At 38.3% G+C, this 72,089-nt stretch overlaps 1 long non-coding RNA gene across 1 annotated transcript; it reads right to left on the minus strand.

Annotated features, from left to right (window-relative positions):
• Positions 1–20,679: 20,679 nt before the first annotated feature.
• On the minus strand, positions 20,680–53,861 carry LOC120102288 (uncharacterized). Its single transcript, XR_005503615.2, has 4 exons — positions 53,592–53,861; positions 52,511–52,628; positions 28,781–28,889; positions 20,680–20,905 (listed from the first exon to the last, which is right to left on the minus strand). It is a non-coding gene; the product is annotated as an uncharacterized LOC120102288 (long non-coding RNA).
• Positions 53,862–72,089: the final 18,228 nt, after the last annotated feature.

The raw sequence follows: 72,089 nt of genomic DNA on the forward strand, positions 1-72,089 counted from the left end.
TCTGAGATCTACCTAGAATATTCTGTTGGCATCCCCGCCTTGGGCTATTGCTTCTATGTTCAAACTGTATGTCATCTCTGTGACAACATGAGAAGTTTGGTATATTCAGTAAGACGGCATATTATTTCCCTGTCTCTCTTCTCTTCAGGCCATCATTTCTATATTCATTATATTAATTCATTACATTAATTCAGTATGGAATTATACTTTTTATGCCCTTGTAAGATAAAGGTTTCTCATATTGGTGGAATGTAATTGTAAATTTAAAAACATAAAATAAAAAGAAGTCAGCTTAACTATCATGCCTGAGAAAGATGTCATGCATATTTTCCTTTGTACAGTAGATGTCGCCCTAAAATTGTAGATGCTGGATACAAATCGCTCTTAGCCTCAAAAAATGTATATTCTGCATATCATTTCAACCTAAGTGAGAAAATAGTTCTAACTGGAAAGTGGTCTTTTCATTTGGTTTGTGTCTCATGGGTTCATTTACCTTTTAATGTCAAATATTGAAGTACCTGAAAAAGACAATTGATTTCTATTCATTTTAGGTATCCTACTATTTCCTTTCACACCTTAACAATTCCATTTTGTAAAACAAGAAAAAACAAAAACAAAATACAAAACTAAGAAAAAAGCAATAACAATATTAGCGCCATAAACAAACAAAATATGGTAGGCAAGAGCTGAAAAACCCTACATGATTCTTTATCGGTTAATGGGCTAATTTTTGTAAACAAGATTCTTTTATTAAAAGATACCAAGTTGCCCTTGGTTCCAAATAATCATGCTTTTCTGTTTAACAGGGGAAAAGGACTCTTCATACACTATCAATAATTTCAACATCACTGTGCTCGAACATTACTGTTTAACTGTTAAGTAAGGGCTTCTGGGAGCTGCCTCCCAGCAGGAGACAGGGAAACAGAATTGGAGGGTTCACAGCCTGTTCCAGATTATGAAGGCTGATTTATTCCACTCACCTACGTTGTCAATACATGCTCTAAAGAAGTCAAACTGGCTCACCACAACCCAAATGCCTTACAGGGAAAATTCATCTGTGTTCAAATTAGAAAGCCCACATAAACTTACATGGTGGAACTATTCACAGTTCTTACTGGAGCACAGTAAATGTACTGCTGAAAAGCCTGTGGGATCCATGTAAATATGACAAATTCATGATATGGTCCTGATTGGGTATCTTACATGTAGGCATTTATTAACGTTATGTGCATCCAGGCATAAATTATCAGAAATATTTAGTCGCCAGGTCTTCAGGTTTGGACACAGGTCTAATGGACTCAGAATTTTATCAAAGCCACAAAAACATCTGCAGATGACTCACTTTGCAACCAGTGCCACTTATGTAGTTCTCTTCACACATAGCCATAGAGGTTGAACACAGTGGGAGAGAAGTATTGTTTGAGTTTCTCCCTTCTAAGAATTTGCAGATATTTTCAAGTAAGAAATTCAGCACTGTGTAAACTACCTAGAGCTCTGCAACTCTTCTTTCTCTTCCTCCCTCCCTCCTTCCCTTCTTCCCTCCTTCTATCTTTCTTACTTCCCTTACTTTATTCCTTCCTTGCTTCCTTCCTTCATTCCTGAATATAAAACACTGTTACTTGGGTAAAACCTCCTGTCAGATTTCAGTTGTCTGAATTGACTGTTGATCAAATATCTTTAATAATTAAAATGTGTTGTTTTAACCATAAATTACAATGCAAATTTGGCTCAAAGAATACATCCTATGTTAAAATTTCTACATTTCATTAGAAATCTAAACAATTAATAATTAGACAGCATTATAAAAATTTAATTTTTAATCCTCCTTTCTATAGCCTTTGGAGGGGGCTAAAAGCTGTAGAGAAGGAAATAAAGAAGAAATTGATCAGATTTCATCAAGAATTAGAAAAATTAAACATGTGAAAAGTGTTTCTATCCGAGGGTTTTTTCTTTTTTCATATTCTCTTCAGAGCTATAGTTTTCAGAAAGTTGTTTTCATTTAATATTTCCTACATGATGTTCTAGAATCCTTATAAATAATTTTAATTAATTTCTGCTGATACAGTATCTATTTATATATTATATTTAATCATTTCTCTTTGCTAAGTAGTTATGGTATTGTGCTATGATAAATAAATCCACAATGACTATAAGCACTCATTTCTTTTAATAATCCTTAGTAAAACGTACTTAAGTGTCATTACTGTATTAGATGTAAGAATAATTACTTGTTGGGATACATGGCAAAATTTTTTTTCAAAAATTATCAATTTTCACATTAGTGGCATAGTTTTTCTTGTTTTGTATACTATAAACATTCTTTTAATATTTGATTAATAAAGAAATTACCAATTAATTACCAGGTCTTTAATTTTATTTTTCTACTGATTTTAATTATGAATTCTTACATCTTATTTTGAATATTATTTGTTTTCATGAATACATTTTATTATCTTGCTTTCTCTGAAAAGGTATACATATTATTTTTTCTCAGATATTTAAATTTTTTAATTTATTTTTATTGGGTATTTTATCAACATTTCACATATTATCCCCTTTCGCAGTTTCCCCTCCAGAAACACTCTTTCCCATCGTCTCTCTCTCCCTGCTTCTATGAAGGTGTTTCCCCAACCCACTCAACTCCCCACCCTGGCATTCTCCTACAGTGGAGTATCAAACCTTCACAGAGACAAGGGCTTTTCCTCTCAAGATAACCAACAGGGCCATCCTCTGCTACATAGGTAGTTAAGGCCATGGGTCTTTCCATGTGGTTTATAGTTTTTGGTTGATAGTTTATTCCCTGGGAGTTCTGGGGAGGTCTGGTTGATGGTATTGTTGTTCTTCCGATGGGGGTGCAAAGCCCTTCAATTCCTTCAGTTGTTTCTCTAACTCCTCCATAGGAACTATGTTCTTAATACAATAATCAGCTGCTAGCAACTTCCTCTGTATTTGTCAGGAGATAACTATATCAGGCAATATTCAGCAAGCACTTCTTTGCACCAGCAATAATGTCTGTGTTCGGTGTCTGCATATGGGATGAATCCCCAGGTAGGGCAATCCCTGGCTGGCCTTTCATTAAGTATATGCTCCACAATTTGTCTCTATATTTCCTCGCGTGAGTATTTTGTTACCTCTTCTAAGAAGGACTGAAACATCCACACTTTGGTCTTCCTTCTTCTTGAGTTTTAAGTGGTCTGTGAATTGAATCTTTGGTATTAGAAGCTTTTGAGGGTAATATCCACTTATCAATGAATGCATTCCATGTGTGTTTTTGGTGACTGATTGGGTTACCTCACTCAGGATGATACTTTCTATGTCCATCTATGTGCCTAAGAATTTCTTGAAGTCATTATTTTAATAGCTGAGTAATACAGTATAGTGTAAATGTACCCCATTTTTCTGTATCCATTCCTCTGCTGAAGGACATCTGGATTCTTTACAGCTTCTGATTCTATAAATAAGAATGCTATAAACATAGTGAAGCATGTGTCCTTGTTATATGTTGGAGCATCTTTTGGGTATAAGGCCAGTAGTGTTAAAGCTGGGTCCTCAGGAAATACTATGTCTAAGTTGGGAATACTGTGTCTAAGTTTCTGAGGAAACAGCAAACAGATTTCCAGAGTGGGTATACCAGATTGTAATCCCACTAGCAATGGAGTAGTGTTCCTTTTTCTCCACATCCTTGCCAGCATTGGCTATCACCTGAGTTTTTATATTAGACATTCTGACTAGTGTGAGGTGGATTCTCAGGGTTGTTTTGATTTGCATTTACCTGATGACTAAGGATGTTGAACATTTCTTTAGGCACTTGTCAGTCCTTTGATATTCCTCATTGAGAATGCTTTGTTTAGCTCTGTACTCCACTTTTAAATAAGATTACTTGGTTCTCTAGAGTCTAACATCTTGAGTTCTTTGTTTATAATGGATATTCGCCATTTATCAGATGTAGGATTGGTAGCAATCTTTTCCCACTATCTCCTCTATAGTTTCAATTTATCTGCATTTCTGTGGAGGCCTAAATCCACTTGGACTTGAGCTTGGTACAAGGAAATAAGAATTGATCTATTTGCATTCTTCTACATGGTGACTACCAGCTGAAAATGTTATCTTTTTTCCACTGAATGGTCTTACCTCCTTTGTCAAAGATCAAGTGTTCATAAGTGGGACTTCAATTCTACTCCATTGATCTACCTGCCTGTCTCTTTACCAATACCATACCGTTTTCATCACTATTGCTCTGTAATATAGTTTGAGGTCAGGAATGGTGATTCCCCCAGAAGTTCTTTTATTGTTGAGAACAGTTTTAACTATCCTGGGTTTTGTTGTTATTTCAAATGGATTTGCAAATTGCTCTTTCTAACTCTATGAAGAATTTGTATACCTTTGACCTATTGTTGTGTGATTGCTCTAGCTAGGACTTCAAGTACTATATTGAATAAGTAGGGAGAGAGTGGGCAGCCTTGTCTAGTCTCTGATTTTAGTGGGATTGCTTCAAGTTTCTCTCCATTTACTTTGATGTTGACTACTGGTTTGCAGTATATTGTTTTTACTATGTTTAGGTATGAGCCTCGAATTCCTGTTCTTTCCAAGACTTTTACTAGGAAGGGGTGTTGAATTTTGTAAAATGTTTCTCAGAACCTACAGACACAAATTGTGAAGCAGGGACTGCAGGAGAAGTGGTGCAGAGACTGCCACAAAGAGAACCATCACTACTGGGGAGTGAGAACAGGTTCCTCCGTAGTGGAAGTTAGAGAAAGGACTGAGGTAGCTGAGGGGGGGTTTGCAACCCCATAGGAAGAATAACAATATCAACCAACCAGATACCCCAGAGCTCCCACGGACTAAACTACCAACCAAAGAGTACACATGGAACAAATTATGACTCCAGCTTTGTGTATGTAGCAGAGAATGTGCCTTGTATGAATGGAAAGAAAAGGCATTGATCCTGTGAAAGCTCAATGCTCCAGTGTAGGGGAATGCCAGAGCATGGAGGCAGGAGAAAGTACATGGGTAGAGGAGCACCCTCATGGAGGCAGGGGTGTGGAGATGAGATGGAGGATTTTTGGAGGGGAAGCCAGGAAAGGGTACAACATTTGAAATGTAAATAAAGAAAACATACAATAAACAAAGAAACAGAAAAAAAATTGAGAGAGCAAAAAAAAACATATAAGAATTATAGGAAAATACAAATACACAGTTGAAGGAATTGAACAAAGCCATCCAAGATTTAAAAATGGAAATAGAAACAATAAAGAAAACACAAATGGAGACAACCCTGGAGATTAAAAACCTAGGAAAGAGATCAGGAGTCATAGATGTAAATATAACCAACAGAATATAAGAGATAGAAAAGAGAATCTCAGTGGCAGTAGATACCATAGAAAACATTGACAGAGCAATCAAGGAAAATGCAAGATGCAAAAATTCCTAATCCCAAACATACAGGAAATCCAGGACACAATGAGAAGAATAAACCTAAGGATCATAGGTATAGAAGAGAATAAAGATTCCCAACTTAATGGGACAGTAAATATCTTCAACAAAATTATAGACGAAAATTCCCTAACCTAAATAAAGAGATGCCCATGAACATACAAAAAGCTTACAAAACTTCAAATAGACTGTACCAGAAAAGAAACTCCTTCATCGTATAATAATCAAAATAACAAGAGAGTGAGAGAAAGAGAGAGAGAGAGAGAGAGAGAGAGAGAGAGAGAGAGAGAGAGAACATTACTTAATGGCTTCTGTTTTAGCTCCTGTCTTTGCTTCCCTCAAGGATGGGCTGTAAGCTATAAGCATAAAACCAACCAAACAACAAAACAAAACAATCTATTTCCTCCCTAAAGCTTTTATTTTTTAATCTTTGTGGTTATTACAGAAATAAAAAGCAAATTACACACCTAATTAATACCAGTGTTTTGGTTCACAAAATAAACTCTTTTTCTTTCCATTTTTTCTTCTCATTGAAACAACTTTTGCTTATCTGTTCTTTTCATGCGGCTTTATTTTTTTAACTTTAGTTCTATTGGATATTTTATTTATTTACACTTCAAATGTTATCCCCCTTGCCCTCTACCTCCCCCTGGTTCTAAGAAGATGCTCCCCCTCCCACCCACCCACTCCCACCTCAATACTCTGCCATTCCCTTACACTGGGGAAATGACCCTTCATAGGATCAAGAGATTCTCCACCTATTGATGCCAAACAATGGCATCCTCTGCTACATATGGAACTGGAGCCATGAACACCTCCTTGTGTACTCTTTGGTTGGTGGTTTAGCACTCAGAAGCTCTGGGGGCCTCTTGTTGGTTGATATTGTTATTTTTCCTATGTGGTTGCAATCACTTTCAGCTCCATCAGTCCTTTCTCTAACTCCTTCTTCGGGGTTCCCATGCTCAGTCCGATAGTTAGCTGTAAGCATCATCACCTGTATCAGTATATATGGCATATTAGCCCTCTATCAGATATAGGATTAGTAAAGACCTTTTCAAAGTCTTTGGTTGCCATTTTGTTCTATTGAGAGTGTTCTTTGTTGTACAGAAGCTTTTCAATTTTATGAGGTTTCATTTGTTGATTTTTGATCTTAGAGCATAAGCCATTGGTGTTCTGTTCAGGACATTTTGTCCTGTGCCTATGTGTTCCAGGTTCTTCCCCACTTTCTCCACTATTAATATGAGTGTATCTGGTTTTATAATGAGGTCTTTGATCCACTTGGACTTAAGCTTTGTACAGGGCAATAAGGATGGGCTGATTTACATTCCTCTACATACTGACCTCCAGTAGGACCAGTACCATTTGTTGAATATGCTATCTTTTTCTATTGAATAGTTTTAGCTCCTTTGGCAAAGATCAAGTGACCACAGATGTGTAAGTCCTTTTCTGGGTCTTCTGTTCTATTCCACTGATTTACCTGCCTGACTCTGTACCAATGCAAAGCAGTTTTTAATCATGATTGTTCTGTAATACAGACTGAGGTCAGGAATTGTAATTCCCCCTGAAGTTCTTTTATTGTAGAGAATAGTTTTTGCTATCCTGGTTCTTTGGTATTCCAAATGAATTTGCCAATTATTCTTTCTAACTCTATGAAGAATTGAGTTGAAATTTTGTTGGGGATTGCATTGATTTTGTTGATGTCTTTCAGCAAGATGTCCATTTTCACCCTATTAATCCTGCCTATCCATGAGCATGGAAGCTATTTCCATCTTCTGAGATCTTCTTCGATTTCTTTCCTCAGAAATTTAAAGTTCTTGTCATCCAGATCTTTCACTTATTTGTTAGTGTCACACCAAGACACTTTATATTCTTTGTGACTATTGTGAAGCATGTAGATTCCCTAATTTCTTTCTTAGCCTGTTTATTCTTTGAGTAGAGGGAGGGTGGATACTGATTTGTTTGAGTTAATTTTATTTTACTTGTATTTTTTTACTGAATATTTTTATTTACATTTCAAATGTTATTCCCTTTCCAGTTTTCCTGGTCATTAGCACCCCTATCCCATCCATCCCCTTCCCCTTCTTCTATAAGTGTGTTCCCTTTCCCAAACCACCCCTATTCTGTCTTTCCCACCCTCACATTTCCCTACACTGAGTGGGGGTGGCGGTGGTTCCAACTTTGTCAGGACCAAGGCCTTCTCCTCCCATTGATGCCAAACAAGGTCATCCTCTGCTACATATGTAGCTGGAGCCATGGGTCTGTCCATGTGTAGTCTTTCTGTAGTGGTTTAATCTCTGGGAAGTCTCGTTGGTTGTTATTGTTCTTATGGGGTACAAGCCCCCTCAGCTCCTTTGTGCCTCTCTCTAATTCCCCCAGTAAGCCATTTTATATCCAGCCACTTTGCTGAAGTTGTTTATCAGCTGTAGGAATTCTCTGGTGGAATTTTGGGGGTCACTTAAGTATACTATCATATAGCTAGGACCTTTAGTAGTATATTGAATATGTATGGAGAAAGTGGGTAGGCTTGTCTAGTCCCCGATTTTAGTGGGATTGCTTCAAGTTTCTCTCCATTTAGTTTGATGTTAGCTACTGGTTTGATGTTAGCTACCTAAACATAGTGTTACTATGTTTAGGTATGGGCCTTGGATTTCTTGTCTTTCAAAGACTTTTATCATTAAGGGGTGTTGAATTCTTTCAAATGTTTTCTTAGCATCTAATTAGATGATCATGTGGTGTTTTTCCTTTCTGATTATTTATATAGTGGATTAGGATGATGGATGTCTGTATACTGAACAATCCTTGCACCCCTGGGATGAAGCCTATTTCATCATGGTGAATGATCATTTTGATGTATTCTTGGATTTGGTTTGGAAGAATTTGATTAAGTATTTTTTGCATCGATATTCATAAGAGGAATTAGTCTGAAGTTCTATTTCTTTGTAGTGTGCAGCTTTCATACAATTTCTACTAACACCATTAATGGTCTGATGTATATTACAAGCAAACAGACACCAACATATTTTATGGGGATGATCTCATAAACTGAAGTCTCCAGAAAAACTCTCTGTAAGAGCAATTTATGTTTCCACATAGGGCATTTTTCTTGATGACTTTATGGTGTTTTGATACATAACAAAGTGAGGAAGATTAAAGTCAATATCAGCTTTTCTTCCCAAAGACAATTGAGAAAAACTTTGTCGACTGACTTTATAGGTATGTTTCTGGTCATCTCCAAGAGATTCCCAGATAAGTAAGGACATGTCTATTGTTGCTTCCGTCTCCATCCCACAAAAAGAAGTGATACCACAGCATTCTTCTCAAAGCAGTTTATTCAGGAACCTTTCTTTCTGCATGCAAGCAGCAATCTCCTTTTTCTTTTCTTCTCTCCTTCTCTCCCTCAGCCCCTGAGCACACTCCCTTATATCCTCCCTCAACCCTGTCTCCTCAATCCAGACTGCATAATCTCAGTCATAGGTCCACGTCATATGGCCTGATCCTGCTCATGGTGCAACTGCGCAGCTCTCACAATGGACATGGCTAGTTTCAGGTGTGTGAGGAAGTCAGGTGCTAGTCATGCGACTTAGCTGCAGTCCCGGGCACCATCTTGGGACTGTCACCTACCTGCTCCCCACATTCTTTATGTTTTTGGCAGAGAGAATGCCTGTCTTAGGTTGTCCCCTGCAGCAATGTCCCTTACCCGTCATTGGGAGACAAACAGCTTAGGTTTGATCCCTGTCTTAGGTTGGTGACATGCCTAGGGAGTCTTACCTGTCATTGACTGCTTCTCTAGCATGCCAAGCCACACTTGAAGAGACTGTCCCGTCTCCACCACTGCAGAAGCCTGTATCATTAAGGCTTGAGTTCTGCGCTGACGAATCTGTATACAGCACATGCACCAAAAGGCCAGGATGCTAATAAGAATCAGGCATAGGGCAAGTCCAGCAAGTCCAGCCCATTCTTTCAGCTGTGAGGCAACAGCGGCAATCTAATCAGCCAGTCCTCCAGCTAAGGACATGCCCTGTGTCGGCTTGAATCATCTTTTGTGGTGTGCTGCTATGGTTCTGGTCCACTGCCTTGCCACCTGTGAGTCTGGAAGCTTCAGCTGTTAGGAGCCAGAGGCTGGTTAGCTTTGAGGCTGTAGAGGGCTCTTTGTGCTGCAGCAGACTTTGTGATCCAGTAGCTCTGGTCGATACCTTTAAACTTCCCCTTTTCCACCATCCACTCGAGTGGAGTTGATATGCACGATGGATTGTCTCAATTCCTGAACTAGTCCATCAAAGTGTTGAGACAAATTCCTATAAGATACTGAGATATATTATGGGATATCTGACTGACATTCACAAATGGTATGGAAGTGACACACTGTCCTGAATATTTCCACTCACAACCCAATTGCATTAACTCCATCATAATATCTGCTTGTTCCTGGAGCAAATCAAACCTTTGATATAGCAGCAAAAGTCCTGCTTTCAACTGACTATTAATATTACCCTGAACATCTAAAGTTTCTGCAACATCTGTGGATAGATTACTTACAGCTGTCGCAGTCTGTACTATGAGTAAGGGATATGGCCACAGCAATGGCTGTGGCGGCAGAAACTGCTATAACAGTAACAATGGCTGCAGTAATGCCAAAAACTCTCCAGATTTCCGGGTATAAGCTATGTCCTTCTGCCCCGCCCAGAGCATACTGAGGCGGATAAGGCAGCCCCAGAGCCGATGGTTCTACCTTTAGTTTCACTTTCTCTAAGCTGTCAGCGATGCTTTCCAGATCATCTTCTGACATTTCCCCCTCGCTAGAATTTCCTTCGGTCTCTGATTTTTGAGAATGTTCCTCCCTAACCTGATTTTGTGTCTCATTTCCCTTTTGGAGCTCCATGCCATACCTTTCCTCATCCCCTATGCAAGTTTTCACTAATTTCCACACTGGCAGCACTCCTTTTGGTAAAACCCCCTGCTCCTTGGCAAACCTCAAATCGTTCCCTAATTTCTTCCAACTGGGCATTGTAAGATGTCCTGTCACCGGAAACCATGGAGCAACTTGGTCCACTGCTTTTAAAAAATTCTCTACTATTTCTTTTTTAGCCCGATTCCTTTCCCTTTTAACAAATCCTTGAGGGCTTGGTGAACTGTCTGAACTGATGTTGAGTCCCCCATTGTACTTGGTGCGACTTGTCCCAAAACTGGGAACCTTATAGTCTCAATCTGAGAGCTTTTCTCGTCCCACTTACCTGGGAACTTACCAGCTAGCTGCCCTAACCGCTATGAGTTCTGAACCAAGGAGGAGGTTCCTTGTACAGGCCATCACTTGTGGCTTCTGTCTCCATCCCGCAGAAAGGAGCGACACCACAGCATTCTTCTCAAAGCACTTTATTCAGGAACCTTTCTTTCTGCATGCAAGCAGCAATCTCCCTTGTCTTTTCTTCTCTCCTCTCTCCCTCAGCCCCCAAACACACTCCCTTATATCCTCCCTCAACCCCGCCTCCTCAGTCCAGGCTTCGTAATCTCAGTTCATAGGTCCACATCACATGGCCTGATCTTGCGTCATGGTGTGACTGCGCAGCTCTCACAATGGATGTGGCTAGTTTCAGGTGTGTGAGGAAGTCAGGTGCTAGTCATGAGATTTTGCTGCAGTCCCATGCACCATCTTGGGACTGCCACCACACCTGCTCCCCACATTCTATGGCAAGTTATAATGACAACATAAAAGCCTCCATTATCCATACTACTTCATTAAAATACAGTTAATTGCCTGGACTATATTGAAAATTTTTAGTCAACTGTCTTATTATTTTTATTTAACTACATTTGAAATCTAATCTTGTGATTTTATAGAGAAGAGACCATAAAAGGTGCTTTTGTTTTATTAAGTCCATTCTTCCTATTTCTGGGTCACCATAAGTCTGTGCATAATTCAGTATTAATGTTTATGTTAATTCATTTATGCTTTATGCACAAATAGAGACTCACTCAGAAATCATAATCTCTCTGGGTCTCTGTCACGGTCTTTGAATGGCTGTTATCGGGGCCACAATCATTCTGTGTGGTCTGCTGGTATTAGAGATCTTTCAAAACTTTTCTTTCAGTTGCAAAAATATTTCATCTTATTAGTATTAAATTTTTAGGATACAAAGTTATTTTGAAAGCAACTCACTAAAAAACTAAAATTATGTCCAACACCTTTAAATTGGCACTCTCTTGATACATGTGACACTTCCTGAATTTAATTTAAAAGTGGGTATTTTCACATTGTGGTTATAGTTGCCTATATATTTCTATTGTAATATTCTTCCAGAAGATTCAATAGTGTCACATTACTGTGCAATTTTATCTGACTGTTTCTATCTCATTAGTGAAAAGTTGTCTTTTTTATAATGAGATGCCATCTGTCTCACTGATTTTATTCCTGGCTCTGATGGTTAGATAACAAGGAGGTGTGTGTTTGGGGTGGTTGAGTAATGGCGACAAAGGGTAATAATCAGTTATCTGGGCCCCTTGTGACACTAGGGATAAATGATGTCCTCTGGAACATTTGGAGCAGAAATCAAGGTTTGCCAATTGCTTAAGTAGCACTCTATTTGCCTTGCCAAATCACAGGTGTGCGTAAGCAGCACTGCATTCTCTGCCCTAAGACACAGGTATGCATAAGCAGCATGGTTTTGCCTCCACCCTTGAGTTTTGGGTCCTGGCACCTTGACTAGGGTCAGCAACCAAGGAAGGACAAACATATGTAAAAAAAGCTAGGATCAGATGGGAGTTTTCTACTACTCACCAGAAGCCTCAGCCTGTTTATTAGGTAGAGTACCCTGAGGTCTTTTTGGTACAGTTTAATCTCAGTAGGAGGCCATCCCCAGACTTCAACCATCTGGGAGAAAGAATGATTGTTTTACATTGTACATATTGGTCGTTTGTTCAAAAACACTCTTGTTGAGTCCCTAGAGAAAAAAAAAAGCTTTAATAATCCTCCTAATCATGAAGGCCTTGGAGAGATGGTTTTGTTGATGTTCCAGTAAGTCTTAATGTCTACATGACTGTGTGTCCATGTCAGTAAGACACATTTATTTACTCTGGGACTTTATCACTCAACATTTTCTTCACTCTGCATTGATTTCACTGTCCCAAGTCAAAAGTGTGTTTTTATAACATTGAATTTGCTCTTCAATTTGCTCTTTATGGCTATATTTGAAATATATATATATATATATATATATTAACATATGTTAAGAGGCACAAAGAGCAGCTCAGAAGAGAATAGTCAGAGCATTTAAATTGATCTGAGTTATAAACAGAAGAGAAGCAAATATCAGGATTTTTGCTGCACTTCGCCAGTCTTATCTTTATAAACAATGCTCTTTATTCTGAATCAGCCTGCTTTGACCTTTGACATTTGCTGTACTAATGGAATATTTGTCACAGCAGTGGGACAACGTGTTGGTTGTTTTCCTTGGTTACAAAGAAGTTTGTGAAGTTATTCTGTTTTAGATGAAGCTTATGGGATGATGGACATTTCCTTCTCCAAATATTAACATGGATATTTAATAATAGTTTGATTTTAGAATGTATGTTGAATTCTACTAAATTGTTTTAATATCTTTTCCTATCTATATCAACAAAGGTAAGTTTTACATTAAATATAATAAACTTATTGTAGCAAATATTTGTGTGTGTTCCACGTGGGCAGGTGAATCATTTTTCCATATTTCTCTACTGTAGTAAAGAAATAGGTGTCCTATATCATGCCTCATGTGAATTACATCTTTAATTTTGCAGAGGTTCTAGCTCAACAAAGGGTCACTATATAGTTTACACACATACCGCTAAGAGATGAGGTCTAGTTTCTTCCATAAATTATTTCAGTGTCCCTATATTTAATGAGACTAACTTTGAAAGTAGATCTCCATTTGTAGAAAAGATTGAAACTGTTCCATTCATTCCAGAGATTATAGTGGTCTTCAGATAAGTGAGTGCAAAACTAACTTATAAATGGTGAAACACTGAAAATTTTATAATTATAGCTCTTATATGTTATGTTTCTTTCAATGTAGGCACTTAACTAAGTTCTCAAGGAAACAGACATCAAATTGTCATTTGGAAGAGTCATTCATATTCTAAAGAAAGCTCATATATCATAATCATTTCATCTCACTGTCAGATGAGTTTTAAGGAAGCTAAATAAATATTAAAATTTTTCCTGTTAAACCTTTAAACTTTTATCAGTTTGTTAACTGATGTTAAAATTCCAAGACTTTTTAGCTTACAACTTTATCCATGTAAAAATTCCCAGAAAAACCAACTTTGCAACTCTGAATTTGCCTATTTATTAGTAGAAGCAAATACTCAAGACTTACATGTACTTTACATTTACTGCAGTCAAAAACTACTGCTGAGGTTTTGTTTTTTAACATTGAGCATTCCTAAATACTGGTTTGTATGATAAAGGTAAAGCAATACTGGCAGAATTGCAGGCTTCTGATTCCAATTTTTAAATTACACCTGAAACTTCAAAAGACATTTGCAATGAATGTGCATTATTACATTCAGTTTTAATTTCTTTTTTCATCCTATTGCTTATTGAGACTCCTTCGGATTCTTGACTGTGATTTTCCCTATATAATAAGCACTGTCCACATTTGAAGAAGCATTTGCAAGGGGGATTTGAAAACCATTTTTCCCAATGGTATGATGAATAAACATTTTCATCCTCTAGTAGATTTATCTCTTGTTTACATATTTATAGGGAAAGAGATTATCATGCATTTCAGTCCTCTTCATATTATGGTTTCTTATACAACCAGCAGAAATTCTTTCCTGACTTAGTAATGGTAAATTGTAAGATTATGTAGAAGTGGGGTTTAGGAGGAACCAGTTTCTAGGTTCTTGAATTTAATAATTAGGTGCCCAAATGGCTAAACTTTATATTTTAATATGCATGCAAATATTAATCTAAGATTAATTCAGAATTGCTTTCTGAAATCTTACTGAATTATTGAAAATGAATCTGCACAATATAATTTTTTAAGGAAGACAACCTAAAGAGGTTAAGGACTTCATGATTTCAGAGGAGTGAGTTCATCTTACATCTTTATTTCTAACAGAAAGACAAGTTTTCAAATCTGGGTTCAGAATTTGCTTGTTCTGATAATCTTCCAAAAGATAAATTTCATCACTTTATGGGAAGTCTGAATCATTTCATAAGACATAATTTGATTTGCTGCTTCCAGTGTTTCATTCTGTTGTTTGATGAATCCTAGAAAATACATATTGCCTTTAATATGATTTATTTCATTATTAATACATACTTGAAGGTTCTATATTGAGATTTTCTATTTAGTATTGTGTTAATAAAACACATTAATGGTGACTACATGATGAGTCTACCTTTCAGGAAGGCAACAGAATTGATTTTGCTTTCAGGAATGCTGATCCTTTTAGTGGGGTTTACCTTTCCTTTTTGTACTATTATGATCTTGAAAGATGTTGGTTAAGGGAGGTCTGTTTTATCACATGTCATACTCAAGATCCATTGAAATTGTTCTTTATTCAACAACATTAATTTCCAACTGAACATTCTGTCCCTAACTTGAAACAGCTATGAACTTCAAGAGACAAAGAACAGTGTACTGCTTTTGTCTTATTGTTTGCTTTGATCTTAAGTTGCTTATTAACCTTTAACAAACATTACGGTACTTCTATTATTTTAGATAACAAATCTATTCACTTGTCTTCTTAAACTCATGTTTTTGACAAGCTTCATTCTAGGTATTATTGGTTTTACCTAAGCACAAAGATATTCTTTGTATATTCTGGTAGGCCCACAGATACTTTGTATATTCTTGTAGGATCAGAAATTAAATAACTGGCTAGGTATCATGATATGAGAATAATATTTGCATATATACTAAAATATGAAGTTTAGCCTTTCAAATTACTGGACATTATCCTACTGAATAGTGACTATACATACAGGACTAAGCACAGTGGTCAATTTAAAGGAAGCCAGCAGAATTTTTATAAAGATAAACAAACACATGAACAAATGATGTAAGATCTTTTAAGTGTCTCTAAAAATGATCTTTCAACAAACTTATGATCATGAAAGAGGTAACAAACATTGAAATTTTTATACTGGGTAATTGATATATTCACGTGTGTAGAAAGACATGTTGCTTTCAAATTATATCCATGAAACAAAGAGCTTTTTGAATACTTATTCACAAGACTACCAAATACCTTCCCATTGAAGATTTGTGTCAATAATATTCTAATAATTTCCTAGTTTACTTTCCTAGATTACACTGCTGTTCATACTAGCCTCTAAATTCATTTCAGATTGTTAACAAGTACAAATACTGATTCAGATTATTAGTAAATCTATAAAAAACAGATTTTTAGTATTTAAAGAAATGAATTACACTTAACTCTAAAATCTCAGTGATGACATTAAGTAAAAATAAAGAATAAAAACAGAAAAACAAAACAAAATCCAAAAATGGTGTTCTGGCTACTGTCTCTGCAAGTTGTTTCCAAACCAACTGCACTCAATAATACCTGAGAATAAGAAAAAAAATCCCTGGTTGAGTTTCAACTTCTATGGCAGGTCCAAAAATTTAAACTTTTATCTTCCACAGAGTATTATGGATTCTGCATCACAAAACAGTTTCAAATTTTAGCTTATTTTTTAAAATATGCAAATAATTTTGTAAACAATTTGTTCCTAGTGTCAAATCCAATGTTTATTGATCAGCTGTGGTACCCACATATTTACATTTTAAAAAAGAAGCTCTGAGAACCTCATTTTACTGATTGACATTTTATTCAAAGCTGTTGTAACCTCTTCTGATGCAGAAGAATGTATAGCAGCAGACACACCAAGACCTATTCTCTAAGAGGCCACTTCCCTATGGAACAAACCAGAGTTACCTCTTTTCTGTCACAGGGTCACCCTGAGCTTCCTCATCACCTGAGCTCAGGTCACCTTCAGCTGCCCAGACACTTTATTCTTTAACATTCAGATCTTGGAATACATTGGTTATTTGAAATTCTTGCTCTCTAGGCTTTTGTATTGTCATAGTAATTATGTGAGTGTCACAAAACTCTTAATATATTCATATCTTTGTCTTCAGTTATACTCAAACTTTATTGAAATACCCAATTCTCACTAGATAAATTCTTTATTTCAGTATTCACCTCAATTTCTTATCACTGTGTATTTTTAAATCTTCAAGACTAATAGATAAAGCATAGAATTATACAGCATGGAAATAATGATAATGTACTGTGAAACATTTTAATTCAAAGAGAAATACAATGTGTCATGGACTCACAGATGATTTTGTTCATCCATAAAATTAATTTATTCATAGCATATCTTCCTGGTAATTAGCATGGATAATTCAAGGAGACTGTGTTCCATCTCACTGCAACAGAGATGCTCACATAGAGCTGTTCTACGCTATTATTAGAGAGGAATAGAAACAGATCATCTAAAATCATTTATATTTGTGCTTAGAATATAGTTGCTTTTTTGGGAATTATTGTAGCCAATGTTCTAGGATTTCCAAACACTTCATATAAAAGATTGAAGCTACATCTTCAACCCTGCCTCTCCTGAAGACATTCTTCTGTTTAGGTTTTTTCCCCATATGACTTGCATTCCCAAGGGTGAAAAATGGGAAAGGGAAGAAGAAAGATAGAAAGGAAAAATCTTCGATAACTGTAGAATAATAGGTGTTTTAATCTACAACTGCCTCCCTTATGAAGTAAAATATGTTGTTGTCTTATGTCCATCTATACAAAATAGTATATTCTGCATATGTTAATCCAGCAACTAGGCTGTGGTATACAGAGGGTCTCCACTCATCCAAAGCATCAGAGGAACATTCTAAGGGACATGGAACAGGTTTCTATTTCCCCATCACACATGGTTATCAATTTATAGTGAGAGTATTTTCAGAAAAATTTCTCAGGACTACCTATGAACTAGGCCTGCCTAAGAAATGTGTGTCCTGAACATAAGTGCTCATACTTGAAAAACAAACTGGAAGATTTACACCCCAGATTAGAAATTGGTGTCATGTTTTCTACCATAAGCACACAAATATTGTCAAGGGTATCATGTATACATAAATACACATATATTCATAGGAGAACATATGAATTATGAACATATAAGAATATATGCAAATGTATACACATATATACATAAACATATATGTATATACACACATACAAACACACAGAGAGACAAATATATTACATTGTTATCTTCTTTGCATCCTCTTGACAGTCACTCCTTAACACTGATATCGTTTCAGTAAAGCCAAAACTCACATTTTATATCTCACTCTCATTGTAGACTTGGTTATTCCTCTGGTGCTGACTTCTCTCACCCACATTAAACAGGGGTATGGGAATGTGTGGGCCAAAACAAATTAGCCAGTTCATATTCTTTTTCTGACAATGATTGTTTCAGACATAAGATTTCAACACAATTTTTTTCAGCCAGAACTTAAGGCTGACTTTTGGGATGACATGCAAAAGTATGAATTATGTTAGCTGCTGCTGTCAGTCTACTTGTGTCAAAGAAATGTTCCTGAGATGAAGCTGGTAGGATTCTGGTGATATGATTAGTCAGCACATCAGACCATACTTGAAGTCTGCTCTCATCTAAGCTCTATCTATTTTAATGAATCATCTTCATTTCACAAAGAAGTTCATGCTTGAATTTCTCTGTGTGTCTGTGTGCCTATGTGTGTGGTGAGGTGTATGTGTGTGCCTATGTCTGTGTGAGTGGGCTGTTTGTGTGTATCCTTGTGTGTTTGTGTGGTTTTCTGTGGTATGGTCTGTGTATCTGTGTGTGTGTGTGTGTGTGTGTGTGTGTGTGTGTGTGATGTGATGCCTACAAAGTCATCATTACCTGTGTCTGACATGTTTGTCAATTGAACAAGAAATATATTGATTTTTCCCATATGTGACAGAAAAAGAAAAGCAAGAACTACAACTCTAAAATGAAACCTGAAGGATTTCCATGAATAGCGGAATGCATCTGAACCACCCCTTCCTTACGTGTAAAATGAGAAATGAGGAAGAGTTACACAGATTGGAACTTCCTGGGAAGAGGTAAGGCTTCCAGAAATATGGAAGCATTACAGAAACATGGCTGCTACTTTGGACGGTATTTTTCAGATAATCTTCTAGTCTTTACTTATGTAGTCGGTGAATTTTAGTGAGATAGGCATGGACTGGACATTCATACCCCCTCACTTCACTCTTCACTGTTCTATTCTGTCTACAGACAAAAATTACACAAACAGATGACTTGACTGGGCAAGGAGTGAAGTAATGTTCCCTCTCTTGTCCTTACCCTCACTGTCTAGTGTCAACTGGAACTTTTCTAGTGTTCTCATTGTAGACAGCCTTGACTTTGTGACTTGCTGAGGTAAATGTGAAGAGGTGTGAAGAAACAGTGAGACATAGCTGTCACAACTATGTATTAGCTATGATTCTTTTACTGTGATAAAATGCCATGAGCCAGGAAACCTAGAAAGGAAGCATTTACTTTGGGCTTCGAGTGTCAGAGGGTCAAGAATGCACCACCATTGGAGCTGTACCACCAGACAGGCATGGTGGCAGGAGCAGCTTTTAGATCATATCTCCAACCACAAAGAGCAAACTAAGAGGGCTCACTGGAAAAGGTACTTGGTTTTTGAAATCTCAAAGTGTGTCTCCAATGATAAACTTCCTCCAGCAAGACCAGACCTCCTAAACCTAACCAAACTGGTTACCAAATCTTCTAACACCCGAGACAACAGGAGGCACCTCATCAAACCCACACAGACAGTTCTCAGGAGGGAATCTCAAGTAGAAGATGCTGACTGTTATTGGCTTCTTGGTCCTCTGATGAGAAATTCATTAATCTGCTCTCTGCCTGAAGCAGAGCTACAGTTACATTTAAAGTGGATGGTAAAATATATTTGTTGAAGGAAGCCACTGAGCCTTGAGCTCTTTGTTGCTTCAGCAAAGCTAATCCACATTCAGAAAATCAGGAATGAGTATTTCCCATTGTATAGCATAAGAGACAGGGCAAATATATGGCCTTAAGCACAGTCCTTGCTTATTTTGGTTATGTGCCCATGGGTTTGTTTGCTAAGGTATAAAACTCTTTCCTTTCCAAGAACAACTAAAGGGTTTCTTCTTTTGATTACTAAAACGGGGAATCTGGTTTAACCTATATCTGTCATATATTAATTGTGAGGAAGGGAAATAATGGAAGCACAATATGAATGATTAGGGCTTCTCTTAGGGTTCTTTGGAGGCACAGAAAAGAGAATAAATGTATGCTAAAAGAAAATGTATTAACTAGCTTATGTGTAATAGTCTGGGTAGGCCTCAAATAGTTGTTTTTACACTGGAGAGGCTAAGGATCTGGTAGCTACTCTATCTGCAAGACTACACAATTCAGTGGTCCCAATCTGACACTAAATGCTTGAACAATTCCTTGGGTAAATATATTGTTTTTAATGTGAATGGAAGCCTCATTTGGGTTCTGATATCAATGAAGTGATCAGTTACAGTGCCACTTTTCAGTTAAGACACAAAAGCAAGAATCCAAAAATCATAGTTTTTCTCTCAGACTTCTTTCATTGTGGCTGCAATACCCATAATCAGGGCGAGTATTTTCACTTTAAAAAGGCTGATCAAGGAAATCCCTCACAGTTGTGCCTAACAATTTATCTCGGAATTACAGATAAGTTAAATTGACAACTGTGGTTCACCATCACTATCACTGTCACCATTACCATCACCAGCAACCTTCCTTTTCACGAACGTTTCCTAAGCATTTACACATTTTTAAAGGAATCTCATTTTGATTATGAATGTTAAGTAGAGATAAGTAGAGTAGTGTCCAGGAGAGGCCAGTGTGTCATTCCAGCATTAAGGAATAAAGTGAAATTATCAGAATAGTCAGGGGTGAGCTTTCCAAGGAACCAACACCTCAAGCACAGTGACTTATCAGTGAATTCTGACGACTAACATAGGCTGAGTGTGAATGAGAAGCAGACAAGGCTGGTTTAGCTGTGCTTAACCTTTCCTGCCTTATATTGTCTGTAATTAAAACTCACTGAAGGGGTGTAACCAAGGTAATGAACTGGTCAGAATATACTTTTAATTATAGTATAACACTGAAACAGAGACTCTGAAAGGTGCTTGTTTTAGTGTGGTATGCATACACTGCACATAAAATAACCACACACATAAAATAAATTATATCTTAAAAAACAGTTTGTTAAAAAATATTTCCAAATATTCCTGCTACTAGATGGCTAATGAAACATAGTGACAAGTGATGGACTGACTCTCCATGGAAAGTTCTTTAAAGTAGTGATTCAGGTGGAAAGCCTTCTCTTCCATTACTCTTACCTCCCTACTTTCCTGTGATGGAAGGGAAAGGATGAACTCCCATGAAGAAGGTCTGTGAAAAAGAAAAAGAGCTCTCAGACACTCCAATTTAAATGTTTCTGACTGCTTCAGTCAAAGTTTCACCTGTTCAATTTGGTTGTGAGGAAAGAAGCCATTGAAAGCCATATTGTCAGAACTTAGTTTTTAAGAATTGAATGTGATTATAACCTGACAAATTATTATACTGAGTGACTGAGGGTAATAGAATATTTGTATATTTCTACTTAAAGCCATCATCCCCCACCACTATGCACAAAGCTATTTTCTTTCTTTTTTTCTAAGAAGGAACACACTGCCTGGCACTCAAAATAAATCTAACACATCTATACTTCCTCTCTACTCTTCGATCCTGTTCTCTTAGTCCCCATTTATTGTATCTTTCTTCTCCTCTGTTTTCACCTATTCTCATCTTTCATTATTTTTTGAAATATGAGGTTAACACGTTTGAAAATATTGGATGGAAACCTCTTACAACTAAAGTATTTACAAACTGGGAATTAGTCTAAGCCATGGAATAACCCTAATTCCACTCTTCTGGGACCAGACTCAAATGAAATCATATCTATAGGTTCTCCTGCCATATCTGATCCAGGACATACATTCTGAGATGCCCATTCATGTAGCCTATTTAGGCCTAAGGAAGAAACAACATGTGGAAGCTCTCTTAACCTATGACCCTCCACAAACATTCTTCCAAGAATCTTCCCCATATGCTATCCCACAGACTCAGGACCACCTGAAAGCTACATTCCTATGCTGTTTTAGAAAGTCTTCCTGTTTCATTGGGCAGTGCTACCTTTCCAGACTCAAACGCAGCTGGGACTTCACTCATGCAATCTCACTTGACTCTTAAAATCACATCATACCAGTTACAAGTGAATTGGAGTCACTTCAATCTCCCTAATTAATAATCAACAGTAAGTTTCTGAAGGTCTTATCTGCTCATCTGCTTGGTTCTCCTACCTGACCTGAAATCAATTAATCAGGCAACAGGGAAAGCAGAACAAAACACCCCACTCAAAATAGACATGATGGACTCATAGCTGACACACAACCAACAAAATAAATATTACACATATGTGATAGTTTGAATATGCTTGGTCGGGGGTGGGGATGTCAGTCTTAGCATGTATGACCTTGTTGAAGGACATATCATCCTTTTGAAGGAAGTGTGTCACTGTGGAAGACCCTTTTCCAAGTTACCTGAGGATAGTCCATTCCTGGCTTCCTTTGGATGAAGATGTAGAACTCTCAGTTTCTCTGGCACCATGCCTGCCTGGAAACTGATATGCTTCCTGTCATGAAACTTTCAACCTGTAAGCCAGCCCCAATCAAATGTTGTCCTTTAATAGAGTTGCCTTGGTCATGGAGTCTTCGTAGCAGTGAAGCCCAAAACTAAGACATCATATATCCCACCACAAAATAATACAGACATTAAAAACGACTAAGACAAAATAACCCTCCTAATATATCTGCCAGTCCCACCGACATTTCCTCCTATGGGAATTATTTAAATGGAACCCACGACACATAATTTAATATAACAATTAAAATATGATTATAAAATTCAAGGAAATCAAAGAGGACACAGGCAAACAAATGAATGGACATAACAGTGAAAAATAAACTTTTATTTGAAGTTCAAGAAAACATATAAAACAGCTGAATTAGATTATGAACTAAAAGCAGGATTTGAAAAATGGGTTCAAGAAAGGAGAGCTACTGAAGCGAATTCAAGCTGAAATGAAGATACAACTGAGAAATTCTAATGAGATAGCCTGACAAGTAGAATGGAAGAGATGGATGAAATAATATCAGGACTTGAAGATAAAATAGAGGATTTAGACAAATTAGTGAAAGAAAATGATGTGATAATGACCTTTAAACACATGAAAGGAATATGCAGGAACTTTGGGATACCCTGAAAAGAATAACAATAAAAACAAAACATCAATCTCCTTTATGAACATCAATATAAAATTATTTTTAAATATTTGAAAGCTGAATAGACATATATCAAAAAGATCATCCATCCATTGTGATCAAGTTGGCTTTAATCCACAGATTCAGGGACGTTTCAAAATAAGTAATTTTATAAATGCAATAAACCTTACCAACAGACTTAAAGACTTTTCTGGAAACTGAAAATTGAAATAAAGAAGAAAATTAGTTTCATGGCTCCATAATCCTCTTCCAAAGCAGTGACAGGGTTCCCCACTGACTGTGTTCACTCTACTATGCAGTACCTCCAGTTCATCAACTTACAAAGCATTGCAGACTGACATTTGAGTTTCAAATACCTGAGATTCTATAGGAAGCTTCCTACCCTAGCAAATGAAAAGGCATGTCACACAGTATCAAAATCCTGTTAAAGCATTTCTGATAAAGCAAGAGACCACTGTCCCAGAGTATAGACTATGCATTAGACCCAGGAACTTCCATTCTACCTTGCCCTGATTTTAGTAATTTCAGGACAATGTTATAGAAGACTAAGGATCTTAGAGGTCACAATATGAGCTGAATAACAAGCATGTAAATTGATGCCTCTCTTCACTAGTCATAGGAAAAGACAACCAAAAGCAACAGTGGCAAACTATTACAAACTGTCTAGAAATACTTAAACCAGAAGGACTGATGACACAGTACATTGGAGAGGATACAGGCAAGAGGGCATCTAGAGACATAAAAGGACTCAGATGGAAGAGAACAAAACATTCTGATTCTCTCAAACTGCTTGCCATATGCGTCATCAATCCTTTGGTTTGTTGCTGTTGTTGACATCTGAGAAAGGAAAAGAGAGCTGTAGCTAAATATTCAGGATGACTTTATTTATATACTTACACTTTACATCTCTTCATCACATCCCAACTAAAACCAATGTTAATAGTGACACCAAGTGAGTGGGTAGCTTGTGGTGGTCCTACAGGAATCTCAACATTCAAAAGTGAGTGAACAGAGAGAAGGTCCTGCTCAGATCCATTCCAAAGACTCCAGGGAACTGCAATACTAAACTGCCAGAGGACAGCTTGGCATGACCCAGCCTTTCCCAAAGTGTCACTGTGTTCACTCTCAGCTTACTTAGCTACTCTTTCCTCCACTCTTATGTTTTAGAGTATGAGAACCAGGATTATGTGTAGCTCTTGGGATGTTTAGATTATTTCTCTTTGTCTTTCACAATAATAAAATATACTAATATAAAAAGAAATAAACTTAACTTTATAACCATGTTTGATTAATATTGCCAAGACAACCAAGGTTTAAGCTTATTTATTTCTGCTACTTTTCATATCCATAGTTTATGGTACTATACAAGATAAGTAAAATTTCATGCACTTACATAATGTATTTTGAACAAACTCCGTCAGAGGTTCCTATCCTGCCCCTGTCACATCCCTCTGCCCTTTTGCCAGAGTCCTTTGCTTCCATAGCCTAAACAAGTTTCTTTTTGCTTTAACAAAGTTGTTTTGATAATTTCATAGGGATGTGTGTGTGTGTGTGTCTGTGTGTCTGTGTGTGTGACACACTGTGATTACTGTTTAGCCTTTAGTATGTTCTGCCCTCCCCTTCTTCTCCGTCCAACACCCTTCTTTCCAACAAGTGTCCTTCCTTCCTTATGCCCCTCTATCACTTTGCCTGTCTCTTACCCTGCAGAACTTCAAGAGGTGTTCATGCCTTCTGTGCCATAATGGTATTAGCCATGGCATATCTAGAAGCAGAACATCCCTTCACTTCTCCTCTCCCCCTAGCTTTCATGGTCATTCTATGTTCTCTTCTGGGAATCAGTGCAATTGAGATATGCCACTTCATATTCAAAGATGATATGTTCTCAGCACTTAGACCAGTTATAAGTTTGTCTTGACGGTTTGACAATTACCCACTGCCAAAAGAAGTTTCTCTGAAGGACATGGAAATCTAAACTAGTCTATATGCATAAACATAAGTATTTTAAAAACAATTTGCTGCTTACATATCCAGTAAAACATGAGTACAGGTCCTCACATAGAATCTGCAATCTCTCCAGGTACAGAATTCGACTAGGTTTATAATACCTTCCTATAAAGTGGACATCAAGTTAAACCAGCAAGTCATTACATACCCCCAGAAAATCTATGCCTCAATTGTGTCATTGGCTTTTCTTGCCAATGAAGTCACTATTACAGTAGTTAGGGTCCATATGTCTGTGAGATAATTGATATTTTTCCTCTTTTAATAGGCTGCCTAGCACTTCTGGCAAAATGAGTACTCAGTTCTAGCTTGATTTGTCTGTGTGATGTATCTATGGCACATTGTATCTTCAGCAATAGGTGTTTATTATCTACATTAAGTGGTAATCCATAAACAGTGACAATAGCCTATACATGTTTTGGGAGTTTCCTGAGAATCTATATCAACACCACCAAAAGAATTTTCTCAAATCTGGCACTGAAATTTTGGGTGAAACTATTCCACAAAATAGAAACAGAAGGAACACTCCACAATTTATTCTTTGAAGCCACAATTATACTTATACCTAAACCACACAAAAATCCTATAAAGAAAGAAAACTTCAAACCAAAGTTCCTCATGCATATCACTGCAAAAATACTCAATAAAATTCTCGCAAACCGAATCCAAGAACACATGAAAACAATCATCCATCATGATCAAGTAAGCTTCATCCCAGGGATGCAGGATGGTACAATATATACAATATATAGAAATCTATCAACATAATCCACTATATAAATAAACTCAAACAACCACATGATCATTTCATTAGATGGTGAGAAACCATTTGTAAAAATTCAACAACCCTTCATGATAAAAGCCTTGAAAAGATCCGGAATTCAAGGCCCATCTCTGAATATAGTAAAAGCAATATACAACAAACAACTAACCAACATCAAACTAAATGGAGAGAAACTTAAACCAATCCCATTAAAATCAAAGACCAGACTAGCCTGCCCACTCTCTCCCTATCTATTCAATATAGTATGTAAAGTCCTAGCCAGAGCAATTAGACAACAAAAAAGTCAAAGGGATACAAATTGAAAAGGAAGAACTCAAAATATCATTATTTGAAGATTATATAAGAGTACACATAAGTGGCCCCAAAAATTCCACAAGAAGTCTCCTACAGCTGATAAATAACTTCAGCAAATTGCTTGATATAAAATTAACTCAAACAAATCAGTAGACTTCCTCTACTCAAAGGAAAAACAACCTGAGAAAGATATTAGGGAAATGACACCCTTCACAATTTCCACAAATAATATAAATACCTCATTGTGACTCTAAACAAGCATGTCAACGATCTCTATGACAAGAACTTCAAGTCTCTGAAGAAAAAAAAATCGAAGAAGGTCTCAGAAGATGGAAATATCTCCCATGCTCATGGATTAGCAGAATGAATATAGTAAAAATGGCCATCTTGCTGAAAGCAATCTACATATTCAATTCAATCCCCATGAAAACTCCAAATCATTTCTTCCTAGAATTAGAAAAAGAAATTTGCAATTTCATTTGGAATACCAAAAAAAAATAGAGGATCAGAAAAAATATTCTCAACAATAAAAGAACTTCTGGGAGAATCACTATCCCTGACCTCAAGCAGTATTACAAAGCAAACATGATTAAAATGTGAATGGTTTTGGTACAGAGACAAGCAGTTAGATGAAGGGAATAGAATTGAAGACCCAGAAATGAACCCACACACCATATTTACTTGATATTTGACAAAGAAACTATAACTATTCAATGAAAAAAGGACAGCATTTTCAAAAATGGTGCTGGTTCAACTGGAGGTCAACATGTAGAAGAATATACATTGACTGATTCTTAAATCTTTGTACAAAATGCATGTTCAGTTGTATCAAAGACCTCCACATAAAACCAGATACACTCAAACTAATAGTAGAGAAAGTGGGGATGAGCCTCAAACATATAGGCACAGGACAAAATGTCCTGAAGAGAACACCAATGGCTTATGCTTTAAGATCAAGAATTGACAAATGGAATAAAACTGCAAAGATTCTGTAAGGTAAAGGACCTTGTCATTAGGACAAAACAGCAACCAACTGATTGGGCAAAGATCTACATCAGACATAGGGTTAATAACCAATATATACAAAGAACTTAAGAAATTAAACTCTAGAAAATCAATTAACTCTTTTAAAAATGTGGTTCAGAGCTAAATAAAGGATTCTCAACTTAGGAATATAGAATTGCTGAGAAGCAACTAAAAATATTCAACATCCTTCATCATCAGGGAAATACAAAGTATAAAAATCCTGAGATACTACCACACATCAGTCAGAATAGCTAAGATCAAAATCTCAGATGACAGAAGATTCTAGCAATGGAGTGCAAAAATAGGAACACTCCTCCACTGTTGGTGGGATTTCAAGGTAGTATAAATAATCTGGAAATCAGTCTGGAGGTTTCTCAGAAAATTGGACATTGTACTACCTGAGGACCCAGCTATACTACTCCTGGACATGCACTGAAAAGATGCTCCAACGTATAACAAAGACCCATACTCCACTAGCTTCATAGCAGTCTTATTTATAATAGCCAGAAGCTGGAAAGAACCCAGATGTCCTCCAACAGAGGAATGGATATAGAAAGTTACACAATGGAGTACTACTCAGCTATTAAAAACAATGACTACATGAAATGCATAGGCAAATAGATGGAACTAGAAAAATCATCCTGAATGAGGTAACCCAATCACAAAAGAACATACATGGTATCCACTTGTTGATAAATGGATATTAGACCAAAAATTTGGAATACCTAAGAAAAAATTCACAGATCATCTGAAGTCCATGCAGAATTAAGACCAAAATGTGCATGCTTCATTCCTTCTTATAAGGGGGAAATACTCACAGGAGGAAATATAGGGAGAACGAGTGGAGCAGGGACTAAAGAAAATGACATCCAGAGCTTGTCCCACCGGGGATCTATCCCATATGCAGCAAACAAAACCAGTCACTATTGTTGATGCCAAGAAGTGCTTGCTGATAGGAATCAAATATAGGTATCTTCTGAGAGGCTCTGCCAGAGCCCTACTGATACATATGAGGATGGTTTCAGATGATTGGACTGAACAAGGGGACACCAGCAGAGGAGTTAGAGAAAAGACAGAAGTAGCTGAAAAGTCTTGCAACCCCATAAAAAGAACAACAATATCAACCAACCAGACCCCACCACAGCTCCCAGATTCTAAACCACCAACCAATGAATTTGCATGGGAAAAGCGCATGACTCCTGCCACATAGGTAGCAGAAGAAGGCATTGTCCAGCATCATTAGAAGGAAAAGATCTTGGCCCTGTGAAGGCTCATTTCCTCAATGCAGGTTAATGCCAGAGCCAGGACATTGAGGTTGAAGTGGGTGGGTTGGAGTGGGAGCATTCTCATAGGATCAGGGGGGTGGAGTGGGGTTATGGGAGAAGGTTGAAAGGGAATAATATCTAAAATGTAAATACATAAAATATCCAAGAAAAATAAAAATTAAAAAAATTGACTTCTTAGAGCAGTATAATTTATTCTTTTACTCTATAAACATTTCCTCCAACTTAAATACAAAATTTCAAATCTTCAACTCTCAGATCCATCCATGGGAGAAAACACATGGCATTTGTCTTTCTGGGCCTAGATTGCCACACTTGTTATAGTATTATCACGTTTAACACATTTTCGTAAAATGCTCAAAATTTAATCTGTTCAAAGTTGCATTGTATAAGATCCTATATTTCATTAGCCTTCTACCAGTTGATTGACATTTAGACTGACTCCATCTTTTGTCTGTAGTGAGTAGGTGTCTCTGTCATAGGCTGTGATGTCCCTTGCTCATATGTCTAGACTTGCTCTACCTGGATCATATAGTAGTTCTGAATTTAGCCTTACCTGTTTTCTGTGGATGTACCAATTTATATTCCTTCAGTAATACAGGAAGTTTCCCTTTTCCTCATATCCTCACCAGTATTTGTTGTCCTCTTGATGATGGCCACTCTGGCTAAAGTAAGGTAAAATATAAAGTAGTCTTTCATTTCCATGAGGGATAAAGGGTGTTGAATATTAAAAAAAAATTTAATACGCATTTGGATATCTTTTTTTAAGAACATCATTTGTTACACAATCAATTTTGGATTGGAATATTTCTTATGAAATTAAAAATGTGTTTGTATATTCTAAAAATTTCTATTATGATTTAGACTATGTATATATTAGTTTTTTATAACAGTTGGACTTTGTACTCATTTCATTTATTTATGATTTTTGCTTTCAGACATATCTGATATGATTGGAGCTGGCAGACTGGCATGCCCTAGCTCTCTATTTTCTAATTGCATCTCTCTATTCTAGTATTTAAGATACCTCTAATTCATCTTGTCTGTCCCTAACTCCAGCTCAAGAGACCTGATACTTTCTATTATTCAAACCATCATATTTCTTCCCTGACCCCCATAGAGTTGAAGCCCTGTCATCATAAAAATGCATTTAGTGCAACATTAAAAGTCTCTATAGTCTAACTTTCTCAACCTTGTATAAAAGTGCAAAGTTCGCTTCCTGGTTGCTGCCGCTGCAGAGAGCCCCTGGGCAGCACCCCACGAGCAAACCTGAGCCTCGGGACCACAGGTAAGACCAAATTTTCTGCTGCAAGAAAGCTGCCTGGTGAGCTTGGGACACACAGAAGCAGAATTTCACTAGGACCGGGCATGTTCTGTGTTTACCGGAAGTCCCACACCCGCGGATCCCGGCCCGAAGCAGCTCTCTGCTCCCAGACCCGGTGAGAGAGAGACCCAACCGCCTGGTCAGGTGGGCACTCCTGAGGCTGCAGAGCGGAAGAGACCACCAACACTGCTCACCCCTGCCCACATCCCTGGCCCAAGAGGAAACTGTATAAGGCCTCTGGGCTCCCGTGGGGGAGGGCCCAGGAGCGGCAGGACCCCTGCGCCTGAGACACCGCCGGAACCTGAAAGAAACAGACCGGATAAACAGTTCTCTGCACCCAAATCCCGTGGGAGGGAGAGCTAAACCTTCAGAGAGGCAGACAAGCCTGGGAAACCAGAAGAGACTGCTCCCTGCACACACATCTCAGACGCCAGAGGAAAAAGCCAAAGGCCATCTGGAACCCTGGTGCACTGAAGCTCCTGGAAGGGGCGGCACAGGTCTTCCTGGTTGCTGCCACTGCAGAGAGCCCCTGGGCAGCACCCCAGGAGCGAACCTGAGCCTCGGGACCACAGGTAAGACCAAATTTTCTGCTGCAAGAAAGCTGCCTGGTGAACTCAAGACACAGGCCCACAGGAACAGCTGAAGACCTGTAGAGAGGAAAAACTACGCGCCCGAAAGCAGAACACTCTGTCCCCATAACTGGCTGAAAGAAACCAGGAAAACAGGTCTACAGCACTCCTGACACACAGGCTTATAGGACAGTCTAGCCACTGTCAGAAATAGCAGAACAAAGTAACACTAGAGATAATCTGATGGCGAGAGGCAAGCGCAGGAACCCAAGCAACAGAAACCAAGACTACATGCCATCATCGGAGCCCAATTCTCCCACCAAAACAAACATGGAATATCCAAACACACCAGAAAAGCAAGATCTAGTTTCAAAATCATATTTGATCATGATGCTGGAGGACTTCAAGAAAGACATGAACACATTTAGGGAAACACAGGAAAACATTAATAAACAAGAAGAAGCCTACAGAGAGGAATCGCAAAAATCCCTGAAAGAATTCCAGGAAAACACAATCAAACAGTTGAAGGAATTAAAAATGGAAATAGAAGCAATCAAGAAAGAACACATGGAAACAACCCTGGATATAGAAAACCAACAGAAGAGACAAGGAGCTGTAGATACAAGCTTCACCAACAGAATACAAGAGATGGAAGAGAGAATCTCAGGAGCAGAAGATTCCATAGAAATCATTGACTCAACTGTCAAAGATAATGTAAAGCGGAAAAAGCTACTGGTCCAAAACATACAGGAAATCCAGGACTCAATGAGAAGATCAAAACTAAGGATAATAGGTATAGAAGAGAGTGAAGACTCCCAGCTCAAAGGACCAGTAAATATCTTCAACAAAATCATAGAAGAAAACTTCCCTAACCTAAAAAAAGAGATACCCATAGACATACAAGAAGCCTACAGAACTCCAAATAGATTGGACCAGAAAAGAAACACCTCCCATCACATAATTGTCAAAACACCAAACGCACAAAATAAAGAAAGAATATTAAAAGCAGTAAGGGAAAAAGGTCAAGTAACATATAAAGGGAGACCTATCAGAATCACACCAGACTTCTCGCCAGAAACTATGAAGGCCAGAAGATCCTGGACTGATGTTATACAGACCCTAAGAGAACAAAAATGCCAGCCCAGGTTACTGTATCCAGCAAAACTCTCAATTAACATTGATGGAGAAACCAAGATATTCCATGACAAAACCAAATTTACAAAATATCTTTCTACAAATCCAGCACTACAAAGGATAATAAATGGTAAAGCCCAAAATAAGGAGGCAAGCTATACCCTAGAAGAAGCAAGAAACTAATCGTCTTGGCAACAAAACAAAGAGAATGAAAGCACACAAACATAACCTCACATCCAAATATGAATATAACGGGAAGCAATAATCACTATTCCTTAATATCTCTCAATATCAATGGCCTCAACTCCCCAATAAAAAGACATAGATTAACAAACTGGATACGCAACGAGGACCCTGCATTCTGCTGCCTACAGGAAACACACCTCAGACACAAAGACAGACACTACCTCAGAGTGAAAGGCTGGAAAACAACTTTCCAAGCAAATGGTCAGAAGAAGCAAGCTGGAGTAGCCATTCTAATATCAAATAAAATCAATTTTCAATTAAAAGTCATCAAAAAAGATAAGGAAGGACACTTCATATTCATCAAAGGAAAAATCAACCAAGATGAACTCTCAATCCTAAATATCTATGCCCCAAATACAAGGGCACCTACATACGTAAAAGAAACCTTACTAAAGCTCAAAACACACATTGCACCTCACACAATAATAGTGGGAGATTTCAACACCCCACTCTCATCAATGGACAGATCATGGAAACAGAAATTAAACAGTGATGTCGACAGACTAAGAGAAGTCATGAGCCAAACGGACTTAACGGATATTTATAGAACATTCTATCCTAAAGCAAAAGGATATACCTTCTTCTCAGCTCCTCATGGTACTTTCTCCGAAATTGACCATATAATTGGTCAAAAAACGGGCCTCAACAGGTACAGAAAGATAGAAATAATCCCATGCGTGCTATCGGACCACCACGGCCTAAAACTGGTCTTCAATAACAATAAGGGAAGAATGCCCACATATACGTGGAAATTGAACAATGCTCTACTCAATGATAACCTGGTCAAGGAAGAAATAAAGAAAGAAATTAAAAACTTTTTAGAATTTAATGAAAATGAAGATACAACATACCCAAACTTATGGGACACAATGAAAGCTGTGCTAAGAGGAAAACTCATAGCGCTGAGTGCCTGCAGAAAGAAACAGGAAAGAGCATATGTCAGCAGCTTGACAGCACACCTAAAAGCTCTAGAACAAAAAGAAGCAAATACACCCAGGAGGAGTAGAAGGCAGGAAATAATCAAACTCAGAGCTGAAATCAACCAAGTAGAAACAAAAAGGACCATAGAAAGAATCAACAGAACCAAAAGTTGGTTCTTTGAGAAAATCAACAAGATAGATAAACCCTTAGCCAGACTAACGAGAGGACACAGAGAGTGCGTCCAAATTAACAAAATCAGAAATGAAAAGGGAGACATAACTACAGATTCAGAGGAAATTCAAAAAATCATCAGATCTTACTATAAAAACCTATATTCAACAAAATTTGAAAATCTTCAGGAAATGGACAATTTTCTAGACAGATACCAGGTATCGAAGTTAAATCAGGAACAGATAAACCAGTTAAACAACCCCATAACTCCTAAGGAAATAGAAGCAGTCATTAAAGGTCTCCCAACCAAAAAGAGCCCAGGTCCAGACGGGTTTAGTGCAGAATTCTATCAAACCTTCATAGAAGACCTCATACCAATATTATCCAAACTATTCCACAAAATTGAAACAGATGGAGCCCTACCGAATTCCTTCTACGAAGCCACAATTACTCTTATACCTAAACCACACAAAGACACAACAAAGAAAGAGAACTTCAGACCAATTTCCCTTATGAATGTCGACGCAAAAATACTCAATAAAATTCTGGCAAACCGAATTCAAGAGCACATCAAAACAATCATCCACCATGATCAAGTAGGCTTCATCCCAGGCATGCAGGGATGGTTTAATATACGGAAAACCATCAACGTGATCCATTATATAAACAAACTGAAAGAACAGAACCACATGATCATTTCATTAGATGCTGAGAAAGCATTTGACAAAATTCAACACCCCTTCATGATAAAAGTCCTGGAAATAATAGGAATTCAAGGCCCATACCTAAACATAGTAAAAGCCATATACAGCAAACCAGTTGCTAACATTAAACTAAATGGAGAGAAACTTGAAGCAATCCCACTAAAATCAGGGACTAGACAAGGCTGCCCACTCTCTCCCTACTTATTCAATATAGTTCTTGAAGTTCTAGCCAGAGCAATCAGACAACAAAAGGAGATCAAAGGGATACAGATCGGAAAAGAAGAGGTCAAAATATCACTATTTGCAGATGACATGATAGTATATTTAAGTGATCCCAAAAGTTCCACCAGAGAACTACTAAAGCTGATAAACAACTTCAGCAAAGTGGCTGGGTATAAAATTAACTCAAATAAATCAGTTGCCTTCCTCTATACAAAAGAGAAACAAGCCGAGAAAGAAATTAGGGAAACGACACCCTTCATAATAGACCCAAATAATATAAAGTACCTCGGTGTGACTTTAACCAAGCAAGTAAAAGATCTGTACAATAAGAACTTCAAGACACTGAGGAAAGAAATTGAAGAAGACCTCAGAAGACAGAAAGATCTCCCATGCTCATGGATTGGCAGTATTAATATAGTAAAAATGGCCATTTTACCAAAAGCAATCTACAGATTCAATGCAATCCCCATCAAAATACCAATCCAATTCTTCAAAGAGTAAGACAGAACAATTTGCAAACTCATCTGGAATAACAAAAAAACCCAGGATAGCTAAAGCTATCCTCATCAATAAAAGGACTTCAGGGGGAATCACTATCCCTGAACTCAAGCAGTATTACAGAGCAATAGTGATAAAAACTGCATGGTATTGGTACAGAGACAGACAGATAGACCAATGGAATAGAATTGAAGACCCAGAAATGAACCCACACACCTATGGTCACTTGATTTTTGACAAAGGAGCCAAAACCATCCAATGGAAAAAAGATAGCATTTTCAGCAAATGGTGCTGTTTCAACTGGAGGGCAACATGTAGAAGAATGCAGATCGATCCATGCTTATCACCCTGTACAAAGCTTAAGTCCAAGTGGATCAAGGACCTCCACATCAAACCAGACACACTCAAACTAATAGAAGAAAAACTAGGGAAGCATCTGGAACACATGGGCACTGGAAAAAATTTCCTGTACAAAACACCAATGGCTTAAGCTCTAAGATCAAGAATCGACAAATGGGATCTCATAAAACTGCAAAGCTTCTGTAAGGCAAAGGACACTGTGGTTAGGACAAAACGGCAACCAACAGATTGGGAAAAGATCTTTACCAATCCTACAACAGATAGAGGCCTTATATCCAAAATATACAAAGAACTCAAGAAGTTAGACCGCAGGGAAACAAATAACCCTATTAAAAAATGGGGTTCAGAGCTAAACAAAGAATTCACAGCTGAGGAATGCCGAATGGCTGAGAAACACCTAAAGAAATGTTCAACATCTTTAGTCATAAGGGAAATGCAAATCAAAACAACCCTGAGATTTCACCTCACACCAGTGCGATTGGCTAAGATCAAAAACTCAGGTGACAGCAGATGCTGGCAAGGATGTGGAGAAAGAGGAACACTCCTCCATTGTTGGTGGGATTGCAGACTGGTAAAACCATTCTGGAAATCAGTGTGGAGGTTCCTCAGAAAATTGGACATTGAACTGCCTGAGGATCCAGCTATACCTCTCTTGGGCATATACCCAAAAGATGCCTCAACATATAAAAGAGACACGTGCTCCACTATGTTCATCGCAGCCTTATTTATAATAGCCAGAAAATGGAAAGAACCCAGATGCCCTTCAACAGAGGAATGGATACAGAAAATGTGGTACATCTACACAATGGAATATTACTCAGCTATCAAAAACAACGAGTTTATGAAATTCGTAGGCAAATGGTTGGAACTGGAAAATATCATCCTGAGTGAGCTAACCCAATCACAGAAAGACATACATGGTATGCACTCATTGATAAGTGGCTATTAGCCCAAATGCTTGAATTACCCTAGATCCCCAGAACAAACGAAACTCAAGACGGATGATCAAAATGTGAATGCTTCACTCCTTCTTTAAATGAGGAAAAAGAATACCCTTGGCAGGGAAGGGAGAGGCAAAGATTAAAACAGAGACTGAAGGAACACCCATTCAGAGCCTGCCCCACATGTGGCCCATACATATACAGCCACCCAATTAGACAAGATGGATGAAGCAAAGAAGTGCAGACCGACAGGAGCCGGATGTAGATCGCTCCTGAGAGACACATCCAGAATACAGCAAATATAGAGGCGAATGCCAGCAGCAAACCACTGAACTGAGAATAGGTCCCCTATTGAAGGAATCAGAGAAAGAACTGGAAGAGCTTGAAGGGGCTCGAGACCCCAAAAGTACAACAATGCCAAGCAACCAGAGCTTCCAGGGACTAAGCCACTACCTAAAGACTATACATGGACTGACCCTGGACTCTGACCCCATAGGTAGCAATGAATATCCTAGTAAGAGCACCAGTGGAAGGGGAAGCCCTGGGTCCTGCTAAGACTGAACCCCCAGTGAACTAGTCTATGGGGGGAGGGCGGCAATGGGGGGAGGGTTGGGAGGGGAACACCCATAAGGAAGGGGAGGGGGGAGGGGGATGTTTGCCCGGAAACCGGGAAAGGGAATAACACTCGAAATGTATATAAGAAATACTCAAGTTAATAAAAAAAAATAGAAATGTATATAAGAAATACTCAAGTTAATAAAAAAAAAAGAAAAGAAAGAAAAAAAAAAGAAAAAGAAAACAAGGCCCTGTGGGCTTCTCTAAGTAACCAAAGGAAAAAAAAAGTGCAAAGTTCAAAGTCTATTTTGAAACTCATATTATTTCTTAACTGTAATTCATATAAAAATTAAAATGAAAAATAAATCACATACTTCCAAAATGCAGTAGCACAGGATATACATTACACATATACATATACACATATGGAGCATACACATACACTGTGCTCCAAAAGGAAGCATAGTGAGAAAATATTGGATGAAAGTAAGCCTGAAAACCAGCTGGGCAAAGTTGATTTTCTAGCTCTATAACTGATGTCAAAATACTCTTCAGATCTCCAACTCCTTTCCTCTTTGCTGACTACAACACATTTTTCTTTTGGACTGATCCACTCTCTGTTAACAGCATTCATCAGCAGGTTTTCCACAGCTCTGGCATCTCCATCATTTTGGGATCTCCAGAAAAATCCAGGCTTCACCTTCACAACTTTACATAATGAAGGTCTCCATACAGGAACATGACAGACACACGCCCGGCCTCAGCAGCTTTCCAAAATTGAGGAGGGAGATTCCATGATCCCATTCATCTATCCATGACTCTAAAGCCAGAAGCTCATGAACCAGTCTGCCAAGGTGTGCTGATTGCCAGGGCAGTCATATTGTACCCTCATTCAATTTCATCTTTACCACCCTTCTCCTTTTGAAGTTTTCCTTCACCCCATAAGCTTGGTTGTCCTGTAATTTGCTCTGTAGACCAGGCCGGCTGGGCTTGTTCTCAGAGAATTGCATATTTCTGTCTCCAACTTGCTGTGATTAAAAGGTGTGCTCCACCATGTCTGGCCCCAATCTTCTCTTTAATTCTGTTTCACTTTATTTTAATACCATTTCACTTTTCTTTAAGTCCTCTTCACAAATTTGAAGATTAGCAGGGTGCGGTCTTGCTCTGGGGTCACCGCTCCCTTTACTATAATATCAGGATTTTCTTTAGTTTATCTCCTGAACACAGGACTCCATCATACTTCCTGAGGCTCCTTTTCTCCTCAAATTGTACAATTTGTAAATTTTTTTGATCATCCTGATTCTTTTCATTATAGATCTGCATCAATCTATACAGATTATATAATCTCCACACTAGGCTTTTTTAAAATCTCCTTTGCAGACAAAACAAATCCAAAATTCTTAATTTCAGCTGAGGCCAAATTTTAGAAAGGAACAAAAAATAGCCACCTTTCCACCAAAATACCACAAGAATAATCTCTGGACCACATAGTACTTTTGTTTTTTTCCTGAAGCCTCTTGAACTAAGCCTCTCCATAGTTCAAATCACCCTCAGTCTCACTGTCTTCCGTGTTCCTACTACATGATCCGTGAAATCTTATTTACTGTTCAACTGTTTTCCAAATCCAAAGTCCACATTTCTTCAAACAAAAGCATGATCAGGATTATCACAACAATAGCCCTGTGTCTGGTACCAAGTTCTGTCTTAGTTATGGTTTTATTGCTGTCAAGAAACATCATGACCACAGCACATCTTATAAAGGAGCACATTTAATTGTATGTGGCTTATGGTTTCAGAGGTTTAGTCCATTATCATCATGGCAGAAAAAAAATGGCATCATGTAGACGGACATGGTGCTGGAAAAGTAGCTTAGAGTTTTACATCTAGATTGGAAGGCATCTGGAACACCAAACCACTAGATTTAGCTTGAGCTTCTGAGACCGTAAGGCTTGCCCTCAAAGGGACAGAATTCCTCTATCAATGCCATAACTACTCTAATAAGGCCAAACAACCTCCTAGTTCTGATTCTCTCTATCAGTCTATGGAGGCCATTTTTGTGCAAAGACCACAGGAGGCACAGTACTTATCAGGGAGGCTGGTTAAGAGCATGAATCACAATACAAGAACTTTTCAATTGCCATACTGAATCCTACGCTGTCAAACATCTTGATGGCCCTTTCATCTGAAGATATCACATCTGTCTCTAGACCAAGAAATTCAGGATGAGCTAGTTTTGCTTTCTTTTTATTGGTTATTTTATTTATTTACATTTCAAATATTATTCCTCTTCGCAGTTTTGTTTCCACAAGCCCCCTATTACTTCCTCCCTCACCCCTGCCTCTATGAGGGTAGTGTCCAACCTACCCACCCACTCTTGCCTCAGCATCCTAGTGTTTCCCTGTCCCAGGTCATCAAGCCTCCACAGGACAAAGGAACTCCCGTCCCAGTGATGCCACATAAGGCAATCAATCCTCTGCTACATATTCAGCTGGAGCCACAGGTACCCCTGTGTACTCTTTGGTTGGTGGTTTCATCCCTGAGAGCATTGGGAGTCTGGTTAGGTGATGCTGTTATTCTTCCTATGAGCTTCCAAACCCTTTAGGGTCCTATAATTCTTGCCCTAACTTCCACACTGGGGTACCTGGGCTCAGCCCAATGTTTGGCTGTGTATATCAACATCTATATTAGTCAGGCTCTTTCTTTTTCTTTTCTTTTTGCTATCTTAACTACTGTTCTACTTCTGTGAAGAGATACCATGGCCAAGACAACGCTTATTAAATATTTCATTGAGGGCTTAGTTAGAGTTTCCTGGAGTTAGTTATGCTCATCACAGTGAGAAACAGAAGAGCACAGCCCTGAAGTATTGAGAGCTATACATTCTGTTCTGCAGGCAGAGAAAGAAAGACTAAGTCTAGAATAGGCATTGGAAACCTCAAGCTCACCTCTAGTGACACACATCCAAAAAGGGCACACCCCCTAATCCTGTCCCAACAGTTCCACTTACTCAGGACCAAGCATTCAAACTTATGAAACTATGGGGACTAATCTCATTCAAACAACCACACCTGCTGTTGGTTATCTTTGGTACTCTAGATTTGCAAGTCACCCCTCTTTTCACAAGTACTATAAGCACTCCAATGATACAATGACTGAATTCCTACATGCCAAAGTACCAATCTCATTTAAATGCCTATATAGAAAAGAAAAAAACATGATAACTACTCTTCATAATTTATGTTTACAGAATCTTCATATGTCTTTAATAACACATTTTGAAAATAGCAATGCAATGCAAAAAAATCATGTTCTGTTTTACTTTTATAAAGCTTCAAGATAAATATTGCACATGCGTTTTATAGGATGAATATAGATGTGTTAGAGTTCTTCATTAGACTGCATGCTTTGCTTCCTTCATTCCCATGTGAAATATACTTTGTTACACTCACACAGTTGAAAACTGTGTGACCTTAAACAGGTGGTTTAATTTTTCTCATTTAACTCCCCCTATCTGCAACATGAAAAAAAATGGTGTTCCATTTCAGAAGGCCGATGCAGAGATTAAAAAGATAAAATATAACAATGACTTTAAACATTCACTTCCAGAGAGTAAGCTCCGGATGAAGGTTAGCTACAGTCAGGGGCTAAATATATCCACAAGAGCAGTACAAAGCTACAGTCAGCATTTCAAACACAGGAGCTGTGATCTTTCTCTGGTGGAATTAATGCTACCCAGTTAAAGTGATGTGGGTGAGCAGACATTTAATGGGAAAATAGAAATGTCAGTCTAAAATACTAAAGTTGGCCCACACCCGCGGATCCCGGCCCGCAGCAGCTCTCTGCTCCCAGACCCGGTGAGAGAGAGACCCAACCGCCTGGTCAGGTGGGCACTCCTGAGGCTGCAGAGCGGAAGAGACCACCAACACTGCTCACCCCTGCCCACATCCCTGGCCCAAGAGGAAACTGTATAAGGCCTCTGGGCTCCCGTGGGGGAGGGACCAGGAGCGGCAGGACCCCTGCCAGAGACACTGCCGGACCCTGAAGGAAACAGACCGGATAAACAGTTCTCTGCACCCAAATCCCGTGGGAGGGAGAGCTAAACCTTCAGAGAGGCAGACAAGCCTGGGAAACCAGAAGAGACTGCTCCCTGCACACACATCTCGGACGCCAGAGGAAAAAGCCAAAGACCATCTGGAACCCTGGTGCACTGAAGCTCCCGGAAGGGGCGGCACAGGTCTTCCTGGTTGCTGCCGCTGCAGAGAGCCCCTGGACAACACCCCACGAGCAAACCTGAGCCTCGGGACCACAGGTAAGACCAAATTTTCTGCTGCAAGAAAGCTGCCTGGTGAACTCAAGACACAGGCCCACAGGAACAGCTGAAGACCTGTAGAGAGGAAAAACTACACGCCCGAAAGCAGAACACTCTGTCCCCATAACTGACTGAAAGAGAGGAAAACAGGTCTACAGCACTCCTGACACACAGGCTTATAGGACAGTCTAGCCACTGTCAGAAATAGCAGAACAAAGTAACACTAGAGATAATCTGATGGCGAGAGGCAAGCGCAGGAACCCAAGCAACAGAAACCAAGACTACATGCCATCATCGGAGCCCAATTCTCCCACCAAAACAAACATGGAATATCCAAACACACCAGAAAAGCAAGATCTAGTTTCAAAATCATATTTGATCATGATGCTGGAGGACTTCAAGAAAGACCTGAACACACTTAGGGAAGCACAGGAAAACATTAATAAACAAGTAAAAGCCTACAGAGAGGAATCGCAAAAATCCCTGAAAGAATTCCAGGAAAACACAATCAAAGAGTTGAAGGAATTAAAAATGGAAATAGAAGCAATCAAGAAAGAACACATGGAAACAACCCTGGATATAGAAAACCAAAAGAAGAGACAAGGAGCTGTAGATACAAGCTTCACCAACAGAATACAAGAGATGGAAGAGAGAATCTCAGGAGCAGAAGATTCCATAGAAATCATTGACTCAACTGTCAAAGATAATGTAAAGCGGAAAAAGCTACTGGTCCAAAACATACAGGAAATCCAGGACTCAATGAGAAGATCAAAACTAAGGATAATAGGTATAGAAGAGAGTGAAGACTCCCAGCTCAAAGGACCAGTAAATATCTTCAACAAAATCATAGAAGAAAACTTCCCTAACCTAAAAAAAGAGATACCCATAGACATACAAGAAGCCTACAGAACTCCAAATAGATTGGACCAGAAAAGAAACACCTCCCGTCACATAATTGTCAAAACACCAAACGCACAAAATAAAGAAAGAATATTAAAAGCAGTAAGGGAAAAAGGTCAAGTAACATATAAAGGGAGACCTATCAGAATCACACCAGACTTCTCGCCAGAAACTATGAAGGCCAGAAGATCCTGGACTGATGTTATACAGACCCTAAGAGAACAAAAATGCCAGCCCAGATTACTGTATCCAGCAAAACTCTCAATTAACATTGATGGAGAAACCAAGATATTCCATGACAAAACCAAATTTACACAATATCTTTCTACAAATCCAGCACTACAAAGGATAATAAATGGTAAAGCCCAACATAAGGAGGCAAGCTATACCCTAGAAGAAGCAAGAAACTAAACGTCTTGGCAACAAAACAAAGAGAATGAAAGCACACAAACATAACCTCACATCCAAATATGAATATAACGGGAAGCAATAATCACTATTCCTTAATATCTCTCAATATCAATGGCCTCAACTCCCCAATAAAAAGACATAGATTAACAAACTGGATACGCAACGAGGACCCTGCATTCTGCTGCCTACAGGAAACACACCTCAGAGACAAAGACAGACACTACCTCAGAGTGAAAGGCTGGAAAACAACTTTCCAAGCAAATGGTCAGAAGAAGCAAGCTGGAGTAGCCATTTTAATATCAAATAAAATCAATTTCCAACTAAAAGTCATCAAAAAAGATAAGGAAGGACACTTCATATTCATCAAAGGAAAAATCAACCAAGATGAACTCTCAATCCTAAATATCTATGCCCCAAATATAAGGGCACCTACATACGTAAAAGAAACCTTACTAAAGCTCAAAACACACATTGCACCTCACACAATAATAGTGGGAGATTTCAACACCCCACTCTCATCAATGGACAGATCATGGAAACAGAAATTAAACAGAGATGTAGACAGACTAAGAGAAGTCATGAGCCAAATGGACTTAACGGATATTTATAGAACATTCTATCCTAAAGCAAAAGGATATACCTTCTTCTCAGCTCCTCATGGTACTTTCTCCAAAATTGACCATATAATTGGTCAAAAAACGGGCCTCAACAGGTACAGAAAGATAGAAATAATCCCATGCGTGCTATCGGACCACCACGGCCTAAAACTGGACTTCAATAACAATAAGGGAAGAATGCCCACATATACGTGGAAATTGAACAATGCTCTACTCAATGATAACCTGGTCAAGGAAGAAATAAAGAAAGAAATTAAAAACTTTTTAGAATTTAATGAAAATGAAGATACAACATACTCAAACTTATGGGACACAATGAAAGCTGTGCTAAGAGGAAAACTCATAGCGCTGAGTGCCTGCAGAAAGAAACAGGAAAGAGCATATGTCAGCAGCTTGACAGCACACCTAAAAGCTCTAGAACAAAAAGAAGCAAATACACCCAGGAGGAGTAGAAGGCAGGAAATAATCAAACTCAGAGCTGAAATCAACCAAGTAGAAACAAAAAGGACCATAGAAAGAATCAACAGAACCAAAAGTTGGTTCTTTGAGAAAATCAACAAGATAGATAAACCCTTAGCCAGACTAACGAGAGGACACAGAGAGTGTGTCCAAATTAACAAAATCAGAAATGAAAAGGGAGACATAACTACAGATTCGGAGGAAATTCAAAAAATCATCAGATCTTACTATAAAAACCTATATTCAACAAAATTTGAAAATCTTCAGGAAATGGACAATTTCCTAGACAGATACCAGGTATCGAAGTTAAATCAGGAACAGATAAACCAGTTAAACAACCCCATAACTCCTAAGGAAATAGAAGCAGTCATTAAAGGTCTCCCAACCAAAAAGAGCCCAGGTCCAGACGGGTTTAGTGCAGAATTCTATCAAACCTTCATAGAAGACCTCATACCAATATTATCCAAACTATTCCACAAAATTGAAACAGATGGAGCCCTACCGAATTCCTTCTACGAAGCCACAATTACTCTTATACCTAAACCACACAAAGACACAACAAAGAAAGAGAACTTCAGACCAATTTCCCTTATGAATGTCGACGCAAAAATACTCAATAAAATTCTGGCAAACCGAATTCAAGAGCACATCAAAACAATCATCCACCATGATCAAGTAGGCTTCATCCCAGGCATGCAGGGATGGTTTAATATACGGAAAACCATCAACGTGATCCATTATATAAACAAACTGAAAGAACAGAACCACATGATCATTTCATTAGATGCTGAGAAAGCATTTGACAAAATTCAACACCCCTTCATGATAAAAGTCCTGGAAATAATAGGAATTCAAGGCCCATACCTAAACATAGTAAAAGCCATATACAGCAAACCAGTTGCTAACATTAAACTAAATGGAGAGAAACTTGAAGCAATCCCACTAAAATCAGGGACTAGACAAGGCTGCCCACTCTCTCCCTACTTATTCAATATAGTTCTTGAAGTTCTAGCCAGAGCAATCAGACAACAAAAGGAGATCAAAGGGATACAGATCGGAAAAGAAGAGGTCAAAATATCACTATTTGCAGATGACATGATAGTATATTTAAGTGATCCCAAAAGTTCCACCAGAGAACTACTAAAGCTGATAAACAACTTCAGCAAAGTGGCTGGGTATAAAATTAACTCAAATAAATCAGTTGCCTTCCTCTATACAAAAGAGAAACAAGCCGAGAAAGAAATTAGGGAAACGACACCCTTCATAATAGACCCAAATAATATAAAGTACCTCGGTGTGACTTTAACCAAGCAAGTAAAAGATCTGTACAATAAGAACTTCAAGACACTGAGGAAAGAAATTGAAGAAGACCTCAGAAGATGGAAAGGTCTCCCATGCTCATGGATTGGCAGGATTAATATGGTAAAAATGGCCATTTTACCAAAAGCAATCTACAGATTCAATGCAATCCCCATCAAAATACCAATCCAATTCTTCAAAGAGTTAGACAGAACAATTTGCAAATTCATCTGGAATAACAAAAAACCCAGGATAGCTAAAGCTATCCTCAACAATAAAAGGACTTCAGGGGGAATCACTATCCCTGAACTCAAGCAGTATTACAGAGCAATAGTGATAAAAACTGCATGGTATTGGTACAGAGACAGACAGATAGACCAATGGAATAGAATTGAAGACCCAGAAATGAACCCACACACCTATGGTCACTTGATTTTTGACAAAGGAGCCAAAACCATCCAATGGAAAAAAGATAGCATTTTCAGCAAATGGTGCTGGTTCAACTGGAGGGCAACATGTAGAAGAATGCAGATCGATCCATCCTTATCACCCTGTACAAAGCTTAAGTCCAAGTGGATCAAGGACCTCCACATCAAACCAGACACACTCAAACTAATAGAAGAAAAACTAGGGAAGCATCTGGAACACATGGGCACTGGAAAAAATTTCCTGAACAAAACACCAATGGCTTATGCTCTAAGATCAAGAATCGACAAATGGGATCTCATAAAACTGCAAAGCTTCTGTAAGGCAAAGGACACTGTGGTTAGGACAAAACGGCAACCAACAGATTGGGAAAAGATCTTTACCAATCCTACAACAGATAGAGGCCTTATTTCCAAAATATACAAAGAACTCAAGAAGTTAGACCGCAGGGAAACAAATAACCCTATTAAAAAATGGGGTTCAGAGCTAAACAAAGAATTCACAGCTGAGGAATGCCGAATGGCGGAGAAACACCTAAAGAAATGTTCAACATCTTTAGTCATAAGGGAAATGCAAATCAAAACAACCCTGAGATTTCACCTCACACCAGTGCGATTGGCTAAGATCAAAAACTCAGGTGACAGCAGATGCTGGCGAGGATGTGGAGAAAGAGGAACACTCCTCCATTGTTGGTGGGATTGCAGACTGGTAAAACCATTCTGGAAATCAGTGTGGAGGTTCCTCAGAAAATTGGACATTGAACTGCCTGAGGATCCAGCTATACCTCTCTTGGGCATATACCCAAAATATGCCTCAACATATAAAAGAGACACGTGCTCCACTATGTTCATCGCAGCCTTATTTATAATAGCCAGAAAATGGAAAGAACCCAGATGCCCTTCAACAGAGGAATGGATACAGAAAATGTGGTACATCTACACAATGGAATATTACTCAGCTATCAAAAACAACGAGTTTATGAAATTCGTAGGCAAATGGATGGAACTGGAAAATATCATCCTGAGTGAGCTAACCCAATCACAGAAAGACATACATGGTATGCACTCATTGATAAGTGGCTATTAGCCCAAATGCTTGAATTACCCTAGATCCCTAGAACAAACGAAACTCAAGACGGATGATCAAAATGTGAATGCTTCACTCCTTCTTTAAATGAGGAAAAAGAATACCCTTGGCAGGGAAGGGAGAGGCAAAGATTAAAACAGAGACTGAAGGAACACCCATTCAGAGCCTGCCCCACATGTGGCCCATACATATACAGCCACCCAATTAGACAAGATGGATGAAGCAAAGAAGTGCAGACCGACAGGAGCCGGATGTAGATCGCTCCTGAGAGACACAGCCAGAATACAGCAAATATAGAGGCGAATGCCAGCAGCAAACCACTGAACTGAGAATAGGTCCCCTATTGAAGGAATCAGAGAAAGAACTGGAAGAGCTTGAAGGGGCTTGAGACCCCAAAAGTACAACAATGCCAAGCAACCAGAGCTTCCAGGGACTAAGCCACTACCTAAAGACTATATATGGACTGACCCTGGACTCTGACCTCATAGGTAGCAATGAATATCCTAGTAAGAGCACCAGTGGAAGGGGAAGCCCTGGGTCCTGCTAAGACTGAACCCCCAGTGAACTAGTCTATGGGGGGAGGGCGGCAATGGGGGGAGGGTTGGGAGGGGAACACCCATAAGGAAGGGGAGGGGGGAGGGGGATGTTTGCCCGGAAACCGGGAAAGGGAATAACACTCGAAATGTATATAAGAAATACTCAAGTTAATAAAAAAAAATAAATAAATAAATAAAAATAAAAAAAAAGATATTCCAGGCTATTAGGATAAAAAAAAAAAAACAATAAAATACTAAAGTTTGAGACTGAACTACCTAATCAACAACTGCAGCTTATTGGATGCTATGCTAATGGATAAGGTTTAATTTTGAGATAATTTGATTAAAAACTTATTGCAGGTTCCTGTGAGCATTTATTCCTCCTCAATATAAGTGTCTGGTAGGGGCTTTTTAGTGATATTATTATGTTAGAAGAATGACCTCCAACTCATTACTTAATGGGTATTTGTGTGCATTACCATTTTAATTTGAACACTCAAATTTCAAATTGCTGAGTTTGGTGGCTTTCTTTTCTTCTTCTAAAATAGCTCTATTTGGAACCAAGAAAGCAATTATTAGAAGCCAGCAAAAATTATGGTTGAAATGGCCTGTTTCTACCACTTTGCCTCAACTGTAGGACTGCAGCAAGAAAAGCTATACATCTCAACAACTCCCTCACTCATACCATTGTTCACAGTCATTTGGAATTTGGGTCCTCAGATACCCAGGAATAAGTGGGATGCATTAGCAAGTGTATGTGATTAGGTGATCGTCAAAGATTAAGATGACTTCATCATCATCAATTTCTTACTACAGTTGTAATGTTCTCTGTTAGACTTATCCGTATTTAAGAAGAATGGGAATGAAGTCTCAGACACTTACCTGATCCCTAAACTAGAGGTCAGGAGTTGTGGAAATGGTAAGTATCAGAGTTCCACTCCCTAGAGCTCGTGTAAATACTGAATGAGATTGGTGTCCCACCTGTAATTCTAGAGTTCAGTAAAGAGAAATAAGATTCCTGGAGCAAAATAGTCAGTCAGACTAGCTGATATTACTGAGCTCTGGGCTCAGGTGGGAGAGTTGGCCTCAATGAGGAAAGTAGAGAGTGATGCAGAATGATTTCCAATATGAACTTCACACCTTCACACACATGAATCTACCCACACAGGTGTGCCTCAATGTGCAAACACACCTAGATGCATGTACATCTCACATACATGTAAAGAGTATATAATTTGTAAAATATGGATTAAAATACATGTGAAATGTACATATAATGATAAAAAAGACAAGTATATAAGGTGGTAATACAACTAATATAAAAAAGTCATAGAAGAATATCAGCAAAGGGTACATGGTGAGGCTAGAATGTGATATTCTCTTTCCAAAATTCAGGGCCAAAAGACCTTCTGACAAGGTGGTATGTGCACTGACATCTAATTTGTTTAAGAGTATACATCCATGTTCTACAAGGTAATATAAATTAATCATTTCATAGTCCTTGAAATCAAATGGCAATGGATCACAATTCAATTCTATAACAGAGCTATCAATTTTCTTTCAGAAGGTGAAAGAAACCATTTTGTTGTTTTAAAGGGCCTGTAACCCAGAATAATTTTCAGACAAGAGTACTAGTTCACATACAACAGTACAGGACACCTGAGTTGATAAGATCAGTAGTCATCCTAACAGAAAAGTTGTTTCTCAGATCACTGGCATAAATAACTGATGCCATGGGTAGAATTTTATTTTCAAATTAAATTAAGATTAGATGTTAATTTAGATCACATCTCCAGGAAAACAGGACAATTGGATACAAATGAAATGTACTAGCATTAGCCCGTTGATGTTTATCCTGTTACTTCATTGTTTCATTAAAGCTATGTAGCTAGATGACAATATTATATATCTGTGTAGAGAAACCAAGACCAAGTTAACTCTTGCATAATGAAACATTCAACCATGTGCTTGCTTACAGTTTCAGACATTTAGTATATTATCATAACACTCTGACAGACATTGGAACAGTTACTGAGGCCTTTACATCTTTATTGAGAGAGAGAGAGAGAGAGAGAGAGAGAGAGAGAGAGAGAGAGAGAGAGAGAAATTGGTTGGGTGGGCCTGTCATGATGTTTGAAATCTAAGGGACCATTTCTAGTAACACAACTCCTCCAACAAGGCCACATCTACTCCAACAAGGACCTATCTCCTAATTCTTTCCAGACAGCTCACTAACTGGGGACAAGGCACTGAAATATATGAGCCTATTTTATTCAAACTACTACATTTATTATTTGATTATGCAGTGGACTGGGATGTACTCAGAAAATTTGGATTACTAACAGATTCACGAACTAATTTGGAATTACATGGGAGTCAAATATTCAATGTAGAACATTTGCATTCACAAAGACGCACATTGCTAGTGAGCTACACAAGCTAAAATGTGATGGATTTTATTTTTGGCATAAAATACTCTTTATTGAGTAAATATAAGTAAAAAACAGCTAGTACCATAGTGCCAGCACCTATGCTACATCATGGCTACTTTCCCAGTGATAATCAGCTTGAAATAATCTGATAATCAGGGTTTCTTCAGATAATTAAAGCCACTTTCCTTTTGTCAAAGTCTGTTACCAATTACTGTGTTTAAATTCTACAATTTCAATAGGTAACCCAGGTACTTGGAGCAGGAAAGGAAGGAAAAACAAACATCTTTCCAAGTCATCCAACTATGCCCATGAGATGAGAAATCTTATTCCCTATCTTTCTAATAGCACAGCAGCTTCCATTCTCATTACATAAGAAGGATGGCTATGTGCTTGTCAGACAAATAGCAAGGGCTCTCAGGCTGAGTACACTCTGCAATTTCCATTTTTCTCTTAGTCGCAAGTGTACTTGTGACTGTTCCAAGGGTAGCTGTTCAAGGGACCTCTATCCTTCATATGCATAGTTTACTCTTCTCACAGACTTTACCCAGAAGAGCATCAACAATACAAACTACTTTTTTGAGCTCCCTAATTAACACAGAAATTCTAATATTCTTTTCCCTCTTTTATTTGAAATTATTTTCTCATATAATTTCCCTCCCTTTATGTCTCCAGTTCCTTCCCTTTCCACCTCCCCTGATGTACAGATTCACTCTCTTTTTGTCTCACTCACACATATACACACACAAAGAAAAACAAAACAAAACACAATATTTTCTAAGATGTAATAATCTAAAATCTGAATATGCTTGACCAAAGGAGTGGCACTACTTGGAGTTGTAGCTTTTGTGGAGCACGTGTTACTGTGGGAATGGTATAGTATAGTACAGTGTAGTATAAAGAATTGTATCAAAAGCAGATAGAAAAGACCAACTGAAAGAAAAGAGTCCAAGAGAAGACACAAGAATCAGAGGCCTCCTTGTTCACCCAATCAGGAATTCCTCAAAAATATTAAACTAAGGGTTATAACAAAGGACTTTGTGCAGATCTATGCAGGCTCTATGCTTGCTGCTTCAATTTCTATGAGTTCATATGACCGTTGCTTCGGTTTTTCATGTGTTCAACAATAAAAACAACAACAACAGGAAGGCCTTATAAGGACACTATGAATTCCTCATCCGCAAGCCACAAGGGAAGTCTCAAAGACATCAGCCTCATCAACATTTTGTCTGTTGTCTTCCAAACCTGGGCAGTGGTGAAAAGATACATCTTTGCTAAGTCAATGACATGTTTTATAGCAGCCTAAAGGCTACACCATAAACAAGCAGACCATCATGTCTGAGTGATACAGGATTTTGTCCTCTGTGTGAGAAATTTAAAATCATTTTGTCTTTCATTAGCATATTCTAATGTAGATGACTGCAATCTCTTCTGAAATCTGATTGTATATCACTAGAGCTTTGTGCAGAACTATATGTGAGCTTATCTGGCATGTAAAGGCAAAACCATGATTGGACCAAAGAATCAAAAGTGTTTTATTCATAAAGTAATAGATGTGGACATTCACATTTGTAATATAAGCACTTGGGAGGCTACACAGACTACCATGTGTTCAATGCCAGGATGGTCTACATAGTAAGCCCCAGGACAGGCTGAGCTACCATCCGAGATTCTGTCTCAAAAATTAATCTAGTGAGTGTTAGAACAAAATGCAGTTTTGAGAAAGGAGATGCCAAGAAATTACCATTCAGAATGAGTTTGATTTGGAAGAAGACTCAGGACCCTGGGATGAAGGTGGGATATGATCAGTATCTGTGTCTTAAAAGTGAAAAGCAATTCAGAGAGGTAGACCATCATACTAAATGGCAGGGGTTTATAGGGAGAATGAGAGTGAATATTCTGTTTAAAACCCAAGAGGAAGTGAGTTAGAAGAGATAATAATCATATATAGCAAGGACTGCCCTGAGGAAGCCTTTGGATCTTGCCCAAGCTTGTAGAACTGAGAGCATTTCTTATATTTAAAAGTTTACAGAAATGGGCAAACTTCATACCACATGGCCTATCTTGTGTGACTCATGGCACAAAGACAAATAGTAGATTAAAAAATAAACTTAATCTGTAACTTCAGTGTCATGGTGTTGGGCTAGATTCATGGCCGTGTATCACAGCTAATTTTCAAGTTGATAGGCACCATGGCCTGATACCTGAGAGAAAAAATGACAGTAGGAGAGTATATGATTTAATAACAAATAAACAAACAATTGAATACATATAAAAATAAGAATATATGAGTTAGAAAGTTTAATGAATTATAATTGAATGAAAATTATTTAATTTCATCAAATTTTAAACTACTTAATATTGAAATTGAAATTGAGTTTAGGTAGGTCATATTTTCTTATAGAACTACCATAAACTAACCTAGGAATAAGAAATAGACAAATTATGGTGAGTTTATTTCATTTTGGGGAGGAAACTGATTCAAATAAGAGAATATCAGCTTACAACACTTCATCAGTTGAAGAATATGCAGCCCCTCTGTTCATGCTTTTTGACTAACATTGCTACCTACTTTCTCATCAATAGGAGATGCTCCTACCATGATAATAATAACAGATGTGGTTTCCTGCACAATCCCAGGTGCCATGTTCTGAAATTTTTAACAACAAAATTGAGACTGTGCTTGTAATAAAAAAAGGAAATTTTCATGTTTTCATGGTGCCTTGACACTAAAATTGACTTTGGTATCCTGTTTTGCTGAAAACATGTAACTGGAAATCTACTAGTCACAATGTCACAGTATCCCAGGAATCTATTTTTTTCCTTATTTAAAATGGCAAACTATAGTGGAATGAATCTGTTGCTGTTCTGTCCCTTTACCTTACAATTGCAGAGTGATGATAATGTACTTGAAAGTAAAGCTTCTACCTTGTTGCTAAAGCAAGAACTGGATACCTTAGTGAGAAAACTAGGAACTTCTTTTGTAATATTTTCGATTTTGTTGTGGAAACTTGCTATGTTATCAAAGTATAGCAACATGCACGTGTATTGTGTCACATTTCCAGGTGTGAAATTACTTCACATAAGACACAGAAGTTTGGGGTTGGGGATTTAGTTCAGTGATAGAGCGCTTGCCTAGCAGGCACAAGGCCCTAGGTTCGGTCCCCAGCTCCGAAAAAAAGAAAAAAAAAGACATAGAAGTTTTTGCAAATTTCCCAATGATGATCCAAAAGATAAAATATAAGTCAACATTTTTTATTTTGTGAAACCATCATATATCAAATACTTAAAAACAGTGAAACAAAACCACTGGGTTTTTTACTATGTCTGCTATCATTTATCCTGCCACAGTGTTTTCCTCCAGGCTTTCTCTCTTGTTCATGATCTCATTCTCCCAGAAAAAGAAAACAAATCAAGGTGAACAGAAGCTACAAGAGTACTTTTGACATTAGAACCTTACATGAGAATTGAGTAGGAAAAACTGGGCAGAATGTCTGAATTCTTCTTCTGATACTTTGTATAGCTAGGGAAAGCTAGGGTAATCTTAAAGATTACATTGGGGGATTTGGGGTCTTACATTTAGAAATATTCACATTACCCTGGTAAAATTAAGGAAAATATATTTGAACAGTAACTGTGGATTAATAAGAGATATTTCCAGAATCTCCTAGATTGTATAGGCATGGCTTAATAAAGTTATGCTTACACATATATTTTGCTTCTCAGTCATTTGAATTAGAATTTTCTATTGATGCAAATGCACACACATAGCACTTGATCATCTGCTGAGGCTATCCAGGTCTTATGAACTCCTCATAAGCAAACAGTTTTAAGGTATATGTTTGCATACACATATTTGGATATGGCTTTACAACAAACATGGGATACTATTATCTGTATAATCTTTTGTTCATATAAATTAGAAGTTTTCACTATTTTGAATTGAAGAAAGGAAGCAGGAGTTGTGGTTTTTTGAGTGATGCATGATTTCTCAAAGCATTTTGTTGAATGTTGTACTTCTGTAGGTACATTTGAATCATTTTGTGTGTGATGTTTTTCAATATTACACAATTTCCTTTGTGAGATATATTGACATGTTTATGCCACCAACAATGTTATAATATTTTATAAAAAGCAAACCATACAAACATTATGTTAAACACATCTAATACCTTGATGAGAATATCAACTTGAGATGTCTCTTCATTTGAAGTTGAGCTGTGTTCATGGTTTTCAGTAGATATTGCTACCAACACTCTGTTCAATACTTTGGGCCACCTACTGCCAAACCTGCAACATTGGAAAATTGTTTTCTAAGATCTGCATAATTCTTCCCATTTTTGAATTCTCTCTTGATTTCTTTTCTTCTTTCCTTTCCTTACAACTACAATGTCTAAAATACCTTTGTCCATCTTCTTCAGAGGTCATCTGCATGAACCCTGGGCTTAGTTCTACTCACTTCAGATTTTCACCTGAATTCATTTATTGTTTTTAATGACCTGTTTTTATGATGCCATTTTCCTAGTCCGAAAGCTGGAGTGGATAATGCTTCTTTTTAAATATTCCCAAAACATGCATATCAAGTACTTCACACAAGTAGTTCAGATGATTATCATCTAGGGTGTTCCCCCAAAACTACCAACTATTTTAGACTGTTTCTATTTTCTTCTTTCATCAAAATTCTAATAGAATTGTTATTTTCTATTTTACATGAAGAAAGGATTATAAAATATGATTTACCTCATAACAACATGGAGCCAAACTAATGAATTATTAAGTTTGATGAAAGATATAAAGTTGCCAATCGTTTTTAAAAATTCCTTATTCAGGAAAATTTACTTTTCTGTTTCTTATGACACACAGCAGCATTGGCTTTAACATCAGCCTGACTGGTTTTTATCTTACTGGAGCCTTTTCTTGTTTCCATCAGCAACCAGATATTGAATGAGTGGACTTAGAGTTGCTAAGTACTCAGGTCAAGTGCTGGATCTCTCATCCATCCCACTTCCAAGGGCTCTTTTCCTTCTGTTGCACAGAGGAGTGGGATATAAGGGAAATGTCAGGAAAATAGTTCCCTACACTGGTATTGATTGCTCTTTTACCATTAAGCTGTCTTCCCTGAACTGAAGGAAAGCTGATGAGTACATATTCTTTCATCCTTGGGCACTAAAATCAAACTAATGACTTCCTTTTAAACTTAGTTTACAAAATAATGGATTTCCATATGGGGTTTTTATTCATATTCTCACTCACATTTTATCCTCTTCCTTATCATGTTAAAACACTTCTCAAGAAGTTTTGTCCTCACTTGTTTATATTTCCTTTTGTGGGTGAGCTACTAAGTTTATTTAGTCTTTCATTAATCAGCATATTTAATTATAGTGAGTTGAGTCCCACTATTGCCCTACTTTTCCCTTCATCTCTAAGCCCCCAATTTCCACACTTAAACATTCCATCCCCAGTATTCCAGCTTCCACTCTTCTATTGTCTTCCCCCAACCCCTTCTCTTCAAACATCCTTTCGTCCCAGTTCTATGCATACTTCACCCATATTTATCTTACTTGGATATGCAGATTCAACAATCTTGGTGTATGATGATGCATTCAGTGTTTCCTTCTGATCTTGAGTTACATGACTTAAAGTAACATTTTCTTTTTTTTTTTGAATTCTTTTTTTTTTAAATTAACTTGAGTATTTCTTATATACATTTCAAGTGTTATTCCCTTTCCCGGTTTCCGGGCAAACATCCCCCTCCCCTTCCTTGTGGTTGTTCCCCTCCCAACCCTCCCCCCATTGCCGCCCTCCCCCCATAGTCTAGTTCACTGGGGGTTCAGTCTTAGCAGGACCCAGGGCTTCCCCTTCCACTGGTGCTCTTACTAGGATATTCATTGCTACCTATGGGGTCAGAGTCCAGGGTCAGTCCATGTATAGTCTTTAGGTAGTGGCTTAGTCCCTGGAAGCTCTGGTTGCTTGGCATTGTTGTACTTTTGGGGTCTCGAGCCCCTTCAAGCTCTTCCAGTTCTTTCTCTGATTCCTTCAACGGGGGACCTATTCTCAGTTCAGTGGTTTGCTGCTGGCATTCGCCTCTGTATTTGCTGTATTCTGGCTTTGTCTCTCAGGAGCGATCTACATCCAGCTCCTGTCGGTCTGCACTTCTTTGCTTCATCCATCTTGTCTAATCGGGTGGCTGTATATGTATGGGCCACATGTGGGGCAGGCTCTGAATGGGTGTTCCTTCAGTCTCTGTTTTAATCTTTGCCTCTCCCTTCCCTGCCAAGGGTATTCTTTTTCCTCATTTAAAGAAGGAGTGAAGCATTCACATTTTGATCATCCGTCTTGAGTTTCGTTTGTTCTAGGGATCTAGGGTAATTCAAGCATTTGGGCTAATAGCCACTTATCAATGAGTGCATACCATGTATGTCTTTCTGTGATTGGGTTAGCTCACTCAGGATGATATTTTCCAGTTCCAACCATTTGCCTACGAATTTCATAAACTCGTTGTTTTTGATAGCTGAGTAATATTCCATTGTGTAGATGTACCACATTTTCTGTATCCATTCCTCTGTTGAAGGGCATCTGGGTTCTTTCCAGCTTCTGGCTATTATAAATAAGGCTGCGATGAACATAGTGGAGCACGTGTCTCTTTTATATGTTGAGGCATCTTTTGGGTATATGCCCAAGAGAGGTATAGCTGGATCCTCAGGCAGTTCAATGTCCAATTTTCTGAGGAACCTCCAGACTGATTTCCAGAATGGTTTTACCAGTCTGCAATCCCACCAACAATGGAGGAGTGTTCCTCTTTCTCCTCATCCTCGCCAGCATCTGCTGTCACCTGAGTTTTTGATCTTAGCCATTCTCACTGGTGTGAGGTGAAATCTCAGGGTTGTTTTGATTTGCATTTCCCTTATGACTAAAGATGTTGAACATTTCTTTAGGTGTTTCTCAGCCATTCGGCATTCCTCAGCAGTGAATTCTTTGTTTAGCTCTGAACCCCATTTTTTTTATTAACTTGAGTATTTCTTATATACATTTCGAGTGTTATTCCCTTTCCCGGTTTCCGGGCAAACATCCCCCTCCCCCCTCCCCTTCCTTATGGGTGTTCCCCTCCCAACCCTCCCCCCATTGCCGCCCTCCCCCCATAGACTAGTTCACTGGGGGTTCAGTCTTAGCAGGACCCAGGGCTTCCCCTTCCACTGGTGCTCTTACTAGGATATTCATTGCTACCTATGGGGTCAGAGTCCAGGGTCAGTCCATGTATAGTCTTTAGGTAGTGGCTTAGTCCCTGGAAGCTCTGGTTGCTTGGCATTGTTGTACTTTTGGGGTCTCGAGCCCCTTCTTGTTCCATCTATTTTCTCCAAATTTCTACATGGCAGAATAGAATTTCATTGTATACTAGTTTATACAAATTGTACCACGTTTTCATTATTTATATTTCAATGAAGAATATATAAGCTGATTCCATTTCCTTGTTGTTGTGACTATCAGTCACAGATATGATTGTGCAAATATCTCTGTAGAAGGATGCTTAATCCTTTGTGAATCGTTTCAGAAATGCTAAAGCCAAGTCATATGGTGGGGATACTTTTAGTGTTTTGAGAAGTGTAGCAAGGAAACTCATTTTACACAATTAATAGATGATAGTAAAATGTGAAAATATATTCTAAGGAATAAAATCTATTAATGAACAAAACGAAAAGGGCAAAGCTAGAATAGAATGAGAAAAAATAGTCAATTGATAATATAGAAGCCATCAACATAACAGCCATCATTTCTTGCTGTGATCAAACCCATGACAGGATTAACTGAGAGAAGGAAGTGTATGTTGCTCAAATTTTTAGGACCTGGCCGATGATTGGGTGATTCTTCACATTTGGGCCAAATGTAATAATGACTGTAGAATCACAAAGTAGAAGAGAGCTCTAACGTGAATAAAAATTTTGTTTTTATTTTATTACTATTGGACAGTTTGGAACATTTGTAAAATTATCTTATACTTATTTATATAATTATTATAATTATTTTACATAACTGTTTATATCCTGCTTCTCTCTCATCCTCCATTCTCATGATGAGACCTTTCTCTAGGAGTCCCCACTTGCTTTCACTTTTCTGTGTGTGTTGAGTGGTGGGTGTTTGAGCCACTAAATTTAATTAGAGTATGTTGCTCAAGTGTGGGTGAGAGGTTCTTTATTAAAGCCAATTAGCTACACCACTGAAAACTATAGCATCCCTTCCCACCACAATTTATAACTGTCCCTCAGTGTGGGGAGGGGCGAAATGGCACCTCATGAGCTCCTTCCCCATATGTGATTAAATGTTGACAGGCATATTTATTCGTTGACAAGAAAGCAGAGAATTAGACAGGAAAAATAAGAAAGAGAAAACATAAATATCATCTTACCAAGGACATAATTTCTGGTTTCTAAACTATCCCAACTAGGAACCAAACATTCAAATCCTAGTTTTTGGCAACTATATATTCTCACTGGGACAAAGCTAGTCTTAAACACGTAATGATGGTCTATCTGTGATGATGTAAGTACAATGCTAGTCTTAAACACATTATGATGGTCTATCTGTAATGATGTAAGCAGTAAAAACATGAAGGATAGTGATGAAGCGAGAACATAAATCACTATGTATTTGTGTACAAGTAGAACTTAGTGACCTCAAGCCGTATGAAAGAGCAAATATGATAAAAACTGTATGGTATTGGCACACATACAGACAGGTAGATCAATGAAACAGAATTAAAGACCCAGAAAGGAATCCAAACACCTATGTTCACTTAATATATGACAAACGAGGTAAAACCATTTAGTGAAAAAAATACCATTTTCAACAAATGGCACAGGTTCAACTGAAGGCCAGCATATAGAAGAATGCAAATTGATCCACTCTTATTTCCTTGTACAAAGTTCAAGTCCAAGTGGATCAAGGACCACCACATAAAACCAGATACACTCAAACTAATAAAAGAAAAAGTGGGGAAGAGACTCAAACACATGGGCATGGGGAAATTTTCCTGAACAGAACACCAATGACTTATGCTCTAAGTGCAAGAATTGACAAGTGGTACTTCATAAAATTACAAAGCTTCTGTAAGGCAAAGGACACTGTCATTAGGACAAGACAGCAACCAAGAGATTGGGAAAAGATCTTTACCAATCCTACATTTGATAGAGGACTAGTATCCAGTATATTCAAAAAATTCAAAATGAAAGTACCATGAAATTCATCATTTTCACTGACATTGCATATATTTCTTAAAGCAAATGCTGAAAAGTGATTTGCATGTTTGTGTCCAATAGCATTATCCATTAGAGCCTTGGCTACCTAAGTGCCTAGCAATAAATAGAAAGCAAACAAAACAAAAATCCAAACAAAAACTACAAAAATCCAAGTATAAAACTAAGCAAAACAAAAAATATCTGTACATAATGGAATCCCAAAAAATCTCAGAGTACACACAATAATTACCAAAATGTGGAATATAAAAGATCACAGAAATACCAGAATAGAACAATGGCAGTCATCAGTGAGAAAGGGAATTGAGAACACATCTGTCAAGGGAGCATGGTTTCTGCTAGATAAAATGCATAAGTTCAAGAGATGTTCTCTGCAACATTATGACTCTGGAGGTTAGCAATGTTATATTACTAAAAATTCAGAAAGAACAGATATAAATGATGACTAGGTACTTAGACTAGAAAGGTACTTATGAGGTGGTCTGAATTAAGCATTTAGTGGTATCTATGTATTTTCATCTTTATTTGTATATCACAAATATAAAATCCTGTCAATTAAAAATGTTCAGTTTTAAAATACAAATAGATAGGGACAACAAGATGGTTGATCATGTAACAATGTTTGTTTCCAAACATGAAAGTCTGAATTTGTTTCCCAGAACATATATGATGGAAAGGAAAAATGGATACCTCAAAGTTGTCTCTTGGCTTCCACACCAGCATCTATCACCATACACAATAAATAAATATAAAACCTTTTGATGAAAAGAAATAAAGTTTGCATTTAGGTCTGTATATTGTTTGCCTACTAATCACTTTACCTCTTGATAGAATTTAATTTGGAACAACATATTCTTACTTATACTAGGACATATTATTCTCCAACTGTTCTCTTTCTGCTTCTTGTTTTAGCTGGCACATTTCCCTATTACCTTACTTTAATGCAACTTGGTCTCCATATTATTTATTTCCATCTGACATTGTAACCTGTAGTTTGTGAACTGTCTGTCCGATTGCTTCTAATAGCAAAGCAGAAAGTGAATGAATATCTGCTTCTGCTAAGTGACTGGTTCTAGGCTCGTTGTTTCAACCTGTTCTAGTAGCAGCAACTGAATGATGGCCTTACTCCTTCTCCTACAGACACTTACTGATTAATGTTTGTCTGTATTTGCTACATGCCTGGATGATTAGTAGCACAACCACTCAAAATGTGAGCATTGCCTTATAGTTTGCAATAACAAGAATAGAACTCTTTACAATCCATGCAGTTTATGAAGGACAGATGATGGTTAATCTTGACTGACAACTAGATAGCCTGTAGAATCACCTAAGGAGATGTAGATGTGTATCCATGAGGATGTTTCCAGAGGAACTTAAGTGAAGCGGGAAGACCTATACTAAGTGCAAGTAGCACTAACACCAAGATGCTCTGGTTCCTGAGTTGGGTTAAAAGGAAATGCAAGTAAATAGCCAGCATTTCCTTTTTTTTTTCTTTTTTTTCTGTTTCTTATTCTTTTTATTTTTAAAAAATAATTTATTATTTTGTCCACTTTTAATTGAGTATTTCTTATTTACATTTCAAATGTTATTCCTTTTCCCAGTTTCCTGTCCATCAGCTGGCTAGCCCCTCCACCTCCCTTTCTATATGGGTGTTCCCCTGCCCATCCACTCCCCATTACTGACCCTCCCAACAATCCCTACACTGGGGGTCCAACTTTGGCAGGACCAAGGGCTTCCCCTCCCACTGGTGCACCAACAAGGCTATTCACTGCTACATATGCAGTTGGAGCCCAGGGTCAGTCCATGTATACTCTTTGGGTAGTAGTTTGGTCCCTGAAAGCTCTGGTTGGTTGGCATTATTTTTATTATGGGGTTGGAAGCCCCTTCAGCTCTTTCAGTCCTTTCTCTAAGTCCTCAAACAGGGGTCCCTTTCTCAGTTCAGAATTTTGCTGCTAACATTCGCCTCTGTATTTGAACATGTTCTGACTGTGTCTCTCAGGAGAGATCTCTTATCAGGTTCTTATCAGCATGCACTTCTTAGCTTCATCAATATTATCTAGTTTTAGTGGCTGTATATATGTGTGCCACATGTGGGGCAGTCTCTGAATGGCTGTTCCTTCAGTATCTGCTCTAAACTTTGTCTCCCTATCCCCTCCTATGGACATTTTTGTTCCCCTTTTTAAGAAGGAGTGAAGCATCCTCATTTTGGTCATCCTTCTTGAGTTTCATGGTCCTTGATAGCCAGCATTTCTAATACAGTCTGCAGATGCAATGGTACCCACTGCCACCAGTACTCTTGCCACTCTTCTATTTATGCTGTGATGGTCTGTATCTCTCAATCCAGAAGCCAGATTCCAGGGCGATACATTAAGTTGAACTTGCCAGACATCTTTTTACAGTGATGAAGAAAGGACTTAATACAGAAAAATCATTACCAAGCAGTGAGACTGTGTATCATGAACCATTGGAACTAGTTTGTGGGAGAACTCTGAAGGTGCTGGGAAATATGGGCTAGAGAAACTTCAGAGTTCTATAAGCAGATCTTGCTGAAGCAGTCTGGTGGGAGATCGCAAGATCAGAATATCTAGAGAAATTCAGAAAGCTTGAGGTATTGGTTGTGAGGGTTCAGATAAAATCAAGGACTCCATTGTTAACTGTTGAGAGGCTGTTTGGGTTACATTTTGACAGAGAATCTATTCTCACTCTTTTCATGGCCTGGGAACTTAAGTGAATTGAGTTCAAAAGTAATATTCCAGTCAGTTTGTGGAGATGATTTCAAGACAAGACAGCACTCAAGTTGCGATACTACTATTGTACAATGCAATTAAATATAAAGTGTGAGAGAAGATAATATGAAAAAAATGCATTTTAGTAAAGAATTCTTAGTGAGTGTTAATAAACTAGAGAGGTATAGAGGAGGCTGGTGCAGCTATTAGAAACATTAACACAATGAAGGAAAAGCTTCATAGTTTTTCACATGGATGATGTAGGAGGTACTTTAAGGGCAACTCCACCCATGGAAAAATCCAACCTACAGAAACATAAAATCATTTTAAAGGGGAGCAATTTAGGTGAAGATTCTCATGAAGTCGTCTATGCTACAAATGTCTGCCAAGAAAATTGCTTTATCAGGTTTGGTGGTCAAAAATTACAGCTCTTGTAAGGAGTGGGCAAACTATATGTGGAGCAGGCTAGATAACTTGTTAGTACTATTCCTATTAACACTGGTTTCCTATTCACACCAAAGTCTCAAAACAGCTAAGGCGCTTTGAGTTGAAGTACCTGCAAGGAGGCTCTGAGTAGAAGTTATATGATGTTGTGATTTGGAGACATAAGTTTGTCAATGTTGACAATTGTAGCAATATGAGGCGTCTAGGAGAACTTCAGGCATAGAATGAAGCTAGCCTTAAAGAGGGCGATACATGATCCCAATAACAGACCTGTAATACTGGGCTTTCTCAGTACCATCAAAGTTCAGGTGGAATCCTGGGGTGGAGGAGTTTGTGGTTTGCTTGTCTGGCTTCCAGGCTTCCTATAGTCCAGCTTTTCCATGCAATGCCCTCATTCCTCCTATATAAAGTAAAAGTGTCTACTATGTGTATTTGGAGTTTTACAGCTTACTTTTTGGTTTTCAGGAACTCACAGTAAAGAAATGGTCTTGCATATCAGAAAAAATTTTGGCATCAGACATTTGTATAGTTAGAAGTGTTAAATTTTGTGACACTCTCACATATGAGATGCTTGTGAGCCTTTGATGACCAAGAATGGAACTTTATGTCTTAAAGTGATGTATCTTGGACTTAAATGGACAAGGTGGAGCGGTATGATGGTTAACTCTGACAGGATTTAGAATCATCTAGGAAACATATCTCTGGCTGTATCTGTGTTTCTGGAGACTTGTAGCTAAAAGTGGAAAGCACCATCTGAGACTGAAGAAAAAGGAGAGAATGAGTGACATTTGGTTTCTCAGCTTCCTGGTTCAGATACAATGTAAGGAGCTGCTGGTGAACCTATCCTTCTTTACCTGCTTGATAAGACTACAGACCCCAAATCAGGAACTACAAGAAACTCTTCTTCCTCAAGCTACTTATTCTTTCCAAAATACTGAGCTTTAAGTCCATTGCAAGGATATTTCCACCTTATAATACGAACCACAGTAGACCACAAAAGAAAACACCTGTCATCTTCCTCTAACTTCTGCATGTGTTCCTGTGGGCACATGAACACACACACACACACACACACACACACACACACACACACACACAGCACCCACAACTCACACAAGCACATAAACAAAACTGAAAATGAAAGTTCATTGTGAACACTTATCTGTAACTGTGAAAAGGAAAAAAAATGGGATTTGACACAAACAAAAATAAACCTTGTTACTCTTGGAAAAGTGTTGAACAGTTAAAAGGCATCTTTCAACTGTCATTTAAAACACAGGCTAGATTGAACCTTTGCAGCTCAGCTTTAGCCAGTTACTTGATGCAGTATAAAGCGTAACACAGACTTTCACACAGAACCTTAGCCAGCCAGAAGCCACTCATGGGAAAGATGGGGCAATGAACCTTGTAGTCAGCTTCTTGACTCCAGCAAGAAGTCTCAGGAATGTTCCAGTGGCTTATCAACTAAAGCAATGAGGTAACAGTATATTTTGCTATTGTTTATGTTTAATCTTAGCCTGTATACACACACTGGCATTTGAAAATTATCTTTTTCAGCAAATAATTTGTAGATTACCTTGAAAACCAAAGCATGTCTATAAAAGGCTTTCTAAATGAATTGATAGCTGTTGGTAAGTCTGTAAGTCCTCCCACCCAACCCCGAGTTCTCTTTACCTTCTTATATGTGTTTTAAAGGGGAAAGATTTGTGCAGCCACACTCTCATCCTTGTTGGTAATAGCAGAAGGCACAGAGTTGCCAGAGGAAAAAGTCTATTGTGCCACAAAAGTTACAACGTATGATTTTGAGCACATTAGGAGCCTTGGGCGTCATCTACATTACCAAGAGGTTGAGTTGCTTAGAACACAGAGGATTCTTAGAACATACCCATTATTCAGTCCCTTTTGAATGAGTTGCCTCCTAACAGAACAGTCTAATTATATGAGCAGGTCTCTGCATGTTAGCGAAGTATGACAGTCAGATTTGAGAAATAAGTGCAGGGTCATTACTAATGAGTACTACCTCCTATATGTCAGTGCTATTGACACTACAAAACTGAGCAGTCACAGTGGCAGTGACAGTTTGGAATCAGGGTGCTAAAACCCAAGAGGCAAAACTGTACTGACATTCTGATGCTTGTCAGTTGAAATGTAGTCTGAATCTGATGATTAAAAGAAAATGCCAGCAGCAAACTGAGATTACTACTATCCTGGAAACGAAAACACACTGTGACACCCAGTTCAAAGTAAAAGTTATTGTTAATCTCAGAGAGGTACAGGAAAGCTAATTTAAATTAAATTAGTGCTGAAGCGTGAAGATGAAGCTTGCTTTCCCTCAGGAAAAAGATTAAAAAGATGAGGACCTGAGGGAGTTACTCAGAGAGAATGTATACATGGAAGCTGGATTTCAATGGGCAAGCATGAGGGACTGAAACTGAGCTGTGTTCAGTGCTCAGATGAAAGGCATAGAAAGTAAGTCATATGGAGAAAGATGTTTTAACAGACTCGTCACAATCCAGAGAGGTCCTTAGATTGGTGTACAAGGACACAACTTCCCACAGTACACTCCTAAACAAGCAATGAGGGGATCAAGTCTAATTTACATATTTCAGTAACAAAGAAACAGTGGCCAGCATTCTGTGACGAGTCCTGTTGATTCTCCTTAAATTAGTGTTGGTTTCATAAGTACAGGTTTGTTTGCAGTATAGCTTCTTTTGCTCTAGCATAGAAGTGTTGTTCAAAACAAATTATTTTGTAACTCCAATACAATGTAAAGCAAAGGGGTTTCATGATGAACAAAGAGAGTGGGGCTCCACCTCATGTATCCCATGAACTGCTGAAAATCAGGCACAAATCTGATCTCCGAGGAACTATGGGTAAAATTGGATACACACGTGGTTCATAGCTCAGCAGCAGTCGGTCCTCAAGTAGAAAGCCTGAAACTAATGTTTGCCTACCTCATTAGTCAGCTGGATTCATCACTTTACTATGTGAGCAACTGCAAAGCTAATTGGCTTTAACCAGAGCATAACTTTCTATTTGGGGGAAGGAAGCACCTGTGTACCTTGCATCAGGGCTGCTAGACATTGTAACTGCTGCTCTCCCACACAAGCTCTGCAGTATGGCAGAACATATCCTGTGCTGAGTATTATTTCCTAAGATATGTCTTAGTTAGAAGACAGTAATTTCATGACTGAGGCATTTGTAGCTGTTTGGTTAGTTGTGTCAAAATTCTTAAATTTCACTTCAAAGATCTGTAATGGTGGTGGTTGATTTCAAGTCTGTCTTAAACTTTTGTCTTCCTATATTGCCTTCATGAAATGTAGTATGCAGAAAGCTTTTATTCACGTAGGGCAGTATTCACATGAATTGAAAAAAAATACATTAGCCAGTATTCAGCATAAAAATAAAGGAAAACTGAATTGGAAAGAAAAGTGAATTTGACACTAACAAAACAGTTGGCAGACTAGAAGCCTGGACCTTAAAGCACTGTATCATCTCCATCAGTAACATAAAGCTGACTATGCAAAGAATCACAGTTATCTGACAGCATCTGGTCCTTGGTGGCCAGAATCTAATAAACCGAGTAGGTCCACTTATACCTCCAAAAATCAAATGCAGTAGGAGAGACCTTAGATGGATTGCCCAACTATGGGAAGTGGTAACTTGTAACATCCACATCCAGTAGAAATAGAGGGCATCAAGTATAGGGATGGGGTTGATATCCCACAGTCAGAATCTGTGACCCAGAATTGTTCCTGTCTAAAAGAAAAGCAGGGACAAAAATGAAGAATTGACTGAAGGAAAGGAGCTCCAGTGACCAACTCAAATTGAGATCCAGCTTAAGGGAAGGTTCCAAGGCCTGACATTATTACTGATGCTATGGTGTGCTAAAAAACAGGAACCTAGAAAGCATCCCCTCACAGAGACCCAACAAGCATCTGTAAGAGTCAGATGCCAATACTTAAACCAAACCAATGGACAGAAGCCTGGGAACCCTGTGGTTAAACTAGGGAAAGGCTGGAAAAAGCAGAGGAAGAGGGCGATCCATAGAAAGACCAGCAGTCTCAACTAACCTGAAACCACTAGATCTCTCAGACACTGAGCCACCTAACAGGCAGCATATACTAGCTGATATGAGGTGCCTGACAAACATAAAGGAGAGGACTGCCTGGTCTAACCTCAGGGATAGAAGATGTACCAAGAGTTCCCTTCACCCAAACCCTGTGGGGAAGACAGCTGAACACTCAGGTGTGCAGACATCCTGAGACTGCAAGACAGACTGCCACCTCTGTGCACCTGTGACCACATCCCTGGTTCGAGGGGAAACTACACAGTGCCTCTGGACACAGCGATATAGGAACAGACACCCGCCAGTACCCATGGTTCTTTTCTATGCCCAGGACTAAACCAAACCAGGCAAACCTGAACCCAAATCCCATGTGAGAGAGAGCTGGACCCTCAGAAGTGTGGATATTCCTGAACAGTCAGAGGAGACTACCCTCTGCTCACAGTCCAGATCCAAGACGGAATCGCATAGTGCCAACTGTGCCCACTGGGTGCAAAGACCTAGGAGCAAACAGGGGCAGGACTGTTTGATTCCTGCCGGAACTTAGAGCTGGAAGACAGTCTCCAGGAGTACCAACACACCTGAAATCAGAGCACCTGTTCTCACAAAAAGGCTGAAAGAAAACAGGGAAACAGTTCTACAGGAGTGCTGACACAGAGGCCTACAGCAGGGTCAAATCACTCTCAGAAATAGCAAAACAAGCAAACACTAGAGACAACCCAATGGCTAGAGCCAAGCACAGGAACGTAAGCAACAGAAACCATGACTACTTGGTATCATCAGAGCCGAGGTCTCCCAAAGAAAATACTGGATTTCTAAACACAACAACAACAACAAAAATATTTAGATTTAATATCACAATTTTGATAATGATGGAGGACTTTAAGAAATACATAAAGAACTCCCTTAAAGAAATGAAGGAAAACACAAGGAAACAAGTAGAAGCCCCTAGAGAGGAAACTCAAAAATCCCTTAAAGAATTACAGGAAAACACAACCAAGCAGGTGAACTAATTAAAAATGGAAATAGAAATAATAAAGAAAGTGCAAAGGGAGAAAATCCTGGATATAGAAAATCTAACAAAGAGAAAAAGAGCCATACATACAAGCATCACCAACAGAATAAAGATATAGAAGAGAGAATTTCAAGGGCAGAATATACCATAGAGAACATATACACAACTGTCAAAGATAATGTAAAATGCAAAAAGCTCTTAGCCCAAAACACACAACATTCCCAAACATATGGGACACAATGAGAAGATCAAACATAAGGATCTATACCTATAGAAGAAAGTGAAGACTCCCAACTTAAAGGGCCAGTAAATATATTCAACAAAATTATAGAAGAAAATTTCCTTAACCTAAAGAAAGAGATGCCCATAAATATACAAGAAGCCTAAAGAACTCCAAATAGATTGGACCAGAAGAGAAATTCCTCCTGTTACATAATAGTCAAAACACCAAATGAACAGAACAAAGAAAGAATATTAAAAGCAGTAAGGGAAAAAGGTCAAGATACATATAAAGGCAGACCTACCAGAATTACACCAGACTTCTCACCAGAGACTATGAAAGCCAGAAGATCCTGGACAGATGTCACACAGACCCTAAGAGATACAAATGCCAGCCCAAGTTACTGTATCCAGCAAAACTCTCTATTAACATAGATGGAGAAACTAAGATATTCCATGACAAAAACAAATTTATACAATTATCTTTCTACAAATCCAGCCCTACAAAGGATACTAGATGGAAAACTCCAACACAAGGAGAGAAACTACACCATACAGAAAGCAAAAATAAAATGTTCTTGCAATGAAACCAAACGAGAGACAAACAGCATAATGCCACCTCTAACAATGAAAATAAAAGAAAGTGACAATCACTAATCCTTAATATCTCTCAACACCAACAGATTCAATTCCCCAATGAAAGGACATAGAATAACAGACTGGATATGAAAAGAGGACCCACTATTTTGCTGTATGCAGGAAGCACACCTCACAGAAAGAAAGACACTACCTCAGAGTAAAAGGCTGGAAAACAACTTTCCAAGCCAATGGCCCAAAGAAACAAGCTGGAGTTGCCATTCTAATAGAAAATGAAATTGACTTTCAACCAAAAGTCATTAAAAAGACAAGGAAGGACACTTCATATTCATCAAAGGAAAGATACACCAAGATGAACTCTCAATCCTAAATATCTATGTTCCAAATGCAAGGGCACCTACATTCATAAAAGAAACCCTACTGAAGCTCAAAGCACACATTGTACCTCACACAATAATATTAGGAGATTTCAACACCCCACTCTCATCAATGGATAGATCATGGAAACAGAAATTAAACAGAGACATAGAGAAACTAACAGAAACTATGAACCAAATGGACAGATATTTATAGAACATTCTGTGCTAAATCAAAAGAATATATATTCTTCTCAGAACCTCATGATACCTTCTCCAAAATTGACCATATAATCAGTCACAAAGCTGGCTTCAACCAATACAGAAAGATAGAAATGATCCCATGCATCCTATCAGATCACCATGCACTAGAACTGGTCTTCAATAACAATAATAAAGATAGAAAGCCCACATATACATGGAACAATGCTCTACTCAATGACAACTTGGTCAAGGAATAAATAAAAGACTTCTTCGAATTTGATGAAAATGAAGATACAACATTCCCAAACATATGGGACACAATGAAAGCATTGCTAAGAGGAAAACTCATATCTCTGAGTGCCTGCAAAAAGAAACAGGAGAGAGCATATGTCAGCAACTTGACAGCACACCTAAAAGCTCTAGAAAAATAAGAAATAAATAAAACCAAGAGGACTAGAAGGCAGGAAATAATCAAACTCAGCTGAAATCAAACAAGTAGGAACATAAAGGACTATACAAAGAATCAAAAAAACCAGGAGCTGGTTCTTTGAGAAAATCAACAAGATAGATAAACTCTTAGCCAGACTAACCAGAGGTCACAGACAGTGTATCCAAATTAACGAAATAAGAAAAGAAAAGGGAGACATAACAACAGAACCAGAAGAAATTTAAAAAAAAATCATCAGATCCTTCTACAAAAGCATATATTCAACAAAACTGGAAAATCTACAGGAAATGGACAACTTTCTAGACAGATACAAGATACCAAAGTTAAATCAGGAACAAATAAACCATCTAAACAACCCCATAACTCCTAAAGAAATAGAAGCAGTCATTAAAAGTCTCCCAACCAGAAAGATCCCAGGACCAGATGGGTTCGGTGCAGAATTCTATCAGACCTTCATAGAAAATCGCATACCAATACTGTCCAAACTATTCCACAAAATAGAAACAGAGGTAACACTACTTTAAACTCCTTCTATGAACCCACAATTACTCTTATACTGAAACAACACCAAGAAAGAACCAACAAAGAAAGAGAACTTCAGACCAATTTCCCTTTTGAATATTGATGCAAAAATACTCAATAAAATTCTTGCAAACTGAATCCAAGAACACATCAAAACAATCATCCATCATGATCAAGTAAGCTTCATCCCAGGGATGCAGGGATGGTTTAATATATGAAAATCATCAGTGTAATCCACTATATAAACAAACTCAAAGATTTGAACCACATCATCATTTCATTAGATTCTAAGAAAGCATTTGACAAATTTAATACCAATTAATGATAAAAGTCCTGGAAAGATCAGGAATTGAAGACCCATATTTAAACCTAGTAAAAGCAATATACAGCAAACCAATAGCTAACATCAAATTAAATGGAGAGAATCTTGAAGTAATTACACTAAAATCAGGGACTAGACAAGGCTGCCAACTCTCTCCCTACTTATTCAATATAGTTCTCAAAGTCCTAGCCAGAGTAATCAGACAGTAAACGAAGGTCAAAGGGATACAAATTGGAATGGAAGAAATCAAAATATCTCTATTTGCAGATGATATGATAGTGTAATTAAGTGAGCCCAAAGTTCACCAGAGAATTACTTAACCTGATAAACAACTTCTGCAAAGTGGCAGAGTATAAAATTAACTCCAACAAATCAGTAGCCTTCCTCTACTCAAAGGAAAAACAAGCTGAGAACAAAATTAGGGAAATGACACCCTTCAAAATAGTACCAAATAATATAAGATACCTTGCTTAACCAAGGAAGTGAAAGATCTGTATGACAAGAACTTCATGTCTCTGAAGAAAGAAATTGAAGAAGATCTCAGAAGAGAGAAAGATCTTCCATACTCATGGATTGGCAGGGTTAATATAGTAAAAGTGGCCATATTGAGGAGAGCAATCTACAGATTCAGTGCGATCCCCATCAAAATCCCTACTCAGTTCTTTATAGAGATAGTAAAAGCAACTTGAAAATTCATTTGGAATAACAAAAAACCCAGGATAGCGAAAACTACACTCAACAATAAAAGAACTTCTGGGGGAATCACTATCCCTGACCTCAAGCAATATTATAGAGCAATAGTCATAAAATTCTGTATGGTATTGGTACAGAGACAGGCAGATAGATCAGTAGAAGAGAATTGAAGACCCATAAATGAACCCACACACCTATAATCACTTGATCTTTGACAAAGGAGCTAAACCATCCAATGGAAGAAAGATAACGTTTTCAATAAATGATGCTGGTTCAACTGGAAGTCAGCATGTAGAAGAATGCAAATCGATTTATTCTTATTGCCCTGTACAAATTTATGTCCAAGTGAATCAAGGACCTTCACATCAAACCAGGTGCATTCATCCTAATAGAAGATTAGGGCACTGAGGAAAATGTTCTGAACAAAACACCAATGGCTTATGCTCTAATATAAAGAATCAACAACAGGGTATTATAAAACTGCAAAGCTTCTGTAAGGCAAAGGATGCTGTCATTAAGACAAATTGGAAACCAACATATTGGGAAGAGATTGTTACCAATCCTACATCCAATAGTGGGCTAATATCAAATGCGCTTCAACAGAGGAATGGATACAGAAAATGTGGTACATCTACATAATTGAGTACTACTCAGCTATCAAAAACAATGATTTCATGAAATACATAGGCAAATGGATTGAACTAGAAAATAACATCCTGAGTGAGGTAACCCAATCACAGAAAAACACACATGCTATGACATTCACTGGTAAGTGGATATTAGCCCCAAAACTCAAATTACCCAAAATACAATCCACAGACCTCATGAAGCTCAAGAATAAGGATGATCAGAGTTTTGATGCTTCACTCCTTCTTAAAAAGGAGAACAAAAATATACATAGGAGAGGATATGTAGGCAAAGTTTACTGCAGAGCCTGAAGGAACAGCCTTTCAGAGCCTGGCCCACATGTACAACTACCAAATCTACATAAGATTGATGAAGCTAAGAAGTGCATGCTGACAGGATCTGGATATAGATCTCTCATGAGAGACACAGCCAGAACATATCAAATACAGAGGTGAATGCTAGCAGCAAAACACTGAACTGAGAACGAAACCCCAGTTGGAGGAATTAGAAAAAAGATTGAAAGAACGGAAGGGGCTTGCCAACCAACCAGAGCTTCCAGGGACTAAACCACTACCCAAAGACTATAACACAGACTGACCCTGGGCTCCAACTGCATATGTAGCAGAGGATGGTCTGCCTGGCACCAATGGAAGGAGAAGCTCTTGGTCCTGCAAAGGTTGGACCTCCAGTGTAGGGGATTATTGGGGGCGGGCATTAAGGGAGGATTGTTTGGGGAGGTGAACACCCTTATAGAAGAAGGGACGGGGAAAGGGGGGTTATGGACAGGAAACTTGGAAATGAAATAACATTTGAAATGTAAATAAATAAATATTCAAGAAAAAAATAGAATTCTCAACTGAGAAATACCTAATGGCCAAGAAGTCCCTAAGAAATGTTCAACAACCTTAGTCATCAGGGAATGCAAATCAAAACAACCCTGAGATTCCACAACAATCAGAATGGCCAAGATCAAAAACTCAGGTGACAGCATATACTGGCAATGATGTGAAGAAATAGAAACACTCCTCCACTGTTGATGGAATTGTAAACTGGTACAACCACTCTGCAAATCAGTCTAGAGGTTCCTCAGAAAATTGGACATAGTACTACCTTAGAATCCAGTTTACCCTCCTGGGCATATATCCAAAAGATTCTCCAACATAACAAAGATGCATGCTCCACTATGTTCAGAGCAGCCTTATTTATAAGAGCCAGAATCTGTAAAGAACCCAGATGTCCTTTAATAGATACATAAATTGGGATATATTTAAACAATGGAGTACAACTCAACTACTAAAAACAATGACTTCATGAACTTCTTAAGCAAATGGAGGGAACTACAAAATATCATACTGTATGAGGTAACTGAGTCACAAAAGAACACGAATGGTATGCTGTCACTGGATAATCAAACTAAGTGGATCACAGTATCCACTGGATCACACTAAGTGGATTTAAGCTCAAAATACCCAAGATATGATTCACAAAACACATGAAGCTCAAGAAGAAGGAAGATAAGTGTATTGATGTTTCAGTCCTTCTTAAAAGAAGGAACAAAATACTCACAGGAGGAAATACAAAGTGTGGACCAGGGACTGAAGGAAAGGCCATCCAGAGACTGCCTCACATGAGGATCCATCCCACATAGAGACACTAAACCCAGACCCTATGGCGGAAGCCAAGAAGTACTTGCTGACAGGATCCTGATACAGCTGTCCCCTGAGAGACTCTGCCAGAACCTCTCAGGAACAAATACAGATTCAGATGCTCCTGGCCAACCATTAGACTGAGAACAGGGTTCCCAATGAAGGAATTAGGGAACAGACTAAAGGCGCTGAAGGGATTTGCAACCCCATAGGAAGAACAACATCAACCAACCAGATCCCTCAGAGCTCCCAGGAACTAAACCACCAACCAAACAGTATACAGTGGTAGAGACCCACAGCTCCACCTACATATATAACTGTGAATGGCCTTATTGGACATCAACGGGAGGAGAGGCCCTTGGTCCTGTGAAGGCTCGATATCCCAGTGTTAAGGAAATGTCATGGCAAGGAGACAGGAGTGGATAGGTGGCTGGGGGGAGCACCCTCATAGAAGCCAGGGGAGGGAGTATGGGATAGGATTTTCCAGAGAGAAAACCAGGAGAGGGGATAACATTTGAAATGGAAATAAATAAAATATGCAATAAAAATGGAAAGCACCTTAAAATAAGGAATTAAGACTCCATCTAGTTTTGGTTTTACTTTCAACATAAAATAATT

The sequence above is a fragment of the Rattus norvegicus genome, chromosome 4 (assembly GCF_036323735.1).
Source record: "Rattus norvegicus strain BN/NHsdMcwi chromosome 4, GRCr8, whole genome shotgun sequence".
Lineage (NCBI taxonomy): Eukaryota > Metazoa > Chordata > Mammalia > Rodentia > Muridae > Rattus > Rattus norvegicus.